This window comes from Cupressus sempervirens, chromosome 11 (genome assembly GCF_028749045.1).
Source record: "Cupressus sempervirens isolate cs-2001-9-10 chromosome 11, ASM2874904v1, whole genome shotgun sequence".
Taxonomy (NCBI): domain Eukaryota; kingdom Viridiplantae; phylum Streptophyta; class Pinopsida; order Cupressales; family Cupressaceae; genus Cupressus; species Cupressus sempervirens.
Genome location: NC_143128.1, coordinates 89,171,357 through 89,243,445, shown reverse-complemented (window position 1 = coordinate 89,243,445; position 72,089 = coordinate 89,171,357). Strand labels below are relative to the sequence as shown.

At 36.0% G+C, this 72,089-nt stretch overlaps 2 protein-coding genes across 4 annotated transcripts; both read left to right on the top strand.

Annotated features, from left to right (window-relative positions):
- Positions 1-15,718: 15,718 nt before the first annotated feature.
- Positions 15,719-61,573, top strand: LOC149528359 (phosphoribosylformylglycinamidine cyclo-ligase, chloroplastic-like). Of its 2 annotated transcripts, XM_089811800.1 has the most exons (8): positions 15,719-16,529; positions 16,978-17,072; positions 17,177-17,278; positions 20,931-20,990; positions 21,206-21,378; positions 60,689-60,800; positions 60,901-61,059; positions 61,166-61,573. In XM_089811800.1, the coding sequence occupies exons 1-8, from the start codon at positions 16,274-16,276 to the stop codon at positions 61,328-61,330; spliced, it is 1,122 nt and encodes a 373-aa protein (XP_089667926.1). In that variant the 5' UTR covers positions 15,719-16,273; the 3' UTR covers positions 61,331-61,573. The 2 variants fall into 2 exon arrangements, with proteins under 2 accessions (XP_089667926.1, XP_089667927.1); XM_089811801.1 differs by lacking the exon at positions 17,177-17,278 and having other exon boundaries at positions 16,073-16,529.
- A 753-nt stretch (positions 61,574-62,326) lies between these two features.
- On the top strand, positions 62,327-65,370 carry LOC149528358 (uncharacterized). Of its 2 annotated transcripts, XM_089811802.1 has the most exons (3): positions 62,327-62,503; positions 63,923-64,701; positions 64,868-65,370. In XM_089811802.1, exons 2-3 carry the CDS (start codon positions 64,421-64,423, stop codon positions 64,896-64,898), a joined length of 312 nt encoding a protein of 103 aa, XP_089667928.1. In that variant the 5' UTR covers positions 62,327-62,503; positions 63,923-64,420; the 3' UTR covers positions 64,899-65,370. The 2 variants fall into 2 exon arrangements, 1 of the variants encoding a protein (XP_089667928.1); XR_016359234.1 differs by lacking the exon at positions 62,327-62,503 and having other exon boundaries at positions 62,601-64,701.
- Positions 65,371-72,089: the final 6,719 nt, after the last annotated feature.

Below are 72,089 nucleotides of genomic sequence, written 5' to 3'. Positions count from 1 at the left end.
AGATACGTGGAACAAAAATATGAAAGTAGAGGAAGAGGATTCAAATAAACAATTTATATGGCTAAAGATTAAGGATGATGAGGAGACCACATGGCTGGAAACGTGCTATTTCACACTAAAAAACTCTAAACTCTACAAAAAGAGAAATCTAGACAATGAAGATCCATTTGTAGCTCTAAAGAAAGATGTGCTTTCTTTTAGTTATATGGAAACATAATCCTTATAGGAGATTTTAATGCTAGGACTATGAGTAACCAATCTATTTAGTTGGGTAATGACTTAATAGAGGACAAAAACCCCTTAGGGGTAAAGAGGATGATGACAATATCAATAAAAGGACCTCACATGATGAAAAAGATGGTGTGTCTCACTTTGGGGTTGAACTTTTAGGGATATGTAGCCTTCACAGGTTGGTTGTTTGCAATGGCATGAAGATGTGGCCAAAATCAAACATAATCATTTGTAAAACATATAACAAACAAAGTGTAGTGGACTATATGATGTGTTATCACTCAACTATCACCAAGGTAGCTGATTTCAAAATTGAGTGATGTCCTATGGAGCTAAATTTAGACCAATAGCCCCTCTTTGTCAAATACAATATGAAATTTAGAAGGCTGAAAAGCGATCAAGTCCAAGATGACAACACAAAGGACATAAAGAGGGCAAGATTCTTATAAACAATGAAAATAAAGAGTTATTTTCCACTGATCTTGAACAACAGATCCAGCTATGTCATAACAACATGAATCTCAATGTAATCAATGATAAGAAATAACACATCATCAATAGCTCAATGATCCCACTAATTCAAAGAGTGTTAAAGGATTGTAAGAGAAAAAGAATAAAGAAGAGCATCTCAAGCACTTTTCTGGCTAACCCATGGTATGACGAAGAATGCAAGGCCGCAAAAAGAGATCTTAAAGGGAGAAAGGAAAACAAAGCAATCATAAGAGAATACCAATGATTGATCAAATCCAAAAAAGAAGAATATGTGATTAACTAAAGGAAGGAGTTAATCATGTTAGGAAAGCATAATCCTAAAGATTTTTGGAGGAAGTTACAACAAGCTATAAAATATGTTGAAAATAAAATTACAGATTCCCAATGGCTAGAATACAGAAAAATTCTATATGAGAGACCGGAGGGCGAAGTTTCACTTCCCACAATCAGTAGCTTAGTTGAATTATTTTCCAATGAAGACATTAATCTAGGGATAAGAAGATTAGTGAGCAACAAAGCTCAAGATATTGATGGACTGCAGGCTAAATTTCTAAAGTGACGGCAAATTTGTTGGCTCTACACATCTAGAACATTTTTAATAAGGTCATATAAGGATGCTTTCCCACTGAATGGACCACTAGTGTAGTTATCCCTCTTCATAAAGGCAGGGACGTCAACAACCCTTTCAACTACTGCACCATCATGGTGAACCCCCTATTACGTAATCTTTACAAGAGTATGTTAGAGCATATAATTAGTAGCTGGGCAAAACAAGAAGAAAAAAGAGCTACAAGATAGGTAGGTTTCAAACAAAAATACTCCACCGTTGGTCACTACATTAATCTAAGACATCTCATTAAAAAAGTGTGGGAGAAACAAGGAGAAGAAGCTTTTTACTGCTTTGTTGACTTTAAGAAAACTTTCGATACAGTCTCGAGGGATAAACTATGGAATATAATGAAAGAATAGGAGGTCCCAATAGAGTACAAGGTTGTTATTTATAAGCTTTATGAACAAATTAAAACAAAAATTAGAACCAAAGAGTGCATGTCAAAATGCTTTGGCAACAACATAGGGATCAAAAAGAGTTGTCCACTATCTCTTACCTTGTTTGGCCTCTATATTAACAAGCTAGAGGAATGGCTAAACAAAGCCAATGGATAGGGAATTCAACTACCTAATTATGTAATTAGGTTGCTTCTCTATGTCAATGATATTATCCTCATTGCTAAAACAATACATGGGCTGAGGGAACATTTAAATAACTTAGAAACTTTTTGCACATAGATAGGGATGGATGTCAACACATCTAAGACCAAGATCATGGTCTTTTCCTTGAGGAAAAGAAAATAACGACTTACTTTCATATTTAAGGATAAAGCTTTAGAGATTGTGGAAGAATACAAGTATTTGGGGATCAATTTCCATTATTGGCTTAGTTGAAAGACATGTAGATAAAAAATAATATAGAGGGGTGGAAGGCCGCTTACCTGTTAGAATTTAGCTACAGATAGAAATAATAGCTACATGCAAATATAACCAATATCAAAAAATAATAGATCACACAGAAAGGAACACAAAATACCAAGATTTAACGTGGTTCACCCAATCCCTGGGCTACATCCACCAACAATAAGTCTAATATTATTATTATCTAGTGATTACAACCTAATTACAATCTGTAATCCCTTACAGCTCAATACCACCGCAAGAACCAATTTTCACGTCACACCTTATGAAAATATTTAACCCTAAGCCTTTTTATAAAAGTTTTTTGCCACATACAAAATTAGGGCTAGAATAATAGAAAAAATAGTAGTCAATGCCTTTTACAATATAAGGTCATTTTTGACTTCAAAAATGCCCAGGGAGGCTTTGCCCCTCGACTCCACCCTATAATGCAACAAGGAGCGCACCTTGGGCACTACCCCTTGACCTTGTCTTAGGGGCATTGCCCCCAAACCCCCATAGAAATAATGTGGGGAGAAAACCACACCGAATAAACCTCGAAGTCTGATTAGGCTCCATGTCACAATAATCTCCTGCTTGGAGAGTCATTAGACTCCACAACAGTAACCTTCCCACTTGGAGACTAATCATAGCACTGTTAAACCTGTAGCTCCCACTAAAATATCAAACCAACCTAGACCCTACTGTCATTTTATTTTGTTCAATCTAGAAAACCAACCAAAGGTGAAGAGGAATTCAACTTCTCCCTTGTCACTATCTTGGTAAACATGTATGTTGGATTATCATCTATGTATCTTCTCCAGCTTTAACTATCCATCATCCAAAATTGACTAAATGAACCAACTATAAGTGTTTTTCTTTGAATGTAGAGTTGAATTCTTTGCAAGATGAATGACACTTTGACTATCTGTAAACAAATAATTATCCTTTTGTAGATGTCCCAACTCTTCCATGAAGAACTGAAGCCATATCATCTCCTTGGTCGCCTTTGTAGTAGCAACATACTATGCCTTTGTAGTGGATAAAGCATTAACCTTTTGCAACCTAGAAACCCAGCTCACTACTGCCCCACCAATAGTAAATACATAGCTTGTAGTACTCTGTGTGATATCAATATCCCCTGCCAAATTTGAGTCACCATAACCCTGTAAAGCAGTAGTAGGGCCCCCAAAGTGTAAACACTTACTAGATGGTCCTCTCAAATATCTAAGAATCTATTTAACTACATTCCTGCTCAATTCCTATATGACTCATATACTTGCTAACAACTCATGCTACATGTGCAATATCTAGCCTATTACATACCATAGCATATGTCAAGCTTCCTATAGTTGAAGCATAAGGTACCTTAGACATCTTGTCCTCCTCTTCTTGTGTCTTAGGACACATCTCCTTAGTCAACTTCAAAGGACTAGGTAAAGGTGTGCTGACAGCTTTAGCATTCTCCATAGAGAAACATTGCAACACCTTCTCAATATAATCAACCTGAGATAAAATCAATTTCATATTCTTCCTATCTCTACAAATCTACATACCAAAAATTTGTTTTGCTACCCCCAAATCCTTCATAGCAAATGCATGTGCTAATTGACATTAAATTCCAAAATATGATCCATATTAGACTCAACTACAAGCATATCATCAACATATAAACATAAAATAATGTAGCTATCATCATCCAACCTCTTAATGTTAACATAATGATCTGAATGACATCTATTATATCCATGCTCATGCATAATCCTATTAAATTTCAGATATAATTGTTGAGGTGCTTGCTTCAAATCATATAAACTTTTCTTCAATCTACACACTAAGTTCTCCTTACCTTTGACCTTAGATCCCTATAGCTGAGCCATATATATCTTTTCATCTAAATCACCATGAAGAAAGGTTGTTTTAACATCAAGCTACTCCAAATGTAATTCTTCAATAGCCATAATACTTAAAACAATGCGAATAGAAGTCATTTTAACAACTAGAAAAAATATCTCATTAAAATCAATCCTCTTTTTCTGTGCAAATCCTTTTACCACTAACATGATTTTAAATCTTTTCTTACCTCCGTCCTCTTCTTTCAACCTGTAATCCATTTATTTTGTAAAGACTTTTTACTTGCAGACAACTTGCATAAATCTCGTGTCTTATTGTTCAGTAAAGAGTCCATTTCTTCTTTCATTGCAGACTTCCACTGAATCTTTGTATCCACCTGGAAAACTTCATCATAATATTCAAGTTCACGAACATCAGTAGGTAAAATAGAATACAATGAATGATAAAATCTCTCTAGAGGTTTATGTAGCCTCGTTGACCATCTAACATTCACTGGGGTGTGTGGTATTCGTTGTTTCAATTTTTGTAGATCATGAGGAATTGTTGGAACATTAGCTTTTGAAATATCATCCAACACTACATAATCATTTTCTTTCTTCTCATGTTGCTGCAACAGATCTTTGTACAACACCTTCTCATTGAATATGACATCTTTGCTTCTTACAATTTTATGATTTTAAAAATCCTAAAGCCTATAACCAAATTCATTAATGCCATATCCAACAAATACACATTTCTTTGACTTTGCTTCCAGCTTGATTCTACTTTTAGAATCTATATGAGCAAATGCTTCACAACTGAAAGTTGTGAGAAAAGAATAACTCACCTTCTTGCCAGTCCATGCTTCCTCTAGAATACCACATCCAAAAGGAGTAGAGGGACCTCTATTAATCAAATATACAATAGTATTGATAGTCTCTGTCCACATGTTTAAGGGCAACCCTACATGCAATCTCATGTTTCTTGCATGCTCCATTATAGTTCTATTCATGCGTTCAACCACTCCATTTTCTCGTGGAGTCCTTGGAATAATTTTTTATCTACGAATACCATTAGCGAAGCAAAAATCTTCAAATTCATGAGTGCAATGCTCACCATCATTATTAGATCTAAGACATTTTAATTTCTTTCTAGTCCCATTTTCAACCAAGCATTTCCATTTCTTAAAAGTTTGAAATACACCAGATTTCTATCTAAGGAAATAAACCCATACTTTTCTAGTTGTGTCATCAATAAATGTAACATAATAATGAGAGCCACCAAGGAAAGATACTTGAGCTGGTCCCCATACATCTATATGCACAAGCTCTAATTTCTCACTTTTATTTTCCTTTCTAGTCTTCACAAAACTCACTCTCTTATGTTTTCCATACACACAACTTTCACAGAAATCCATATTAACACATTTTAGACCTGGTAAAACTTGCTTTGAATGAAGTACTTTCATACCTTTCTCATTTATGTGCCCAAGTCTGTTGTGCCACAACATTGTATCAGAATCTATAACAGCTATTTGTTGTCCCTACTCAACTATAGCAACCATTCCTGAACATTCATTTTTCTCTGAAATAATCAAAGTAGAAGGAACAACATGACTTGTACAAAGATATAAGGTGCCTACTTTCACACATTTTGCTACTACAAGGGAACCTTTTGAAACCTTCTAATTCTTATCATTAAAAGTAACTACACAACCTTCATCACCGAGTTGCCCTACTAAAATTAAATTCATACTTAGCCTTGGAACATGTCTTATCTCATGTAGTAGCCAATGATTCCCTTGCTGCAACTTAATCTTAACTTTTCCATTTTCAACAATCTAATAGGGTTCAATATATCCCAAATAAACAAGCCCAAAATCCCGTTGGACATAATTAATAAAATAACCTCAATGAGGTGTAGCAAGAAATGAAACACCATAATCTAAAACCCATGAATCATCAACACTTTCTAAAGACAGAAGCAAAACATCCTCTTCAAATTTGTTATGTACCACATTTTCCTCCTTATTGCCTTCATTGTTCTTTCGAGTCCAACAATCTTTCTTCTTATGCCCTATTTTACCATAGTACCAACAATCTCTCGGTCCTTTGCATTGAGACCTCTTCCCCTTTGACTTTCCTCTTGATTTCCCATGGTTTCAGGAGCTATTTCCTCTCTCAATCATTCTACCTCTATTTTGTGCGTTCGAAGCACTTCTTGATGTAGATCCACCTGAGGTTTTTCTATGAGTTTCCTCATTCAAAATAACACTGATTATGTCATCATATTTTAGGGTATTAGATCTAGAAATATAATTACTCACAATCATTCCATCTTTCAGGCAAAGAACACAAAATCAAGAGAGCCCTAATTTCTTCATCAAAATTAATACCCACTGAAGATAACTAACTAGTAACAGTATTAAACTCATTTAAGTGATCTGCAACAGATCCACCTTCTGCCATTTTCATATTAAATAAACACTTCATGAAAAATACTTTATTTGAAGTGGAGGGCTTTTCATACAATTTCGCTAGGGTTTCCATCAACTCTTTCGTCGTCTTTGCTTTTGTAACATTAAATGTCACTGATGCTGCTAAGCATAACCGAATGCTTCCAAGTGCCTTTCTATCTAAAATCTCTTGTTCCTCATTTGTCATAGTTTCCTGGTTTTTATTTTTTCCTTCAAGCAGCCTCCATAAATCCTTCTGATAAAGATAGTTCTTCATTTGTATCTTCCATTATTGGAAGTTCTGCCCATTAAACTTGTCAACTCTCATCTTACCCTCGTCTATCATCGCTCCCACTCAACCATGAGACGTTCCTGCAGAGGATCGCTAAAAAAAAATGACGACAGTCTAGCTAAAAAAAGATGATGACCATCTGGCTCTGATACCACTTGTTAGTATTTAGCCACGAATAGAAATAACAGTTACATGCAAATATAACCAATATCAGAAAATAATAGATCACACATAAAAGAACACAAGACACCAAGATTTAATGTGGTTCACCCAATCCTTGGTCTACATTCACCAACAACAAGTCCAATATTATTATTATCTAGTGATTACAACTTGATTACAATCTGTAATCCCTTATAGCTTAATACCGTTGCAAGATCCAATTTTCACATCACACCTTATGATAATCCCTAACCATAAGCCTTTTTATGCAAGCCTTTTGCTGCTTATAAAATTAGGGCTAGAATAATAGAAAAATAAGTAGCCAACGCCTTTTACAATATAAAGTCATTTTTGGCTTCAGTGGGGGCCTTTCCCCTCGACCCCACCCTGTATTGCGACACAGAGTGCACTTGGAGTGTTGCCCCAAGACCCCGCAGGGGCGCTGCCCCTTGACTCTATCTTGGGGGTGCTGCCCCCAAACTCTCCTAGAAACAATGCAAGGAGAAAACTGTGCTAAATAAATCTCCAAGTCTAATTAGGCTCCACATCACAATATTACCTTCTTCAGAATAGGTGCAGGACATTGAAGTTATGGGATTAGAAGACTAGGAAAATCCTCTTTGGGCTGTTGGTGTTTCCAATTATTCTTTATGGCAGCGAGGTATAGAGGAGTAACATATCAAACCGCAAATGGCAACAAATTGAAAGAATGTAAAACCATTTCATTACAACTAACCTCAAAGTCAAGTCAATAGTTTCCTACGAGATTCTTTTGGTAGAGGTAGGCATGTTCCCGATGGAGGCCTCAACAATTGTTCAATTGTTGAGCTATCTAAAAAAAGGGGGTAAAATGGATGCACATCGCTAGCCTAGAATGATGGTTGATGAGGAGCTTGACCGTCGGTAGAGGACATGGAAGAAAAAAAATAACAAATGGTTCAACAAATGAAACATTGACTACCAAGAGTTCTCGGAAACCAACTTAGAAATAAAAAAATGGGTGGTAGAAAAAATCAGATCTACCATGTGGACAAATTAGTTAGGTAGAAAAAAAAAACTTACTATGTTAAAGAATTTAACCCACATGCGAACATGGTGACAAAGAGTACTTAGGAGCCGAGATCAAAGGAAAGGCAAAAATCTTAATCACCTAATTAAGGTGTGGATCACACCATTTGAGATGTGAAATTGGAAGATGGAAGGTCCCCAAGGGTCCATTTGGTTGCAAGAATTGCTGAATGTGACATTCATCTATGCTAGAATAAGCTCTATTCTGGTATTCGCACATTCTTAAAATAGGTTTTGGAATATCATTTGGACTTGTTTGGTTGACCTAGAAGAGGAGTCGAAAGATACATATTTTGTGTTTGGTTACAACAATTGAAATATGATTTGGAATAATTTTTTATAACTTTAATATTTTTTTTTCCAGTTTTGTAATATTTTAAATAAACAAGATTTTTTATTTATAGAAAAATGACTTTTTAATAAATATTTTAAAAGGTAAATTATTTTAAGTAGCTTGTAATTTATTTTTAAAATTGACTTTATCAGTGAAAGATATACCACAACCTTTGAAATTCAAATGACATATTGTATTGTAAATTATAAATTTAAAATCATATTCAATATTGTTTATAGCTACTTAAATTCTAAGTGAGATTTTTAAATATTTATGTTTATTATTTAAAAAATGAAAAATTAATATTTTAAATTATAAATATTTGATAGTATTTTCTAAAAATTTCAACGTCAAATATAAGTATATGTGTGTGTGTGTGTGTGTATTGATGGAGGTCAACTTTTTTTCGCCTAGCCTCTTTAGTTAAGAACCAAGGACTGAGGGGTATCCATTCCGCCAAATTTGCTTGGGGCACGATCTTGGCCTCATCCCTTTTAGGCGTCGAGGGGCCTTGCATTCAGCAAGACTTGATCCCTAATGGGTTCTTTGTGAGCCTTTCAACTTCACCAGTAGATCAAGGGCCTATTGACATAAGTATAAATTTGAGTATACGATCAAAACTAAAATCATTATTAAATTAAATATATTAAAGAAAAAAATACAAATAAGTCGAGGTCATTAATATGACATTTAAATGATTTTTCAACATAGTTTTAATTATAATGACATTAAAATGATTTTTTTGACATAGTTTTAATTATAAGACTAAACAAAAGATTTATTCATAAAGATAATTTTATGAGAGTTTATAAAAGATATCAAATATGATATTAGTTTTTGTCATAATTTAAATAAAAAATCACATATTAAACTTTAATCAATGTTGACCTAGTTTATATCTTATGATGAAATGAACAAAGGAAATACTTGATGAACGAAGGAAATAGTCCAAAAATGCAATCAAGTGACAATGTCATGGACTCGACAACCCATCAAATTAGGTTTATTAAATATTGGAATAAGAATAAGCTATTCTTATTCCACTTTTTTAAAGGAATACCATGTGCTCATTTTGGGGTCAAATTAGGATAAACGAATTCTAATTCTAATTTTGTATTCTGCAAACAAATGTTAGATTGGTGAATGTGGGTATTTAGATTTTCTTATTTCCGCACAATTCTTGCAACCAAACAAGGCCTAAAGAGGAGTGGGAGGACAAAATTTTTAGGTTTTGCACCAAGGGACTGGTGGAAATGGAGTGGCACTATGTGAAAGATTGCATAGTTGAAGGGCTAAGACTTCACAAGTGAGCCATCTTACTTACACATATCCACAACAAAAGGGATAGCTTGAATAAATCTCAACAGATTGATTAAGGATTCTTATATTAGTCTCTTAGACCGTTGGTCTTATGAATGTCATTAAAAATCTTTCATTTCATTTCAACAACATAAAAGACTTCTTTTGAATAGCCAAAGACTTCATAAGGTGGCCATGTGGACATCCTTAAAATTCTTTCATTTCATTTCAAGTTCACCCAAGTTAAATGCACACATTTCATCCGTTCATAGGGTTTAATGGCTTCCTTGGCTAAGCATATTAGAAGAGAGGACCCAATACTTGAACGCGTTCTAATAGTTGGGATAAGAGTTGTTCATTTGATACCTACACTTCTTGACTTAATGCCCAATTTTTTTGACAACATTGTACCAATACTTGTGACTTTAAAGTTGTTCGTACAATGACTACTCAAAATTGAAAAGAAGTACCCTTAATTATTAAAAAAAACCAATGATGTGATGCCACATCAGCGGTTCAACTATGGGTACTCTTTATGCACGACCATTGGTCTCACTTTTTTTTTAGCCTATTTTGGACAACTTGGCAAAAAACATGCTAATGTAGCATCAGAACGGGTGACATGGACTTGAAACTTTAGTAGTTATATGTGGGCGACTCGCCAAATAAGTTGCTGTAAAAAATTGGAAGTGATTTGAAATTTTTTCAGAAGATTTTGATAAACGTGAAGTTAGAGTGTTCATTTACAGGATTTTGAGTCTTGGTGGAGGGAGTTTCTTTGATGCGTATTCTAGATTTTGATGCGTATGAAGTTTCTAGGCGCTGAATGCAGTGTGACTGGGACGAGATAAACTATCATTCTAGGAATAAGAAATCTCAGGACCCACGTGTTCTCACAGCAATTTTTTTAGTTAAAAACTACGTGGGATCCACAGAGAGAATTTCAGTGTCTTGTTATAACTCGTTCTTCAGTATTATTGAAATAGGGGCAGAAGAACGCTTTGAGTTTGGTTGCAGGTTTATTGAAATTTTACGCAAGAAACAGAGCATTCCAGCATTTTGATTGAGGGGTACACAAGACACGGGATCAGTGCAGGGGCAGATTTAAGGGTTTGGTCGGTAGTCTTAGCAACCGGTGGGGCCATCCAGTACTAAAGGCTTTGATATTGGCGGGCTTCCAGATGTTGATTTTGCTTGATATGGTGTCCCTCTCTTTCAGTGGGCTCCAGCTCGGTTCCATTTGAAGACAACATTATGTGCCTCCAATAGGCGGACAGGCAGATCCCAGGTACGCCTTTTCCCTTTTTCTTGCATCTGATTTTGCACCTGTTCAGGCTTCCTTTGTCTCTTCTCCTGGCATTGGTAAATTTACAACAGTAAAACACCATTAAAAACATATAAACAAGGCACCAGTGGGAATGATATGGTCCTCATGGACAGAACAAACGGGAAAATCACAGATACATCTGCAGAGAGGATACTTGTAAAAGTATCATTGACTGATCAACCTAAGATAAGAGAGGAACAGTCAGAACTTGATGGTTCCACCTTACATAACACAAGATCTGATAGTAACAGGGTGGCAGAGAATCAGATAGTCAGGGCACCCATAACAGCAGAACAACAAACTAGTCTGGAAGAAGCTACGAAACACAACGACATCTCTGGCAATAGTGGCTTGGTCCTGACATACAGGGATAGTTTAATGCACAGCAGCATCATCAAGTGGAATCAAGGGAGCTTCCTCATTATTCCAGATCCCTCAGCTGGACACACGAGTTCATTCAATCTTGGAGGGACAAATGGTAATTTACCCACAAACACTTTGAGCTTACCACAAGCCAGCGGACCACTCACAGGAGGCAACTACATCTATGTGAATGCCAAACAATATAAAAGAATAATTAGGCGGAGAAAGATACGAAAGTTTAAAAATGCAAAAAGAGGGAAGTTAGTAGCTTTACTTCCGAAACCGATTCCACAAACCCTAGACAGCACAAGGGAGGGAGAACAAAGTCTGAGGCCGATTGAAATCTCTAAAACAATTAAGCAGTTTGATAATATCAGAGATATTAACGGTAAAAAGAAGCCAGATAATTCTCAGGTGATAGACACAATGGAGGATGGGCTACCAAATAATTACAGCCCCACAAGGACACTTATGACGTGGTATCCAAACATTTTTGTGAACGATTTAGTAGTTATGAAGGAAAGGGTGTGGGCACTTGAAGAGAGGAGCCAAATAGAAAGTATCACAATGAAAAGAGTTACTGAAGATAACTGGAAGCTGGCAGCGGAGGTCAAGTCACTTAGAGAACAAATTCAAAAATTGCAATTTAATATGGAAAAAGGAGAGTATGAATTAATATTGTTAAAGAAAGAAGTAGGGGAAAAGAGGATAACAACAAGTACTACGGGAGAAGGAGAGGCTACAGAAGCAGACAAAAACCCGCAAATGAAAAATATACAAGATGCCATGGCCAATATGGAAATAAAAGAGAATCAACTTAGAGAACAGATCGAAGAAGTTAGATCATGGGCCAACATAGTAAAGGGGCCAGCAAACACTCCTATTGACAACATAGAAAAACAAGTTCGGAGACAGATTAGAGAGGAAAAAGAAAGAAATGAGAAAGCAACAAATATCGTTGTCAAAGGGCTACGAGACTATGGAGAACAGGAGAAAACAACGGATTTAGTTAAAGACTTCTTTAAAGACCAATTAGACTGGCATGGAACAACCATACAAGCTCAAAGAATCGGAAAATGGATTAGAGGAGGCAAAGATAGACATGTTAGAGTGACAATGAGGAATATAGGAGATAAAAATAACATTTTCAGCAAGAGGAAGTTTCTTAGAGGCACACACATATATCTTGATGATAACCTCACCGTAACTCAGCAAGAAGAAAGGAGGAAGGAATGAGAAAAAGTGAAAACAGCAAGAGGAAAAGGCAAGTGGGCGTGGCTACAAGATGGTAAAGCCCAAATCAGCGACAAAATCACACGCAATAAATAGGAACTCGGGCCCACCTAGGAACATTTAACTATAGTTAGCTAGAACTGTAGAGGTTATCCTTAGAGAAGAGGACCTGGGTTAGGGCCGATAGCTAAGATAATGACATCATTATGCTTACTGAGACTCATGAACATGATGGATGTAGAGTTCCAGATTTTGAAGGGTATAAGAAGGTATCACTGTGGAATGAAAAGATAGATAATGGTAAGGGGCATGGAGGCATCACCGTTCTAATAAAAGAAACTTGGAGCAGATTTGTAAACTTAGAGAAAGAAGATGTAAACAAGCAGTATATTTGGGTAAAAATAATAGAGAATCAGATTTCTACAAGGGTGGCTATATGTTACTTCGCTCCAAAAGGCTCAAAAATATATAAAAAACATAGATTGGATCGAAAAGATCCGTTCGTTGCGCTAAAGAAAGACATAGCATCCTTTAGCTCTTTAGGGGAAATAATGCTAATAGGGGATTTCAATGCTAGAACAACAAACAACCAAACTCTCAATCTTAAGGAGAGTTACAATGAAAGCAGAGATCCAGTTTGGCTTGAAGAAGAAGGGACACAAAAATGGGAAAGATCTTCACAGGATAGCATGGGAAAGATTAATCATTTTGGTGTTGAATTACTAGGCTTATGCTGCCTATACAACATGGTTATATGCAATGGTATGGAAAAGTGGCCTAAATCAGGAGGCATCACATGCAAAAGACACAATGGACAAAGTGTTGTTGATTATGTTATATGCTCACAAGACTATGTCGCAAAGATAATTAACTTTGAGATAGAAGATTGCCCCATAGAGTTAAAATCTAATCATAACCCCATCTTGATAAGGGCGACTACTCACTTTAAAGATCAATATATTGTCTCAAAACTTTTACAGAAGAGGAAGATGATTCCGACTGGCAAAGTTTTAATGACACAAGAAAACCATGATACTTTTCAAGACTCTCTTTTGTGGCTGTCTAGGGTTCCGGGAAACCATCTAGAGTCTGAAAAACAGCATTTCATGGACAAGGATAATCTTGTTCTTACTATCATTAAAGCATTGGAGGAGTGTAAAAAATCTAAGGCCACAAAAGAAGCCAAGAACACTTTTCTGGCCAATCCTTGGTTTTATGAGGAGTGCAAAATGGCAAAAAGGAATTGGAAAAAGAACATGAACAAAGAAAGTAGAAAAGAGTATGATCAACTGATTAAAAAGAAGAAAGAAGAGTATGTGAACAAGAGAAGAATAGAGTTGATTAATCTTGGTAAAAACAACCCCAGAAAATTTTGGAAAGAGCTTCAGCAGAGAAAAACTCAGATAGTGAATAACATAACAAGAACCAAATGGCTGGAATATGCCAAGACTCTCTATGAATGTGATCTAAGAGAGCATAGTACCATGGAAACAGAGACTACAGGGGAGTTATTCAGTGAAAATGATATTATTCAAGGCATTAGGAGGTTCGCTGCTGGTAAAGCGCAAGATATAGACGGGCTTCAAGTGGAATACTTAAAATGGGGTGCTGAAATCCTCACACTACACATCACTAAGATTTTCAACAGTGTCAATAGAGAAGGTTTCCCTGTAAAATGGACTACAAGTGTGGTGATCCCACTCCACAAAAGTGGAGATATAAACAATCCTTCTAATTACCGAACCATCATGATCAATCCAATATTTGGCAAGTTATTTGGTAGTTTGGTAGAACAAAAAATCAGCAACAGGGCTGAAACAGAAGGCAAATGTGCAAAAGGGCAGGCAGGCTTTAGACCGAAACACTCTACTATAGATCACGACATCACTCTCAGGCATTTGATAGAGAAAGTTTGGGACACTCCAGGGAACGAGGCTTTTTGTTGTTTTGTGGACTTTAAAAAAGCTTTCGACACAGTGCCACGTAATAAACTATGGGATAGAATGGTAGAGCTGGATGTCCCTAAAGAACTTAGGTCAGCGGTTTACAGATTATATGAGCAGGTCAAAGCTAAAATCAGAACGACAAAAGGGATATCAGAAGATTTTGACAGCAACATCGGGGTTAAGCAAGGGTGTCCGCTTTCTCCAACACTATTCGGGCTCTATATTGACAAGTTAGAAGAGTGGATAAACAAGACCAATGGTGAGGGGGTGCAGCTGGCCCATTTCGTGATAAGATTGCTCTTATATGCAGATGATCTCATAATTCTTGCTAGAACAGCTAAAGGTTTGAAAGAGCACTTGAAAGCACTAGAAATTTTTTGTCATGATGTAGGAATGCAAGTTAACACTAGCAAAACCAAAATTATGATTTTCTCACTAAAGAAGAATAGGGGCATACAAGACAAGTTTCTGTTTGAAAATAGCCCCCTTGAGATTGTGAAAGAGTACAAATACTTGGGCATCGATTTTCATAACAAAGTCAACTGGGATACTTGTAGATCAAAAAGGATCCAAGGGGGCTGGAAGGCGTTATACTCTTTACAAAACAAGTGCAGGAACGCAGAATTATGGGATTGGATGACCATGAAAATTCTGTTTGGTTTGCTGGTCACTCCGGTTATTCTATACGGATGTGAAGTGTGGGACGGTAGTATGTCCAAACAGAAATGGCGGCAAGTAGAAAGAATTCAAAAACACTTTATTACATGCAATCTTAAAGTTAAGACCACAGTTCCGTATGAAATCCTTTTGGCAGAGGTGGGTTCCTTTCCATTAGAAGCTGTCGCATTGATCCGAATGCTAAGCTATTTAAAGAAAACCCAAGGTCTGGAAACACATCGTTGACCCAAGTTGGTAATAGAGGAAAAACTTGTGAGGAGGAAAAGCACATGGATGAAACAAAATGACAAATGGATGCAAAAATGGGATATCAACATCCAAACTTGTCCGGATAACATTAAATAAATAAAAAAATTTGTCAATGAAAAATTTCGCAATATTCTGTGGACAAGACACATAGGGCGGAAAAAATCTTATTACATTAAAGAATTTAATCCCACTTCTAGTCATGATGAAAAGGCCTATATAAGGGCACCTATTAACTGGAAAGCAAAAATGTTGATGACACAAATTAGAACTAGTTCACATCAGCTGCAATGTGAAACTGGTAGATGACAAGTTCCAAAGGAAGAGTGGGCAGACAGAACATGTTTATTCTGCAATATGGGAACAGTGGAGACAGAGCAACACTTTGTCATGGAATGCTCGGCTTACAACGACATCAGATCTGATTATACAAAAATTCTGTAGAACAAGGACTTCAACTATTTATTTGAGGAAGATCAAGTGAAGAGAACAACGGATTTGATTATCAAAATTCAGAGAAGAAGAGACAAGTTAACCAAAACTTTGCAACTGACTAGTTTGGCTCCTGACTCGAGAGGGCGATTACATGGGTCCCATAGACTACTTTAGTCTCGTGGACGTCATTAAAATCCATCATATCATATCATATCACTCATGCTGATTATGAATGGGGGACAACCTGTTCATATTTCTGTTGAAGTTATTTGCAGATACAAATGAAACAACTATAGTTACGAGGCGTGTTAAGGAATCTTCCGCATAAAAAGCTGTGGGGTTTTTGAACAAGTATAGTTGGGCTTTAGATCGCCGTGAATCAAATATTCGTCCACTCTAAATTGGGACATTCATCCTTTCAAAAGGGATAATGACTTCCTCGGCTATGAATATTGTTTCCGGTAAATTCAGAACTCATATAGTTTGCTGCAATGACAAGCGCAGCGGCATATTTACCCCTAGTCCAAAGCAGAGGCGGAGAAGTCTACCGGTCAAGGCAGGAAGAGGGGCCGCAGGGCTCACATACAAAGATGCCGGGGTCGATATAGATGCCGGCACAGAATTAGTCAAAAGAATCGCCAAAATGGCCCCTGGAATTGGCGGATTTGGAGGGCTCTTTCCATTCGGTACTTTTTTCACTTTTGGCACCCTTCGCAGTTCGATTGATGTTTTTTTCTGTTTTTTGTTTCGGGAAACGGATAGCTTATTACCAAGCCCACTCGGGCTTCAATATATATAATAAGTTCCATTACAAATAAAAAGTTCTCTCTTTTTTGTAATTGCCTTCGCATCAATATATATCAATGTTTAGTTCACCTGTACGTATGGGTGTGCCAAAAATGAGGGCAACGGTTATGCAACCATAAATTTAGTCAGTCCTACCAAGGGGACACTTAGTTTTTTCTGAAGATTTGTGAAAAGTTGTTTATACAACAATAAAATTAATGGCTGGATAGCCAGAGTGTTTTTTTGATACATTTTCTTTAAATACTTATTCTGTTAAACTACAGATTGCTATAAGGTATATCATTGGATTTGTATGGATTGATTTTGATCTCTTTCCGGCTGAAACAGGAGATTCATATCTTGTAGCTGGCACAGATGGAGTTGGGACTAAATTGAAGCTTGCTTTTGAAACTGGGATACACGATACAATTGGGATTGATCTGGTTCGATATTTCTTCATTGCTTTTAATAGGGCTGCTGGTGTAACATTAATTGAAACAAAATATTGATTTCTTTATTTTGTTGGTTTACTGGTTTTTCTCCCTAGGTAGCGATGAGTGTAAATGATATTGTCACATCTGGAGCGAAGCCATTGTTTTTTCTAGATTATTTTGCAACCAGTCATCTTGATGTTGACCTGGCTGAAAAGGTGACACACTTATTTGAAAATAAATTATTTTTTCAACAGGTGTCTATTTGTGCTTTTGAATTAGAAACGTATTATATTATAGTCTTCATAGTGTTGATGTGAGTTTTTGTACCACTACATAACATATTAGTAATTGGATATCCGATACGGAGTATCAAACATACAATTCCTCTCTTGAAAAGTTATTGCTCATGGGATATGAGAATAACTCTAATGTTCCTTACACTTGTGGATACTTGCTCAGTTTTATCGTTGTGATTTGCTGGTAATCACGTAGTCGGCCTTACGCATTCATTCAAGGATGACTTGGGCTTTTGGTAAGATGGTGATGATTTTGTATGAGTGCTAGGTGATGTTGATGGTGACGGTGATTGTGGAGGATGTAGCGCCAGACAATGCTGATTGCACGAGGAGGAGGTGATAATGGTTCTAATGACTTATACCTTCCTAACTTTCTTAGAGTGCAATTCGACTACCCAACTACTCGCTATTCTACTCCTACTCCTTCAACTACTCACTATTCTACTCATACTCCTATGAATGGAAAGGTTAGCAAATGGACGGGGATCGAATCTAATGAAAGCTAACCAGCGGCCCCACCTTCACAGATGCAATGATTCAAAGGAAAAATAAACTAGTTTTCCACACAAGGCTTCCCAACGAGCCGCTAGAATGCTAGTGGTTTAGTATTGATCCCTATCAAACATTCACTAACATCACCATACAATTAGCTATCTACTTCTACTCTAACAACATGAAATAAAATCCTACTTTATTTTGAGAGATGAGAAGAACCCTGCAATACACCAAAATGATCATGTATATCCACCATGCAAGTCACAACAATGAATAGAGAACAATTTTGATAGTATCTTGGCAACAATCCTCCAACATAACTCCCTCACAAATGTTAGTCTAACTATTTGGAAGTACAAACCATGCAATAATACCAAAGGCTCTTAATCACCATGCAAGTCACAACAATGAGAAAGAAAGCGATTTTGGCATTATCTTATGCAACAATTTTCTTCGACCCTTACAAATGAGAGCAAATGACCTTTTATAGATGACAAAATTACAACCGACGGTAGAGATCAAAGGCAAAACTGACGATCCAAATTGCATCCTAGAAACCCTAATTAGGGTTGCCACCCCATCGGCCAATGAGAAGACGCCACCTCGTCAATGGACCAATGAAAAAAGTGTAAAAGTGGCAACCAATGAGAAGGCACCAAAATGGCGGCCAATCAGAAATAGACACTTGTCCTATTTTAGAAGAAAGAGAAATTGCCACTTGGGCTTACATTAAATGATCTTCTAATATGACTCCCCCCTTTTCTTTTGTTCTTTTAGCTAAGGCAATGAACCTAGCTAGCCTTTCGTTGACTTCCTCTATTGGAGGACAAAGTGTATACTTCATCTTGAGCTCCACTGATTTCATCATGCTGTTTGCTGCTTGTAGTGTCTTCTTATGATCCTTCTCATACTCATTTGCGAATCCAACAAAAGCATGTAGGGAGGAAAGGGTGTTCAAATGTTTCTTCTTGACAACAACCTTTCCTAGCTCATCCAATCTCGATCCAAGTTTTGCTTTATTGATGTCCTCTTCTCTGATATCTTCAAAATCAAGTGCTCCTCCGATGTTGCTCATCATGGTTGTAAAGGAAGTATTGATGCCTACGCTGTGATGTACAATCGCCTTCTGTATATTTTCTTTGCCAAAGGGGATTGTCCTTCCTTTAGTTTGGCTTTTACATGTATCATGTTTGCTGTACCGATATTGGTGTCGGTTATTTGCTTTATTTTCGAGAAGAAAGGTGTTTTGGGCATCATATCCTCTTTGTCTTTCTTAGTGTTTGTCCCCTTAGGATTCTTGCTTGTACTAACATCCTCCATCTCATCGTCCTATTACGGGGTGGTAAAGTGGTGGACAATTAGACTAGCAGAACCAAGGGAGGCAATCCTTAGACTAGAACAAAAGAAGGAAGTCAGCTGAAGGACCCCTTTCAACTCTAAATGATTAAAAGTCACCTCTACTAATAGCCGGATCTATTATTTGCCTCATTTTCGAGAAGAAAGTTGTTTTGGGCATCATATCCTCTTTGTCTTTCTTAGTGTTTGTTCCCTTAGGATACTTGCTTGCACTACCATCCTCCATCTCGTCGCCCTATTACAGGATGGTAAAGTGGTGGACAATGAATGCAAAAAGAACCAAGGGAGACAATATCTAGAGAAGAACAAAAGAAGGAAGTCAGCTTAAGGACTCCTTTCAACTCTAAATGATTTGAAATTACTTTTACCAATAGCCGGATCTTCTTTTTGAAATTTAGGATCAGATTTCTAGAATTTCAAACCCCTTGCAAATCTTGAGGCCCTAGCTCTAGGAGAAAATCGCAGCCCCTCTTGAAAGTCAAAATTTTATCTTCCACAAATTTCGGCTCCTACAAAATTCGGTTCCCTCAAAATTTGGCTCTCACAAAATTTAGCTCTCACAAAATTCGCCAAGCAAGAAGAGTGCAGATCTGCTCTTGCGAAAAAAATCATCCAAGGAAAATACCAATCTACCCTTGCAAAAATTGTCTAAGGAAGAAGAAATCTGCCCTTGCAAAAATTGTCCAAGGAAGAAGAAATCTGCCCTTAGCCAAAAATTGCCTAAGCACCAAAGAGGAGGAGGAATGAGGAAACGAGGGGAAAGAGTTTCCTCTTATACCCAACTCCACATGCCTTCCCCAACTGGCCGACTTGGACTTGGAGGGGAAAAAAAACAAAAAATTAAATCATAAATTTGGCCCAACAATAAATGCTTAACCAAAATTAACTTTTCCATGATGAAAATTAAATTTTTAAAATTGCCAGTTGGACCAAAATTGCAAAAAGAAAATAAATAATGCTTTGGAGGTGCTAAATATTTCCATGTAATGAAGATTTTGTAATTAATAGGTCATTAAAATTGGATTTTGGCTAACCAAAAGCCATTTTTCGATATTAAATTACCAATTTCATTAAAGGCTAAAAAGTTTTCAAGGCAATTTTAACCCATTAAAGCCAATTTTTGCAATTTTTATCCAAATCAATTTTGCTATGCCATTAATTTTTTTTGACAAAAATAAAATTACCTCTAGAGTTTAAAATCGATTTTGCAATTTGGCTTCATCTCCAAAAAATTAATTTTTTCACCAAAGAAAAATTTAAGATTTTCCAAAAAAGTTCAAATCTAACAAAATTTCAGTTTTTGAAAATTATCGAAATTTACACAATTATATCCAAATTTTCAAAAGAAATCATCTAAGTACAAATTTTACAATTTTATCCTCCCAAATGTTGTTTTTGAAAATTTTGCCCGGCTTAAGGATGAAATTGGTCGTTTTGGAAAATCAAGTTGAAACTGGGTGAAAATAGCTTGAAGGTGTACAAAAAAATTTCAAAAAAAATCAAATCAAAATTGTTGGACAATCCAAAAATTTGCCAAGACCATTAAAAAAGAGGCCAAAGTTTTGGGGCGATGGTGTGAGAACCTCACAACACATAGGCAATGTGGACAACTTATGTAATAGTTTGTGGGAAAATTGGATTGGTACTTATTAACATATCTATCCGCTTCTTTGGGATGATATGATTCTTTCGGAACTAATGTATTGTATCTGTTTTAAAGGTTATTAAAGGGATTGTGAAAGGCTGTCAGCAATCAGATTGTGTTCTTCTAGGTGGTGAGGTACAGATTTGCATGCATTTGCCTTTCTGGAACTGTTTGTTTATAGCAAGTTATGATAAAAATCCATTTGGTGCTATTGAAACGTAAAGTCTAGTCAATCAAACTCAATTAAGATATAAATATATTACTATTTGAATAAATGCAGTAATTCTAGTGTTGATCTACTGTGGCTTCTCACTTGCCCGTATAACTGTATTGTAATATTTGTCTAACAGACAGCAGAGATGCCAGGATTTTATGCTGAAAACGAATATGATCTTAGTGGTTTTGCTGTTGGCGCTGTTAAGAAGGATGCTGTCATAGACGGCAAGAAAATTATAGTTGGTGATGTACTTATTGGGCTTCCATCAAGTGGAATACATTCAAATGGATTTTCTCTTGTACGAAGGTTTGTCACTCCTTTCGTACAGAATCTTGTGTTTTTGCAAAATTACAGACTTGCATATAGGTAATCTGAGAGGTGTACCTTTCAATGAAAACAAGAGGTTTGTAATGGAGTATGCAGATAACAAAAACCCCTTAATATAAATTTCATGATTGTTTACATTTCAAAATCTTATCATACCTAGTTGTGGGTGGTGATAGTGTGAGTGTTGTTTTTAAGATTTATTTAGCAAGAGTTGGTTATGGGACCCTTGCCCCTTAATCAGCAGGGATACCACTTTTCTGTTAATAAAGATATCACCCACATTATAATTCTATCACTGTTCTTAAATATTGAACTATCCTTGCAAAACTCCTAGTCTCAATTGCAATGACAATCTTTAATCGCTTCAAACTAGTTTCCACTTTTAGTAAATTCCTAACAGTGGCTAGATTGCTGTCTGCTAAATTTTGATCTCAGTTATTTCATGGACTTAGGTGATTTTTGATGAGGAGGGTTTGGGACTTTCCAGACTCAAAGGTCAAAGTGTGGTAAAATACTGAAATGTTTTCAAGTTTCCTTGGTTGAAACTGTGGCACCTTATGGTTATAATAGGACAAACTCCAAACTTAACTTGAACAATGGTTTCCAATTATTCCAAACTCCTACTCCAACCTAAAATAACATGATCCAACTGATTATAAAGTTCTATCCTTCCATCTTGCATGCAAACCCAATTTTGCTCCTTCTAGGCCTAGTAAAGCCATTTGGGCCTCCAGTTACAGTTTTTGGCCGTTCCTTTAAATTTCTCCAAAACACCCTGCAAACAAATCACCTTTTCAAGTACCCTCTTCAGAGTATTACAACATATCAAAAGATTAGGTATCGTTGTTTTGGTCCAAATATGCTATGTTGAAACTGTGGTCAGTTTTACTTTTAAGGCAAAAATACCCCACTTTGCAAAGGAAGTACTCGAAATATTTATCTCCAACCCTTGTAACTCAGGACAGAGCTGTAATATGATCCAAATCCAAGATTTGTCAAGTCAATTTGAGACTGTCTTCATTTACTATCAAAGCCCCAAAACGGTCACCAAAATGCACCAAAATCTAGGGCTTTCTAATTGATTGCCTTCTCAACACTTACAGATCTCAAACAAAGACCCAACACCATCTTCTCAACCTTATTAAGGCAGAATTCCTACTGTTATAGGTTAGTCACCAAATCAATGCACCTTTAATCAACAAAGTCACGGGATACCCCAGTAAATGTCACTTCTCCTGCATGTTTAAAGCTAGTAACATAATTTACAAGTTATTAGGAGCCTATTCCATGAGAAACAGTAGGGACATTCATGGAGTGACTCCACTAAGCATCAATCTGTCAAACAGTGACAGTTTATATAAAAAACCTTACTTCCTACCAGCACACAGCATATAAAATTGTTTGGAATAGAGTTACACTATCATCCACAGAGCAAACTGGATCTCGAATTTTGCCTTACTTCATCCACAAATTGCAAGCATACAAAAATATCAATGAACCATCGAATTTGCAAGAATAGAATGCTTTATTGCTTGTTTCACAACCAATCCGTACAACCCAGAATGCTCATTCACCTCTCTGCTCTTTCAATGCCTTGGACAGGCTTTAACAATGTAGTTATTAAAACGCTAAAGCAAATATAAAACTTAATTTCCCTCCAAAATAGACTACTAGTTTATCCAACTACTAATGACTTCTAACTTATCAAACCATGGAATTTGATCCTTCTAGGTGTTAAATGTAATAGCTTCGTTTGAATCTGATAAGCATTGATATCAGTATATGGAACAAGTATACAATTTCATATATGTATATATATACATATATGTACATATATGCATATGTTTTTATTCCTCCACATACTGATATCACAACCATTCTTATACTTGTGATCTTGCCCAGATCGGGCTACATATCTATATGATCAAATTTATGTACTGATATATTTATCTGCCGAAGGCAGATTAGTTCTCATCCTGCGATCGGGCTTGTGAATTACAAAGCAATAACTTTAATATGCGTTGTATTATATGCTCGGGCACAATATATATATTATGTCTATTATGTCAACGGCAGTTTATAAACTTGTACATGCTTGTCGTCGATGGCATATTATATGTAAAGTCACAACAATTAGTCAAACCATGTAGGGTCATGACCCTACATGGCAATAGCCTCGTAGGGGTCATGCTTCTACATGTGTATGACCTTTCGTAGTATATATATATGTGATGTTTGCTGTGGGGAAAATATCATTCAAGCGGTATACAATTACCCCAGCAAATATACATTATCATCTGCAATTTCTTGTAGCAGTCAGACTTCTGTGTTCATCAATATCTGCAGTAAGAACAGACTATTATTATTTATTAACAATAATAACAGTACACAACAAGGAAGTATATATCAAATCTGTGAAGTACTCATCTGATTGAATCTGAAAATAAAATCTATAATTCTCTATCTGTGATCTTAGATTCCTTAACACTAGGATCCTTTTACAATGTTTATGACCTTGTAAACCAACTTTGACTCTTTGGGGCACTATTGGCCCATGTTACATCAATTTTGGTCCTAGGGTCCTTGTCAGGACCCTTAGGACATTTGATCCTTATATCGTTATTGTCATTACAAAATGCCATGATTGGCTTTATAGTCCAATTGACTGGTTTGGCCTCACAGCTTCTTCCATGCTCCTCTGGTGTCCTCATGCTTCCATTTGTCTTCTTGGATGCTCCTGCACCAATTTTTGATCTCAGACTTTGCCAACTATTTGGTGACCGTCCTCTTAAAAAGTCTGATAAGTTTTGATCTCAGTAACTTCATGGACTAAGCTAATAACTAATTTCAGACTTTAAAAAGTTAACTAAACATTTACCAATGTAATCAACAATATTAATTATAAATGATAAAATCATATTTTCTACAACTCATTTTAATCTCAGTTACTTCATAGTCTTGTCACTTGGCTTACATTTCAGACTAGGCAATTATTTGGCAACTGCCCTCTTGAAAAGTTAACAGAATATCCGCCTATGCAATCAGCAATACAAATATAATGACAAAATCCACTTTCTACAATTCATGAATTAAACTCTATTTTTATTTGCTCTTTATATATCTATGCTATGGAAATACCCTTAAGTTTAAACAAAATTAGTTTTTGTCTCTTTTTCTACAATTTTTTATGGATTTTAATCTGTTTTTCCCCCGTTATATTTTCCATTTCTGTCAAAAAATATTTTATTTTAGTTTTGCCAATTAATTTCTCAAACAATTTTTGCGACTATGGGGGAGATACAAACAAATTCCAGTAGAGATATTACCAATGGACATAAAATTACAATCAGATCAAATTCCATTCACATTCAGATTTATATGCTTGGTTTCAACGTTTGCCCAAGGTCTCCAAAGCACTCAACTGTAGTTTACTGTGTAGAGAGGACTGGAAATTATTTGCAGACTTGTAGCTTCAGATCAGCAGTTGTAGCAGTTTTAAGAGCTACCAATTCAAGTTTCAGATTAAATTCCTATTGGCCAACCAACATATCCATAAAATGGATTTGTTCTATTATAAAGGGAGTAAACTTTATGACCATAGGAACGTTCAGTTTATAATAAACATTACAAAAAAATCTGCAAAGACTGCAAGATTCAGCTACAAAAATGAGAAGACAGAAAATTTGCAGCTGCCTCAAATCAGCATCTAGTAACGCTCCAATTTTGACTTAATAGAGCTGGGATAAACCATAAAACTTCTGCATGAAAATGTGATGATTTCCTTGCTCTAGTTTCGTAAATGCACGTGACACCGGTTGCATAAAATCACAATGTCGCAGCATGAAAACTGCTATCTAGTGGATAGTTCTCTCTTAAGTAAACACTTTGTCAGGAAAAAATCATCAGATAGTTGCAACTGTCTTGACACCAAATTTAATCGAAGGATTTGCCTCTCCAAGCTATATCGTACAGACCTGCAATAGCAGGTTTACAGACTGAGGACATGAGCATACTGAAGTTATCTTTTGATGTGTATTTTTCCTTTTTAATTGGCCCTGACATTGTTAATGTGAAAATGATAGCAGGCATACAAACTCAAGTAATGAACATTTCAAGTTATCTTTTCATGTATTTTTTTAATTTGTTCCTCTTAAAATGGCCCCACAATCTGTTAATATTAAATAAAGAGTTATGCATTACAGCTAATGTCAGACTCGAAATTTTTCATCTGTTTCGTACATTTTCGATAAATTTATTGCAGATATTTTGTTTCTGTAGAACAAATAGTATAGTTGGGTTGAACCTACAATCAACACGTTAAGACAAGAAGCGAAGTTTTTCATTAGCTAGATGTACTGTAAAGTAATGTAATAGCATCTGTACCGACCGAGATGTCAATAACAAGAAAAGTATCTTCGAGGGTGTAACACTTTCTGACACTAATGCGAAAGGCCTTCATGCATCCAGATTCTAAATTAGTCCCACTACTAAATCTGATTAAAGGGAAACAAGTTGAATGAAACACTTAGTATTCCAAGATGAAACACCAAATATCTAATCCTCTCCTGAACAAAGACACAATGATTGCTAAGATGACAAAAAGGTCATAGAGGCGACTTCAAGGTTCCTATTGCAAACTCTACTTCTTGTTGGACAAAACTCAGTTCTACAATGTGGTTTTCTGGCAACTATTGTGGGGTTTTCACACCATTTCCCATTGCAAATGTGATCCCCTCTTTTCACTTGTATTTGTTAGGTTTTGGCAGTTGGGATAGCAGTTCAACGTTCGATAAGATAAGGAGTGGTTTTAGCAATCAAGTTGTCAAGTTGCTATTTAAAATGGGAGTATAAAAATTGAAGTCCTTTGGCGTTGAGTTGTAGTGAGTTGAGCCAAAAAGCCAAAATGTATTAATATTTTGGCTGATCAAGGCATATTTGGTGCATGAGGGCCTTAAAATCCTCATAGAAACTGATTCTTCATACTTAAAATGGTCAAAATCCTAGTGATATTCAATTTTCTTTATAAAAATTAATAAAATCTGGACAAGGGATGAATTTTTTCACTTGAAATAGTTAAAATCTGGACAAGAAATGAATTTCCCCAGTTGAAATGGTTAAAATCCTGTTAAGGCATTAATTTGCACACTTAAAATTATGAAAATCCAAACAAGGCATGGATTTCCCCACTTGGTTAAAATCTGGAGAAGGCATGAATTTCCTCACTTGAATGTTGAGAATAGTAGATGTGATAGAGATTTGGTTACCTGATTTTTGCTGTGTCCCAATTCAGTCAATTTTTTCTCTGGCGATTATTTTTTTCTGCAGTCCTTGTTCTGTTCGAGCTTCTCATATTAGAGATGGCTTCTCATATGTCTGTCCGTGCTTTGGACCTGTTTGTATTCATTTTCCAGTTTGTGTCTCACATATTTTTCATGGATTGTTTTCCTTGTTTTCGGAGGTGTCAATGTCGATGTTTAATGATGAAGTGACACTTTAATCACCCACCTCAGCATCTATGGCAGTATCTTTGATTCCTTTTGTAACAGCAAGCACCAAGATTATTTTCCACCGCTGAAGCTTTATTCTTGACGACGTGTCATTTCTATTAATGGAGGTTACAATCAAGAGCATTGTTTTATTATCTCAAGATAGTATGCAAAGAGTTTTGGTCTTTTCAGGGAGTTGGCATTTCGTGGGTGATTAGACTTTATTGTCAGATCATTTTTATGGGCTGGTTCGTGCATTAAAAGATGTATTCAAGTTCTGTAGTGTAATATGGTGTCACTGTGGAATCATATATATTCTATTCTATATAGAATGCAGCGTGGAATGATATCTTGCTGTTTAATTCGAGGTCATTGTGGAGAAGACTTAATCTATGATTATTTCCTTAGGTACCGATTCTCTAGAAACCCCCTGATGTTGGTGCTGATGCGTCCTGGTTCTCGGATCCTTTGGATTCTCCCCGGATGTGCCTAGGCTTGTGGATGCTTGTGAAGGCACTTGTTGGGGCATCTTGTTGGTCTTCTGAACTATAAGGCTTTGATTATGAGGGCTTTGCCTTATAAGTTGAGGTTACCCATGTAAAGAGTTTTATTTCTGGCCAAGACACATGGCATGCCACAAATCCTTCTCTTAGGTTTGAGATCCTTTTCGAAGGATGTAAATGTGATGGCTGCAGAGATTTCAACTGTCTGTAATGGCTGTATGTGATTTTGTACATCTTATTTTATCTTTTCTATTTCTTGGCGACAATCTTTGACCATGTTGTAGAGTTCTGGAGTTGTTGATTTAAATATTTCGACTGTCTAGTCAAAAGCAAGTCCTGAGGCCAGATCAAGAAAGTCACAAGTTGACTGTATACCTGGGTAGTCAAGTTTATCCAAATGAACTGTATTATCATTGTTTGGAGATGCAGGAAGGCATTCCAACTGTCTAATGAAAATTGAATTTTCTATCTGATTTATGTATGTCAGGTATAGTTTTCAAATGTTATTTCTGATTCTTTTGGGCTGTCCCACCATTTCAAATTGTGGAACCTTCCATTCTAATAAGGTGAGGAATCGTCTTTGCTGCTAACCCATTATTTGTGAAAAGATGTGGCTGAAGTCATTATCCTTCAAAGCTTTAGGCTTTTTGGGCTTTTAAGGCCTAGCTTAGGTAGCTGAGGTACTCAAACTTTTTGATTCGAAACCCACAATCGAATGATTAGTTTTGTATATTTTTTGGATTTCTAAGTTTATATATATATATATATTTATATGTACGCATCCCAAATCCAAAAAAAAGTTTCTAACACCCAATTCTATATATATATATGTGTATATGTATGTATGTATGTATGTATGCATGCATCCACAATCAAAAAAAAAGTTTCAGACACCTGATTCTTGTATTTACATAAACATCAGCAACTTAGATTATTTCAGTATACATATTTTGTCACTTTTGGAAAACATTTTTTGGTTACGTTATTATTGATGTTGCTTATATGTATTGAGCATAAAGTTCTGATCATTATATGAACATTTGAGTCTTGAACAAATTCTTATCAAGAGCAGTATATTGTAAACTGAAGTGAGGACTGCAATAAAGGATAAGTTTCTGGTGGGCTGGGTTGTTTCCATCATTGAGGATGGCTTTTCCTGGGATAATCATTTTCTTTTTGCATGACTCTTTTTCATCTTGCTTTATCTCTTTATCTCTGGTTCAAATTTAACATGGTATCAGAGCAAGGTTTTGAATTAATTTGATCTTGAACTAGAAGTTTTATTAGTGTTCTATTCTATTCTTAATTCTTCATTATCAGTGTGTGAAGATGGTGAATGATCTGAAAGTTGAGGATAGATTAGAGTGGTCGTTGGATTTTGCTTTTTTGGAAACCAAGAGTTCTGAGTTCTCTTGAAGAAAATGATCTTTTAGATTATGTAAATTGTGATGTTGCAGAACCATCTGATGATGCTAGAACAACTCTGTGGAAGAAGAATAAAGTTAAAGCCAAAACAATTATGATTGATTATGTCAAGATCATTTAATTCCAGTTATTTCAAAATTGGATTCAGCTAAGGAGATGTTCAACACTCTAAAGTATTTATATGAATTTAATAATACTAGTAGAGCTCTTGCTCTGTGGCGTCAATTGCTGCACATAAGGATGTCAAGAGGTGAATCTGTGGTATCTTATTTCATCGAAATTACAGAATCAAAAGATGTCGCTATTGGTGAATCCTTTGCTGATAACAATTTTGTTATGCTTGCTATGAATGGTCTTCCTCATTCTTGAGAGTATGAACTTATAAAGTTTGATTGTTTAAGGGAAGATTGCATTCAAGAAGAATGCAAATTGGACACAAGAGGAAGTGGCTTAGAAGTCATTATGAAGATGGTCATGTTCTTGCAACTCATACCTTTAAAGATAAAGGGGAGGAAGGAAATTTTAAAAGATTCAAAGAGACAAAAGCTTTGATTCAGCTCTTGATTTCACAAAAAAAGAAAAGAGATCTCTCTTGAGTTCAATGCTTCAGGTCTGATAAATTTGGCCATTTAGGAAGAGATTGCAATATGAGACCTAAGCCACATCATTCTGGTGCTGCTACAAATGTGAAGAATTCTTCTCCTCAAGAGGAGTCTAGCAATAATTCTGAAGGTTTTCTTTTTATTTCTGCACTACATGGTTGATTGATAGTGTAACGCACCACCAAAGTATCCAAAAGAATTAACCTAAAGTTTTACTAAGTTTGCCAAACATTTTTTTTTTTGAATAACATGTATAACAATCATAAAGTAGCGGAAGCAATACATACAATCATACATAAGCAAACATGACAGATTACATTCTTTAAGGATCCCAAGATGTTGAATCACATTTAAATTTAATTAGTTCTAAGTCAAATGAATAACACATCCACATGAAAGTATAACAACAAGTCCATTCCATTTAAATAATATATATTTGTTCTGAATGCCACTTGGCCATAAAATTTGGAATGCACAATCATCCACTATACATGTCACAAGGTATGAAAGGCTAAAAGAATATACATTTATAAAAATAGATTACATCATCACTTTTAGATCCATGAAACAAAGTACAATACAATAAGTGAAATTATCCATCATAAAGGTATAACCATCCATCATAATACATAAAGATAGAATGAAAGGAAAAGCAGACAAGGAACTCCAACCACGACATTAACGAACGGATCTCAATGGTAAGAGTAAAAAGCACTACCATCCGACCTCGTGGTAACCCAAAAAGGTCCACTCCCACTGTGTTGAGGAGATAGTCTCAAGTCCCAAACAGGATATCAATCCCAAAATCAGAAGTAATATCTATGTCTAGGAAACCCTAAAAGTAATCTAACTCAAAGGTTCCAAGATAAATCGACATCTAGACCCAGAGACACACAAAAACACGTAGGGAATCTACTATATAAGCGAGCAAGTGTCATCGCATGAATCAACTCTAGAGTTACCCTGGTAGTCTAACTTGACCCTGACCCCCTAGTGACTCTATGCGACACTAGTATCTTTTCGTACTGACAAGGCATACTAACGATGCATGGTTGCAATCAAGCATCCTCTCTACTCCCATCCTAGTCTGTACTAGCGCTCGAGGCATGGGTGAGAACATACAAAGACTCTTATTAGGTTCATTTTATTCTCATTTAGTGTAGTGTTTTCACTTATTAAACAACTTACAATGGGTTACCCTGGTAGCCACTTTGGGCCCCAACCTCCATTGCAAGCCACTTCTCGACATAACGTATAGATAACCTACCCTAAGCTCATAAAATCACAAATCAAAGAATCATAATATTTCCCCTCAGTCCTATACAAGTGACTGAAAAGCACCAAAAGATAATTCACAATAACCCATTAGTTCTTTACAAGCAATTGGAAAGCATCCCAAAAATACTGATCGAAGACTCAAAGGTCAAAACAAATATGTCATACCATTTATCTTGTAATCATATAAGGACACTAAAAGCAATAACGAACAATATAACCAAACTCATCATAGAGCATATCAAACACATTACCATGGTTGAGTTTAAAAGATCAAGATTAGATCATAATATCACAAACACAGAACTCCCAAGCCTCTGGTAGACGTCCTAAAACTGGTTAACACTCTAGTGAACCCAAACCCAAAACATAGACAACATACAAGTAACAGTGTAGTTTCATAGTTTGGTTTGATTTTGAAAACATAGTTGAGTTAACAGTAAGGTTTGAATTTTCGTTCAACATAAGTTTTCAAACATATGAATTTTACATTTTATCCTTACAACTTAACTCATTCTCGAATTGAAGAAAATTACCCAATCACCCTTATCTTATGAAATTCCCAAATTCATAATTTAATATCACAAGATGACTTGAAATAATTATCTCCAATAAATTATTATAATAATTTTCATAAATAACTAAAATGTTATTTAAATAATATTTATTATTAATTAAAAACTCAATTAAACTAAATTAATTAATTCCAATTAATAATTATTTAAAACAACTATATAAATAAACTTTTTTTCATTAATTAATTAATTAATAATAAACTTATTAATAATATATATTAATAAAATTAATTAACAAAACTATTAATAATTTATAATTAAATTTTTTTAAAAGAATAATATTAATAAATAAATTTAAAGAAACACAATTCATATAATAAAAGTTTGAATGTGATTTCAAATCACATGTCCCTTAAAGGGACGACTGACTAGCGGCCTGCTGCCTAAGGCAGTTGCTACCTTGGCAGCTGCTGCTACGACAGCCGTTGCCTCAACAGCTGCTACCTTGGCAGTTGAGGTGGGAGGAAGAAAGGAGGGTGGGGGGGAGTTGGTGGCCCCCGCCCACCAATGTAACATCCGGTTCATCTATCATACTTAAAGAATACAATTATTACTTCATTTCATAGGAAGACAGTTATATCATTCATGTTCATGAGAATAAGATTTACCATTAAAATCAGTTAGACAAAATTTCTTAACTAAAAACTTGAAATACCATCAAATGAAATTACTATAGAAATTGAAAACCACATACCTCGGAAAACTAAGATCGAAATCAAACTAGGGATGCTTCTGTAACCACCCGGGTTAGTCCACAAATACACTATAACAATTTCACATGATGACTAACATCTAAAAACTGCTATCTCAAAATCAAATGATAATTACAATTAAATACAACTATATTTTAAATTAGGGCATCACATACCACTGTATCAATTAGGGCATCATTTACCTTCTATTCATTTAGGGCGTCCGCTACCACGGATTCAATTAGGGCTTTCGATACTAGGGATTCAATTAGAGCTTCTGATATAGCTGTGTCATTTAGGGTTCCAGCTATCACTCAATCAATTAGGGCTTCGGATACCAGGGATTCAATTAGGGCTTTCGATACCGTTGTATCATTTAGGGTTCCAGCTATCACTCAATCAATTAGGGCTTCCGATTCCTTTCTTTCCGATTACTTAACTGTGACAGTAACTCAAGATTAGAAATATACTTATATTCGATATTCATATAATTGAAAAACAATCCACGAATCTATCTCTTGTACCTAGGTGTAAAATAATGGTAACAATGAAATAACTCAATTTAATCTTGGCTCCTCATAAATAAGAATGATAATACCTGTTTTTGGTAAACAATTGACTGCATAGCTTATCTCTGTTTGATGCACGACTGACATCTTGGGAAGAGGTGAAACATTGCCAGGGGCTTAACGATCCAACTTCGGATTCAACTTATCCCCTCACGATCTCTAACGAGAAAGGCCCTCCCTACCCGGAATTGGCAGGGATCATCTTGCCATCCACTGGGCATTTTGGTATGTAACACACCATACGACTTGGCAGTAGGAGAACATAATAATAGGAATATGCATGAGCTATTAATTTATTCATATTAAAAGTGATAAGTTATGTCATATCTCATACTGATTCATATTATTACAAATTCCTCTCTTTCACCTCGTCACCCCTTTTTCTTGGCTACACAGTCGGGTGGATCCCAGGTGTTAGGAATTCTCAGAACAACTGGTTCTGTCAATTATACATGCATCCAACATTTCACAAATTGTGATTACATAATTATGTTCTTTAAAGATTGAATGTTTAGTTTTAATCATAATTGATTTCTCTTCCATATTGTTGCAGATTTACTCCACCTCTTCACCATTTCATTGGTATCATTGCTTGGTGAATTCCTTGGTGTTTGGATTTCCTAGCATTGAGCAAGCAAGGCTTATAGGTTTTCCAACAAACAATTTGACGAACCAACATACATGAAGTGCAATCATCATTCCTAGACTGCAATAATTTACTAAACAAAACAAGAAATACATATGATGAAAGAGATGAAGTATAACCAGTGTAAAGATATTAATTCTAGCATGTAAAGAAATTAACATCAATAAATATGTTAAAATAATGGACAGTAGCGTCTAAACAAGAAGATAAATAATGGTCTTCAATGTTTTAATATTGTCAATAGTACTAAAAGAGAAGTCTAATATTGAAGCGGGATACCAATTGGCAATGGAAGATGATTGAGTGGCATGCTGAAGCAATATATCGTTACACAAGCTATCATAGAGACAATCCACATCCAATACTTCGAGTTGGAAATTTAAGAAGATTATGTCACATGGACTATCTAATAGAAATTGTAGAGGATTTACCCGATAAAGAAGGTGCCATTGGAAAACGGAATTTGTGTTGAATTCAAAGCAAGTCAAACAATATCAGGATGTCACGAGGATACGCTGGTTTGAAACCTGCCATTGCCAATTTATTGTAGAAACATTGACTAGATACATAGTGGTGTCATAGATAACATAGTGGTAAGCCAACAAAAACATTTAGTGAAATATAGAGCAGAGGTATGGACAAATATGCAGACAGATATAAACTACTGTTACACATTAGTATTTAAATGATAAATGAATAAAGACATTGGTTTCAAGAGTTGAAGACAGTCCGCAAGCACATTAGGCATGCCAATTATGAAGCTATTGAAAGTTCTTTGAATAAACGTCAATGGAGAAACACAACAGAAAATTACAATTTGACTATATCGAAGACACATATGACAAGCAGCGAGCAGCAAGAAAATTCATACATCCAGTATTATCTCATGGGCAAAAACGGATATCACCACATAATTAAAAGCTTTTATAATAGTCATCGCTTGTACACCAATACTCATGCAATTATCACGAATAACTCAAGATGCAATGATTCTCGGCGGCAAACATCAAACTTGTAGATGGAAAATATACAAACAACTTATTAGGGCTTGGAGAGCTTGTTTGACTAGTCTCGGTTTATCTCCAAAATTTAGGAGGAATCCCTCATATTTTGGGATGACTTAAGAGTTAGCAGGGACACACCGGAATGCCTTTATGATCAGCTTGCACACGTCTGGCACAATTCCTACTTTAACGATGAGGGCCGAGAGTTACCAAATCAGAGAAGGAAAAAGAAGATAAACCGATACAATCATAAAACTCTAATATAAAAGAATAACTTGGCTCATTGGCTTCCAACAGTTATAAAGAAAGCCATTTGAATTCCCAAGATGACCATTCAAATACATCAAAAATTCAAATTAAAAGATAAAATAAAAAGGTTGGAGAAAGATTGTAAAACAATTCGAATTGCCAAAATATAAATTGATTAGCTATGCCAAGTGTTATCATTTAAGAGCAAAGAATATTAAATTGAAAAGAATAAAGTTGGAAGGTGTAATTCTAAAATTATAATAATTCTAAAGTTATTATAATTCGAATATTATTAAAATCTTATATGTACTTATAAACATCACTTTATTAAATTATTTAATTTTAATGGTGCCAAATTATTTTATATTATATGCACGTTTATAAATATTTATTAAAATAATATGATGAAAGATAAATTAAAATCCTTTGAGATATGTTTTATATTTTAACTCAATTATTTTAATTAAATTAATTATTAATAACTCATGTGGTTCCAGAGATGTATCCTGTTTCAAGTTGCTAGATCTTCTACCCATTTGCCCAATGATGGTGATGCTCCTGCCTAATTCTTTTCTGACAATGCTTCCACCCCTTCGACATGCTTCTTGCAAGGAATTTCTCTGTAATTAAATTATAAATTATTTAATCATAACAATTAACCTTCATCTCAATTCCATGAATTCATGATTAACGATCAACTAACATGTCATCTTCACTTGAAATCATAACGACTAACTATCTTACCATTTCGTCAGATTATAACAAATTAAACTGCCAATTGATTTCATGCGAACCTCAACGGCTATATTTTAAGCTAGGTCAAAAATTGGGATGTAACATACCATTCCCCTTGTGGTTCATCGTCCTCGATGAACTTGAAATTGCAACGAACATTATAAAGGAGTATTTTAAAATTGGAATGTAATGTACCATTCCCCTTGTGGTTCATCGTGCTCGATGGTCTCTACAAAATTAGACACAAAGAATATTCCAAATACAAGATATATATATATATATATATATATATAACATTGTGATATCATCTCTTTTCTCAATTGAGTCAAAATCAAAATCATAATCGAAACTCAAGATCCATTCTTAGTTTAAAGTTTCCAGAACGATACTTGCATGGTAACATAAAATTAAACACGTACTCGCTTGAGTTCTCTTTACCGTACTTGTGGTTTTCTTAGCATCATTTGAGTTGATTCTATTTCATGTTCCTGTCATACTCATGTAGGCACTCACCATATCATTAGCTCAATTTCATATTGATATCTTCATTTAAGAGAATTTTCAGGGTTCAATGACTGAAGGTAAAATAAGTATTCAAAATTGAAATTCTTCAACTAGAAAGTTCTTGATCTTACTTTAAGTCACTTATACGTACCATTTGACATAAGGCACTTATTAATCGTAGATCATCCTGGTAAACTTACAGATCACTTGAAAAAGATTAATAGATCCACGTTTTTCCATTTATGTAACCTCGGCCTCTTTGCCCATCTTAATAGCATTTCATTATAATAATCATTTCATGATAGAATATACACTTCATCTCCAAAGCAATATACAACATCTCAATATGTAAAGTCAACATTGCATGTGTATTATACATGTATAACAGTGTCTCAAAGGGTAAAACATGATTTACTATGCAAGATCATCATGCATCAAATCAAGATCATAAGCATCTGAACAATTCATAAGATTCTTATCGAGTGGCTAATCATTCATCTGTATTATCTAGAAGTTTATCTTTTCCATTTCTGTGATTTAGGCTTCCATGCCCATCTTGTCAAAGTTTACATCTGTATACAAGCATTATTTATTCCGTACAGGAGCACAAAATGATCTTGTCTTTTAAGCAACATCAGAAAAGATCATGATTCACAGTTTTGTTTTCATTTAGTTCAAGTTCAAATAGGTAACAATTTATTTCTGTCATTGATTGCATAAAGAATTATTTAGCCATCATGATGGATTTTGATAAACTTTTTATCAAGATTATATAAACTGTGTTTAGATTGTGCAAGCCTCGGCATTGGGACCCATTTTAATCTTTTCATCCTCTATTGAAAATGGCCTTCCCTCCTGGGATAAGGCATATGTATCATTTTGGTCCTGCCATTTGACTAATCGGGTGGGTTGAAGTCCCAACAGTTATTCTCCAAAATAACTGAAGTGTCTGGACAATCAACAAAGATCACATGTTTGACACATCTGCCCATATCTACCTTGGCCAAGGATTTCAAATTGGGTCTACAAACCCGATCTCCACCAACTCGACTTGCCAATCCTTTTTATCTTCTTTAAATAGGTTTCGTCTTTATGATATTATAGTTTATACATTTGTCCATTTTATAAGATCACATGATATTATAGTTTATTCTGAAAGATTTTTTAGTGTGTTTTTCCAATTTTGATTGCAATATTCATTATGCAAAATAAATCTTTTTCAACATTTACATTTTCAGTTTCTCAAAAATCAATGTTGAACCCAAGGTTTCAGTGTTGAACCTAGCGCTTTGATACCATATGTAACATCCGATTTCCCGGGTCTAAATTAACATCTATTATACTCAAAGAATACAGTTAGTACTTCGTTTCATAGGAAGACAGTTATATCATTCATGTTCATGTGAATAAGATTTACCGTTAAAATCAGTTAGACAAAATTTCTTAACTAAAAACTTGAAATACTATCAAATGAAATTACTACAGAAATTGAAAACCACATACCTCGGAAAATTGAGATCGAAATCAAACTAGGGATGCTTCTGCAACCCCTTGTGTTAGTCCACAAATACACTATAACAATTTCACATGATGGCTAACATCTAAAAACCGCTATCTCAAAATCAAATGATAATTACAATTAAATACCACTATATTTTAAATTAGGGCATCACATACCACTGTATCAATTAGGGCATCATTTACCTTCGGTTCATTTAGGGCTTCTGCTACCACGGATTCAATTAGGGCTTCCAATACCGTTGTATCATTTAGGGTTCTAGCTATCACTCAATCAATTAGGGCTTCCGATTCCTTTCTTTCCGATTACTTAACTATGACAGTTACTCAAGATTAGAAATATACTTATATTCAATATTCATATAATTGAAAACCAATCCACGAATGTATCTCCTGTACCTAGGTGTAAAATAACGGTAACAATGAAATAACTCAATTTAATCTTACCTCATAAATAAGAATGATAATACTTGTTTTCGGTAAACAATTGATTGCATAGCTTATCTCTGTCTGACGCATGACTGACATCTTGGGAAGAGGCGAAACATTGCCAGGGGCTTAACCACCCAACCTCGGACCCAACTTATCCCCTCACGATCTCTAACAAGAAAGGCCCTCCCTACTCGGAATTGGCAGGGATCATCTTGCCATCCACTGGGGATTCTGGTATGTAACACACCATACGACTTGGTAGCAGAAGAACATAATAACAGGAATATGCATGAGCTATTAATTTACTCATATTAAAAGTGATAAACGTTGTTATGTCATATCTAATACTGATTCATATTATTACAGATTCCTCTCTTTTACCTCATCACCCCTTTTTCTTGGCTACACAGCCGGGTGGATCCTAGGTGTTAGGAATTTTCAGAACAACCAGCTCTGTTATACATGCATCCAGCATTTCACAAACTGTGATTACATAATTATGTTCTTTAAAGATTGAATGTTTAATTTAATCATAATTGATTTCTCTTCCATATTCTTACAGATTTACTCCACCTCTTCACCATTTCATTGACATCATTGCTTGGTGAATTCCTTGGTGTTTGGATTTCCCAGCATTGAGCAAGCAAGGTTCATAGGTTTTCCAACAAACAATTTGAGGAACCAACATACATGAAGTGCAATCATCATTCCTAGACTGCAATAATTTACTAAACAAAACAAAAAATACATATGATGAAAGAGATGAAGCATAACCAGTGTAAAGATATTATTTCTAGCATGTAAAGAAATTAACATCAATAAATATGTTAAAATAATGGACAGTAGCATCTAAACAACAAGATAAGTAATGGTCTTCAATGTTTTAATATTGTCAACAGTACTAAAAGAGAAGTCTAATACTGAAGTGGGATACCAATTGGCAATGGAAGATGATTGGGTGGCATGCTGAAGCAATACATCCTTACACAAGCTATCATAGAGAGAATCCACATCCAATACTCAGAGTTGGAAATTTAAGAAGATTATGTCACATGGACTATCTAATAGAAATTGTAGAGGATTTACCCGATAAAGAAGGTGCCATTGGAAAACGGAATTTGTGTTGAATTCAAAGCAAGTCAAACAATATCAGGATATCATGAAGGTATGCTGGTTTGAAACCTGCCATTGCCAATTTATTGTAGAAACATTGACTAGATACATAGTGGTGTCATAGATAACATAGTGGTAAGCCAACAAAAACATTTAGTGAAATATAGAGCAGAGGAATGGATAAATATGCAGACAGATATAAACTACTGTTACACATAAGTATTTAAATGATAAATGAATAAAGACATTGGTTTCAAGAGTTGAAGACAGTCTGCAAGCACATTAGGCATGCCAATTATGAAGCTATTGAAAGTTCTTTGAATAAACGTTGATGGAGAAACACAACAAAAAATTACAATTTGACTATATCGAAGACACATATGACAAGCATCGAGCAGCAAGAAAATTCATACATCCAGTATTATCTCACGGGCAGAAACGGATATCACCACATAATTAAAAGTTTTTATAATAGTCATCGCTGGTACACCAATACTCACGCGATTATCAGGAATAACTTAAGATGCAATGATTCTCAGCGGCAAACATCAAACCTGTAGATGGAAAATATACAAACAAATTATCAGGGATTGGAGAGCTTGTTTGACCAGTCTTGGTTTATCTCCAAGATTTAGGAGGAATCTCTCATATTTTGGGATGACTTAAGAGTTAGCAGGGACACACCGGAACGCCTTTATGATCAGCTTGCACACGTCTGGCACAATTCCTACTTTAACGATGAGGGACGAGAGTTACCAAATCCGAGAGGGAAAAAGAAGATAAACTGATACAATCACAAGACTCTACTATAAAAGAATAACTTGGCTCATCAGCTTCCAACAGTTATAAAGAAAGACACTCGAATTCCCAAGATGACCATTCAAATACATCAAAAATTCAAATTAAAAGATAAAATAAAAAGGTTGGAGAAAGATTGTAAAACAATTCGAATTGCCAAAATATTAATCGATTAGCTATGCCAAGTGTTATATTTAAGAGCAAAGAATATTAAATTGAAAAGAATAAAGTTGGGAGGTTGTAATTCGAAAATTATAATAATTCTAAAGTTATTATAATTCGAATATTATTAAAATCTTATATGTACTTATAAACATCATTGTATTAAATTATTTAATTTTAATGGTGCCAAATCATTTTATATTATATGCACGTTTATAAATATTTATTAAAATAATATGATGAGAGATAAATTAAAATCCTTTGAGATATGTTTTATATTTTAACTCAATTATTTTAATTAAATTAATTATTAATAACTCATGCGTTCCAGAGATGTATCCTGTTCCAAGTCGGTAGATTTTTTACCCATCTGCCCAATGATGGTGATGTTCTTGGCTAATTCTTTTCTGACAATGCTTCCACCCCTTTGACATGCTTCTGCAAGGAATTTCTCCGTAATTAAATTATAAATTATTTAATCATAAATAATCATAACAGTTAACCTTCATTTCAATTCCATGAATTCGTGATTAACAATCAACTAACATGTCATCTTCACTTGAAATCATAACGACTAACTATCTTACCATTTCACTAGATTATAACAAATTAAACTACCAACTGACTTCATGCGAACGTCAACGGCTATATTTCAAGCTAGGTCAAAAATTGGGATGTAACATACCATTCCCCTTGTGGTTCATCGTCCTCGATGAACTTTAAATTGCAACGAACATTATAAAGGATTATTTTAAAATTGGAATGTAACTTACCATTCCCCTTGTGGTTCATCGTCCTCAATGGTCTCTGCAAATTAGACACTAAAAGAATATTCCAAATACAAGATATATATATATATATATATATATATATATATATATATATATATAACATTGTGATATCATCTCTTTTCTCAATTGAGTCAGAATCAAAATCATAATCGAAACTCAAGATCCATTCTTACTTTAAAGTTTCCAAAAGGATACTTGCACGGTAACATAAAATTAAACACGTACTCAATTGAGCTCTCTTTACTGTACTTGTGGTTTTCTTAGCATCGTTTGAGTTGATTCTATTTCATGTTCCTGTCATACTCATGTAGGCACTCACCATATCATTAGCTCAATTTCATATTAATATCTTCATTTAAGAGAATTTTTAGGGTTCAATGACTGAAGGTAAAATAAGTATTCAAAATTGAAATTCTTCAACTAGCAAGTTCTTGATCTTAATTTAAGTCACTTGTACATACCATTTGGCATAAGGCACTTATTAATGGGTAGATCGGCTTGGTAAACTTATAGATCACCTGAAAAAGATTAATAGATCTACGTTTTTCCATTTATGTAACCTCGGCCTCTTTGCCCATCTTAATAGCATTTCATTATAATAATCATTTCATGATAGAATATACACTTCATCTCTAAAGCAATATACAACAGCTCAATATGTAAAGTTAACATTGCATGTGTATTATACATGTATAGTGAAAATACGACAAAGCTGTCACATTTACATTCTAAATTTTCGATTTCATTTCAAACCCTTTTGATTAAAATACTAATTTCTTTAATCTACAGAACAAGGGTTTTTAATTGGTTTTTTTCAATCTTGATATACAGATGGAAATTCGATGCGAATATCAATAAATTCAGATTGAAAGATTGAAAGATTCATACAAGCGAAATTTGGAAAACAGATTTCAACAATCACGAAGAAGACAGGAACAATAAATTACATAATTATCTAGGTGATCAAAACACAAGGATCTACCTGGTTCTGATGCTAAATTCGTAAACACCCAAAGATTACGAGAGAAATCTCTTCTCTAAAAACCTTCTCTTTGAAAATTCCTTCTCCAAAATTCCCGGTTCCTAGAAAATGGACCCTCAAATGTTGATAAGGAGTTCTCTCCTAAATTTGGGGCACTGATTGTGCGATCACTTGAGGGAACTCTTTGATCACAACTTTTTAACTCTCTATTATCTTTTTCGAAACTTCATGCATACTTTATGCAATTTTAAAACTCTTTAATAAATTAATAACTTTTTCACTCTCTAATTTAATTTCGAAGCATTAATTGATAATTTTTTTATTAACTTAAGTAATAATAATATTTAACATTTATTTAAAAATGATCTCCTAAATACATTATTATTAAATTTTATTATGCTCTCAAACAAGACTATAATTTTCTCTGTAAATTTAATTCTTTTTATTTAATTAATTTTCCAATTAATTAAATATTAAAAAATATCATAATAATTTTTCATTAAATTAAATCATTAATTTAATTTTTTAATTTGACTTAATTAATAGAAAAATCACCAAAGACCTATAAGACGAAATACGAAAACCCATCATAAAATACCACATACAAGATCAAACCTAAGGGTTATGATCACGAATTTATGTCATACGATGCATTCAAAAGAGTAATCATCTCAGATACTTGTATTAATTTTTTAGGACAATTGGTTTAAAGGTTTAGGATTTGGACTTAAGAATTTATCTCCCCTCTCTTATTATTAAGATATTGCGATAGGGTACACTCATCCTGGCAATTCAGGGAAGTCAATATCTGGTACCTACAATTTGCATAAAATCCACCTATGTACAAACACATATATACTAAACTAAACAAGCAATGGTAGGAAGTGGTGCATTGTGTAGATCCCGACTAGCAGGTGACTACAACTCTCTTCTTTAACCACATCATAAATGTCATACACGCGCACCATACGCATGCCGTACGGGGTAAGTATCCATAAGAAAACATGTATAATAAACCATCTAACTAATCATCATCAAATAACTGAAGTCACTGTAATAACCTTATCATGGTACAATCATGCATGCATGAAGTAAATAGTACCAAGTAGTCTCATCATAAAATCAACCAAGTGTGAAACAATATCTGATAATCTGAAAGATAATGCTACTAATCATCAAGCATAAACTGGCCTAAAAGAGTTGGGCAATAATAATAAAATGTAAACTAGGGGCAGGCACTACAGATAGTGACACATCTCGCCACATTACTGGATGCAAAGAACACTTATTTGGTTTGAAGGAAAATGACTCTCATTTAAAAGTAATGGTTGGTGATGATGGTGATGATGCTAGTTATTTCGTAAAAGGTGCTGCCTCCACAATTTTCAAATTGGATTCTTGTATTCCTCACTTAAGTGATGTGTTGTTTGTTTCAGGTATAAAAAGAAATCTGATTTCTATATTAGCCTTAGGAGATGAAGGATATCATGTGGCTTTTGCTGATGGTAAAGTTTTGGCATGTAAAATGAATTCTGATTTTAAAACAGCACGTGAAATTTGAGTTTGTCATGACAGCCTCTACAAACTTTAAACTCATCCACTTCATGCACTTGCTCTCAATTCATCAGATTCAAGTGATTTATGACATAAGAGATTTGGGCATTTAAATTTCAAAACTTTAGCCTCTATAAAAAAAGCTGTTGTTGGTCTTCCTAAATTAAATCAGAAGCATGGAGTATGCAATGGATGCACTCTAGGTAAGATATTTAGAGCACTTTTCATAGTAGCAAATTTAGAACTAAAGAAATTTTAGAATTAACTCATTCAGATTTATGTGGTCCTATGTCTGTTGCATCTATAAGTAGGTAATTGGTCTTACATTTCCTTCATTGATGATTTATCTCATAAGTATTGGATCTATTCTCTTAAGTCTAAGGAATCTGATGAAGCGCTGTCTTGTTTTTTAAAGAATTCAAAGTATTGATTGAAAATCTATCTAACAAAAGAATTAAAATCCTAAGATTTGATGATGGTGGAGAGTATGTGTCTGGTATTTTTCATAACTTTCTCGTTGAAGTTGGAATTAACAGAGAGTTCTATGTTCCTTCAACAAAATGGTGTGGCTGAAAGAAAGAATATAACTGTTGTTGAGACAGAAAAAATAATAATTCATGATCAAAGTCTTCTTTACTATGGGCTGAAGCTTGCAGGACAACGGTACACATTCAGAAACATTGTCTTCATGAAATTCTTGAGAACATAACTCCAAAAGAAGCTTTCTCAGGTATCAAACCAGATATCAGTTATTTCAAAATTTTTGGTTGCCCTATATATATTCACATTCCTAAAGAGAAAAGAACGAAGTTGGAACCTTCAAGAAGAAAGGGGTATTTGTTGGCTATAGTGATTCTTCTAAAGCATCTAGAATTTATGTCAAAGGACAAAAATAAATTGAAATCAACAAGGATGTCACATTTGATGAATTTATTGGTTGCAAATTATCCGAAGAATCTAACTCTAAAAATGATGAGGAAACTTAGAAAATTCTCAAGATTTTGTTTTGGCTGATGCAAACCAACCTTCATAGATTTAGAGGGAGATTGCAGATTCAGATGTTAATGCTGGTCCATCTTATCCTCCTGACCTTATTGATATTTTAGCAGGTCCTAGTTCTACTCCAGCCAATAGAAAAAGACCTTTATGGGCTAGAAACATTATGGAAAAAGCTGAGAACTATGCAGCCCCTTGTGGTACCTTTAGAGAAAGTAAGAGGCCTAAAAAGTTTATGGGTTATGTTGCATTAATGAGTCATATAATGGTTTTAGAAACTCTTAGTGTTAAAGAAGCTTCAAATCAGCATGTATGAAAGGACACAGTTATGGAAGAGTATTAGTCTATTATTAAAAACAATGTTTGGGATGCAGTTCCAAGGTCAAAAGGTACATACACGGTTTCTTCTAAATGGTTATTTAAAATTAGACATGCTGTTGATGGATGATGGGAGTATAGAAAAATATATATCTAGATTTATTGCTAGAGGTTTTCCACAAAAAGAAGGCATATATTATGAGGAAACCTTTGCACCTGTAGCTCGCTATGCTTCTATTAGAACAATCATAACTATTGTAGCAGTACAAGGCTGGAAACTTCACCAATTGTATTATAAAACAACATTTTAAAATGGAGTCGTTAAAGAGGAAGTGTACATTGAACAACCTGAAGGGTTTGTAATCCTTGATAGAGAATCACTTGTGCAAGCTAAAAAGGCCTTGTATGGCCTCAAGCAAGCTCCTTGAGCTTGGTATGCTAGATTCAATAATTATCTCCTAAGTTTGGGTTTTCAAAAGAATGACGCAGATCCAAATTTGTATTTTCAAATAAATGGTAACAAAGTGCTGATCATTGTGCTCTATATTGATGATTTATTCCTAACTAGTGAGGATGATCTTATCATTAAATGTAAGAGTGCGCTTCACAATTTGAAATGAAAGATCTTGGATTATTGCATTATTTTCTCAAGCTTGAGGTATGGCAAAGTTCAAATGGAATTATTTAAAGTCAAGGTAAATATGCAATAGATTTCTTGAAATATTCGGTATGCTGGATTATAAATCTATGGTTACTCCTATGGAAGCAAATCTGAAAAAATAATTATCTCCTACTTATTAATTGGTTGATCTTACTAGCATAGGCAGCCAATTGGTTCCTTAATATATTTAGTTAATGCAAGGCTTGATATTTGTTATGTAGTAAATATTGAGTCAATTAATGTGTGAACCAAGGCTGATTCATCTTATAGCAGCCAAACATATTATGAGATATGTTCGTGGTACAGTAGAATATGGTTTAAAATTCTCATTAGATGTCGAGCTGATCCTACAAGGCCTCACTGATTCAAATTGGGCACATTATGTTTGAAATTTGTTCAGCGCTTCCCTCAGGATTCATGACAAGGGCTTAACCGCCTCATGTGTACTAGAAGTTAAGTGATTGTATCGGGCATTGACAGATCAGTCTTTTGGAGCAACAACAACCCCACTCTAACAAGTGGTATCAAAGCTTGGTCACAGGTTTGAATCCTCATACCCTCGGGTAACACTGAGGGGGAGATTGTTGGAAATTTGTTCAGCGCTCCCCTCGGGATTTGTGACAAGGGCTTAATTGTCTCCTGTGTACTATAAGTTGAGTGCTTGCATCAGGCATTGACAGATCAGTCTTTTGGTGCAATGACAACCCCACTCTAACACATTGTTTGCCTGATAATTAGGTTATTGTTTCAGTTTGGGTGTAGCAATGGTTTCCTGGTGCAATAGGAAACCAATTTGTGTGGCTAAGAAAAGTGTCTAGATAAGGCAATTGCTTTGTTTGGATAGGTGTGGGATTTCACCTTTGTCCTAACGAAGAAGATTATTTCCCATTTTCAATATTGAATTTTCAACCAGAAATAGTGAAATAACAATAATTACAGATTTAATGAAAAACAATCAGACAACACAATGCATTTATGTGGGAAAAGCCCTTCTTAATGAGGGAAACATCCCAGCCGATTCAAAAGTAATTTATTTATTCAGATTTTTAAGCTTATTACAAATATGCAGCTATTGACAAAATCTCCAGAATGCAATAATCACACTAGGATTAGAGTTCTTAATAAAGTATCTCCTCAAGCAAGACACAATGCCAGGAGCCATTATATATCACAGACTATAGTATTTAATAGTAAGCTGCTCATACAGAGAGAGAGAGAGAGAGAGAGAGGGCGATGAATCAATTTCTGTACAATAAGTATCCTTTAGACATGTGCGTAGGACCTTAAAAGGAAAACTTTTTATTTTCAGAATTGAGAGCTATATGAATCCATGAAGGTACATGCTGATAGATACTATCTGCAAAGAAGTATGACATTCACAATTGAATCAATACAATGGTCTCTTCATTCACCCGGTGCTTGAAATGCCGTTACAAATATCACCGCCACGAATAATAAATAGAAAATGTCACTAGAAAATGTGGCGATATATAATAAGAAGAGAAATGGTTGCCGCATAATCACAGACAAGAGAATGCTGTATACATGAAGTGTTTCGAATGAGGATGATGCCTTGCCATCAATTATTAAATAATATTTGTGCCAAGCAATAAAGTTTAGGTAATATGTTGTGACATATAAAACTGAAATATAGAGCCTGCAAACCATAATGCTGAATATGCATACAGAGGCATTACGTGGAGTTACACGCACACAAGGAGAGCACTATTAAAATAACCTTCATGTTTCCTTTTAATGCTCACTATTGTATCTTATTATATCTCTGTAAATATTAGAATGTTTCTAATATTTAGTATAGTCTAGAATAGAATGTTTCTATTCTATTCGAGTCTCCTCTTTGTATATATAGATCAGTTTGATCTCTGATTAATTCATTCAAATTTTCCGCCATTTACATTTGTAACATGGTATCAGAGCTATTGCTTCAAATGGTTTTGAATAGTTTATAATTTCTTTCGAAATTATCTGCTCTAAATTTCGAAATTATTTCTGCCATTTTCTCTACAACCCGTCTAGGGTTTCTGTTCTGAGAAATCTGAAATTCATTCTGCAAATCCCGAGTTCACGTTTTTTAAATCGCAGGTTTCTTTGGCTCACGTCTGATCTTCTACAAATCGCGGGTTTCTACCATCGTTTTTCTGCAACTCGCCGTTTTTTTGCAACTCGGCATTTTGTGTGAGTGAAAACGTGTTCAATCCGCCCTTATCTGGCTGGATCTGTCTATCTCAAATCCGCTTGTTCCAAAATCTGCCTATATCTGCCATTTTTCCTGCAAATCTGACCTTCGAAGCTGCCGACTAGGTTTTTGCTTGAAACCCTAGTTTTTTGACCTCCAAAATTTTTTTGATCACATATTCTTGGTGGGTTTTTTGAAATCTCAAATGGGTCTTCATCAGATTTTGTGGGTGCCTCGTTTTTTGTGCCTCGATTTTCGATCCAGTGGATCCGAATTTCGACAACACTTTATTTCTGGGTTTTTCGAGCTCTTTTCTAGGTACTTCTCCAATTTTTCTGGGTCTTTCATTTTCTCACCTCGAAGTTTGTGCCATTTGAAATATTCACATATTATAAGCATCTGTATCAGCAGCATCAGAAGTTGGACTCAATTAAACAGTACGCCAATGCTACCCAACACTCAGAGCAGAAAGAATCTATCTACCATGCCTTTATGGCCAGCATACCTGCAAATCATGTGAAATCTTCTGCCTGGTACATCGATTCTGGTGCCTCCCGACATTTCACTCATAGGCGTGATTGGTTTGTTGAATTCACTCCCTATTCTGACTCAGTAATCTTTGGAGGCGGTGAAGAATACAATATTGTCGGCAAGGGCAATGTTCAGATTCAGACTGGAGGAAGAAAACTCATGTTTCTCAATGTATGTTATGTTCCTGGCATGAAACATAATCTTCTGTCTGTTAGTCAGATTATAAAGCACTCCCCTCAATTGGATGTCGTTTTCAGTGGAAATAAGTGTTCGATTATTGATCGTGCTTCTCGCACTACCCTTGCTTCCAGTCTTGAGGATCATGGTATTTATAGGCTTGTAGATTCAGGCGATTCCCTTAAGCATGCCTTCATCGCCGAATCATCCGCTCTCAGCAGTCTCTGGCATTAGCGATACGGTCATCTGAACATTCAATATCTAGCACAACTTGCTCGAGATAATTTAGTCCATGGCCTACCTAATATTCAGACCTAGAATCATCGCGTTTGCGGAGCTTGCCAAGCAGGGAAGCAACATAGGACACCATTTAAGAATGGTGAAACATGGCGGGCATACAGAGTACTCCAGCTAGTCCATGCTGATGTATGTGGTCCTATGAATACTCCTTCTATTACTGGGAACAGGTATTTTTTACTCTTTGTGGATGATTTCAATCGCAAAATGTGGGTATATTTTCTTAAGCAAAAATCAGATGCCTTTCTTGTATTTCAGCAGTTTAAAGCTCTAGTAGAAAAAGAGTCTGGTTCCTCCATCCGTACTCTTAGGACTGATAATGGGGGGGAATTCTCTTCTTCTGCTTTCTCTGCCTTCTGTACTACTCATGGCATTAGACGTCAGTTCACCACACCGCACACCCCTCAGCAAAATGGTGTTGTAGAGCGTCGAAACCGTACCATCACAGAAATGGCTAGGGCTATGCTAGAACATAGAAATGTTCCCAGAAAATATTGGGCAGAAGCAGTATCCACAGCTGTTTACCTTCTTAACCGGTCACCCACCCTTGTAGTTAATCATAAGACTCCTGAGGAAGCCTGGTCTGGTCGCAAACCTAGGATCAACCATTTGAAAGTTTTTGGCTCTCTGGCATATGTATGGATTCCTGATGCCAAACGCACTAAGTTGGATTCCAAAAGCCAGAAACTTATGTTTACAGGATACAGTCACACACATAAGGCCTACAGACTGATTGATGTAAATACTGATCGTTTAATCTTCAGTCGTGATGTTGTGTTTGATGAGGAATTTGGACCATTTCCGCTCTCTGACTCCCCACCACATTCCGAGATTCAGTCTTCAGCAATCTCTGACTTAGGTTCTTCTATTTTATATGAGTCATCTGATGCTATTGATACACCACCTCAGTCACTTCCAGATAATACAACTCCTGCTCCTGCTTCTCCTCCAGCTATTCCGACAGCATCTGATATTAGCTCCTCGACTCTTCGGCCAAAATGGTGGGCTCAAACGCTTAGTGATCTTCGTCCTGATGAACTCATTGAGGGTAGAACCTCCAGAAATAAGAGCCTTCAGCACAACACAGTTAATATAGCTCTTATGGCCAACATCCACAGTATCCCTGAGCCCCAGATATATGCAGAGGCCAAAGGAATTCCAGAATGGGAACAAGCAATGGATTCTGAGCTTCAGAGTCTTCAAAAGAACCACACTTGGGTTCTTTCAGATCTTCCTCCTGGGAAGAAACCCATTAGCTGTAAATGGGTCTATAAGGTCAAGTACCATGCAGATGGTACCTTGGACAAATACAAAGCTAGACTTGTTGCTCAAGGATTCACCCAACGCGAAGGCATTGATTATGAGGAGACATTTGCACCGACAGCCAAAATGAGCACTATTCGCATTCTTCTTGCAATTGCAGCTCAGTATGGTTGGAAAGTTCATCCAATGGATGTGAAGAGCGCCTTTCTCAATGGTGAATTACAGGAAGAAGTCTACATGACGCAGCCCCCAGGTTTTAAGGTTGCTGGTTCAAAACACAAAGTATGTAGACTCCAGAAGGCCCTCTATGGTCTTAAACAGGCCCCTAGGGCTTGGTACATAAAGATTGATCATTACTTGGTTACTCAAGGATTTCAGCGTAGTCCGTCAGACAGTAATCTGTATATTAAACACTCTGGTAATGATATTCTTTTTCTTGTTGTCTATGTGGATGATTTGATCATTACTGGAAATTCAGAACATTTGACTTCAGAAATCAAACAGGATCTATGCAGAACTTTTGATATGACAGATCTCGGATTGCTTCATTATTGTTTAGGTATTGAGGTTTGGCAGACTGACAACAGCATTTTTTTGTCTCAGTCCAAGTATGCCAGAAGTTTGCTTGATAGGTTTTGAATGCAGGATTGCAAATCTGCCTCCACTCCTATGGAGACTGGTCTGAAATTGTCCGCACAATCTGTTTCTCCTCCTGTAGATGAAACACTCTTCAGGCAGCTAGTAGGTAGTCTCATCTACCTTACTACTACTAGACCTGATCTCAGTTTTGCAGTCAGCTACATCTCACGGTTCATGACAAACCCCAAGACTGATCATTGGATTGCAGCGAAACGTGTGTTACGCTATGTACATGGTACGTCAGATTATGGTCTTCTTTACACAAGGAGTACTACTCCTCAGCTCAGTGGATTCACTGATTCCGATTGGGCCGGCTCAGTTGATGATAGGAAATCTACTTCTGGCTATGTGTTTAGTATCGGATCTGCAGCAGTTACTTGGACCAGTAAGAAGCAACAGGCACATGCACTCTCCTCTACAGAAGCAGAATATAGAGGAGCTGTCAAGGCAGCTTGTGAAGCAGTTTGGCTCCGACAGATGCTTGCAGATATGCATATTCCTCAAGTAGGTCCGACTTCTTTGTTTTCAGACAATCAGGGCGTACTCAAACTTGCCAAGAACCCAGTGTTTCATGAACGAACCAAGCACATCGAGCTTCATTGCCATTACATCCGATAATTAGTAGAAGATGGATCTATTCAGTTACGCTATGTTCCTACCTCAGAGCAATCAGCAGATATTTTCACTAAACCCCTTGGTCCTGACAAGTTTGTTAAATTCAGGGGATCTATTGGTGTAGTAAATAGATTGAGCATTAAGGGGGGGTATTAAAATAACCTTCATGTTTCCTTTTAATGCTCACTATTGTATCTTATTATATCTCTGTAAATATTAGAATGTTTCTAATATTTAGTATAGTCTAGAATAGAATGTTTCTATTCTATTCGACTCTCCTCTTTTTATATATAGATCAGTTTGATCTCTGATTAATTCATTCAATTTTTTCGCTATTTACATTTGTAACAAGCACTGCACAACAACGTGAGGACGTAGTAGAGAAAACTAGTGAAGAAAGACATCGTGAATGATGATAGAAAATAACTGTGTGTTCTTGTAGAGATAATCATTAATCTGAACCATGAATTTTTTAATCAATGCAAATAGAAAATTTCTGAAATCTCCAGAAGTGGTGAGATCTCTATTGCAGCTACCCTTTTTCAACACTCCTTAGAAAGAGAGAGATCTTCAATGTGCCTTCTCATGACAAGTGCATGTAGCTGCAATCAAAGATAATGCCAGCACAAAATCTCATAATAGATTTTAGATTTTTCAATAAAATTGTTATCTCAGAATAACGGTATTCACCAAAGCTACTCCTAGAGGGTGAATAATAACAGCATAACAGTAAAGTGATCAAATCACACACATGACTTCCACCATGCCTACTTGTCAAGGGTGGATACACCATGCTTACACATAGGGTGGAATGAGGGCTTTCACTTCAAACTTCTCTTAGAGAAGAGTGCATTTCCACCATGCCTACTCACAAAGGGTGGATCCACCATACCTTCTTACAAAGAGTGGAACGAGGGATCTCACTTCATACTTGTCTTGCAGAGAAGTTCATTAACAAGAAATGAATGATTGGAACTGAGACTCTCTCACAGCAAGAGCATCATTCTCCACAATATAAAGCTTATCCAAGCAATAGAGGTGGTCCCCATTTGCAATGGGGCAATGTTGTGAAAAGGTCACAACACTATGGAACATGCCTCGTGAAGGAAGTTGATGTTTGTAGCTGTGAACCTAAAAGATATGATTTTTAACGCCCAGTATTCCTAACACAAACTCTGTTGAAAACAGTAGCTGTGATAGAGATCAACTTACCTATAATTATTGTTGATCCAAATTCAGTCAAGTTTCTCCTAAATTGTTGTATGCATCTGTAAGAGGCTTCTGCTAAACATTCTCCTGATTATCTCATCCAGCTATGGCGTCTATCCTTATTGATTGTCTTCATTGTTCCTGCCTGTGCTTCCAAAAATTAAAGTTGGTTCACACATAATTCTATTCATGCATTGTTCAGTTCACATTCAACTTGGCTTGAGTTCTTTTCAGCTTGTTTCATGGTATTCCATGTGTGTATTGTATTATGTGGAAGGCTGTGACAATGGGACATATTTAGTAATGATTTGGCTTTCATGGCTGTCCACCTCAGCATCTATGAATGCCTTTCATCATTTCTTATGTATCGACAATCTTCATGTTCTTTGCCATCTTCATTTCTTGTGTAATGTCAAGCAGTCAAAGTCTATTATCACTGTCTTAGAAATGCTCAAGGGAGTTGAGTCTTTTCAGTATTCAAACTGACAGAGGTTACAAGAAAAGTATTATTTATTAGTAGTGTAATGCCCCCCCCCAAAGATCTTTGGAACAAGGATTCAATACAAGCCAAGATATTTTTCATTTACAAGTATGAATGCACATGACAATATCATACAGGGATCACAAAGATCGCAATGGAGGACTTCACGAACAATCCCAACAACCAATGGATCTCCAAATGCCATTGCCAAACTGACACGACCAAACTGAAGAACAAAACCAAAGACGACAACAGAACAAGAATCTTAGATCTATCGAAGCATGGAAAATTAAGCAAACCCAAAGGGTACTTAAAACACCAAATTGCGTTCCCTGAAAACCAGTGGCAATGCCCCCTATTTTTAGCTCGAGGAAACACAATTGACAATTTTTCGTGCGAGGATGTACTCCTCCACGCGAGGATGTACAACAAGCCATGCGAGGATCTGCCCAATTGGACGAGGACTTGCTTGGCCTAGCAACCAACACACCCCAAATTGGTGTTGGGTTTCGCGTGAGGATGCACTATAAGCCGCACAAGGAAACCTAACACACCACGCAAGCTTTTGCATTCTCGCGCAAGAAAGTACAATTTCATGCGAGGTTACAAAATAGCAAGCCAAAAAACATAAAGATAAAAAGGTAGGAAATAAATTTCCTCTGCACTGGGGAGTACCAGATCCACAATCGAGGCGAAGACACTAACAAAATAATCAAAAGACAGAAATTGCATCTAACCATCTAACATAGCTTGAAGGGAAATAATTGAAAGCAACATCACAATGTACAGAAGCAACATCGCAATGTACTAAAATAATAAACTAAGTGTGTGGTTCCTCCCAACTATAATAGCGTCATGAGACCTCGAAGGCCCTAGCCATCCCCCGCACGTAACATCCCAAACTGCCAACTAGATAGTTGAAACTGTCTTATGAGGACGTCACTACTAAAGCGCAATAACATCATAAGAACAGGAAATCTAACATGCTAATCCAATAAGCAAAAGATAATCCAACTAAGCAAATCACATCATCTAATCATAGGCTAAACATCATAATAAGGGAATGGGTCAAATAAACTAACATCATCTAAACATGATATCCAAGCATTCCAATGAAAGCATAAATCACAAGAAAACATATTTCGAAATCCGAAGTATCAAGTGAAAACATCCAGCACTGGTCGCACTAGGACAAAAGACCGTCTCTGTACACCGGTCCCTTGCAGTGGTGAAGGTAGCTACGCCTCCCAACCACGTAGAACCCGTAGGTCCACTCCCTCCCTGCTGACGGAGGTAATGATCCAACTACAAACACACATAAAACAAACATCCATGGCTAACACTCATGCCAAACAGTATGATGACGATTGAAACTAAGATTATGAGACAATGCAAGTACTACAGGTCCTAGTTAGACACTCAATGGACTACTAAGTAGGGGCTGACATCATGGAGAGTCGCTTGGCATCGACAAGCCCAAGCTCAAATCATGCAACTCAACTCCTTAACGGAAGGCTCTCACACATACATTTTATTATCTTAAGTTTTATTACCACCCAATATTTTTTTTAGTTAACACTTGATTAAAACTTCTGTGCGCCAATCCTCAGGAAATAGGCACAACGTTGTGAAAAAAAAGCCCCCACCATATGCTATCCTACCCTACCCATGCTCATCCAACGATGAGTGCCCGTAGGCATGCATATTCCCAACCCAACCCCAATGATCATAACTCTCGGAAATACCACGGAAGATCGTGCCTCGCAAGTCACCCGACAAATGTATCCGCACATACTCGTGTGTGGCGGACCACCAACATGAAGATCATAACACAAAGACTGGATGAGAACACAAGCAAAAGATCACTCAACCGAAAACAAGCTTGGGAGGACGGATTCTACATGAATCCCAAAGAACAATAAAACCATACATCATGAACTCACTCAACCTTGGCCTCAATCCGGGGGTATGTATTCTACACAAATCCCAATGATGCAACAAGACCAAACATCATGAACTCACTCAACAAGCCTCAATCCAGGAGTACGAATTCTACATGAATCCTAGTGTCCACGAAACAATAACAAGGGTCCAAAAGAAACAGTAACACTAGGTATAAAATCACTAAACCAAACACAAAGTCGGGAGTACAGATGCGACACACATCCCAAAGCAACATAAAAAGTGCAACAATGGTTTGACTGACATCTTACGGATAATCCAAGTCCACGACCAACATCATGCCAAGAAAACTCAAGAAAACTGGGCGACATGCAAACGGAAGCAAAAAACCTCAACTCAAAAACTTCGAAATTAAAACCCATTTGGTCTTAGAGCACAAAAGCCACAAATATCAAATAAAATTTGGGTTTGGAGTTCGTATGCAAAAACGACCAGCATAACGGTGCAAAACTCCAAACCCTCGTCCCGAAAAACAGAGAAATGCTCATACCCGCCCAACCGGGTAGACTTAGCATACAAAAACTAAGGGGAACACTAGTTCTCAGCCTCCTAACAAATGACTACCAAAAACAAAATTAGAAATGTACCTGAAACAATAAAATGGGAGAGCCCTACCTTACAGCCAAAAGGGCAAAACGAGAATTTGAACCATAAAATAAAAATCTCGCAGAAGTAGCCGAAAATCACGGCAATCTAAAGTCTCTATGAGCTAGATCCAATGAGACCGATCTTGCGACGATCCCATGCTTGTAGCTCCCACAACAAACAAAACAGTAATTCCTCATGAAGAGGATTTTGGGTTTTACTCAACTTTCTAATTCAAAAGTGAGAAGTGAGGAATTAAATTCCTTTTTCAATACTAATTCACTTTTCGAGTGAATAATCGATTAAGGCAAATAACCAACCAACCTAGTTAAACTCCGAATCGACACAAACGAAAATAGGCTATTCCTAATAATAGGAATTCATCTATGGCAAAGCTGCTAGAAATTAAATTCAATAAAATTTAAAGCCCGAAAACCCAAAATCATAGAAATTTTCTTAACAACTTTCACGACAATGCGAAACTCTAAATGAACAGAAACGCGTATTGGTCTAATCACATAATGCAAATGAGTCCAGATTTATCAAATCACTGAAAGGCTTAATTAAACAATTAAATAAGGTATGTTGACCATATAGGAACAACATTGGTAAAATATGAACAGCTGAATCACTAACTCCATGTGCCACTGCCAGGGATATAAATCCTGCACACTAAAATACATGATCAAGTGCAATTGCATATAATAACTTAGCCGAAGCAATAAAAGCATTAAATCACCTAATTGAACTATTTATTTAATTATACTAAAATAATCCTAAGTTGCCGGTACAGGTATGGGCACGGGTACGGATACGTGGGTACAGTACATGGGTACGACAATTTTTTGGGAGGGGATTGGGTACGTCCGGACAAAAAAATATAAAAATCTAAATATATATGTATAAATGCATACAACCTTAAAAGTAGAATATTAGCCATTATGTTATCTACACCAGCCAACAAGTTAAAAAAACATATTAATATTAAATAATACAATATTAAACAATAAATAAAAATTTATTAATAATATTATATTATATTATGATTTATCTATGCATAAAAAACTTAGAATTTAATTTTTAAATGTTTTAGAAACTTTTAAAACTAAAAAATATTATATAAATCTTCTATTATAAATATATATATAGTATTTTAAAGTTTAATACTATTACCATTCTAAATAAATTTAATACTATTTTAAAGTTTAATACTATTATCATAATTATACGGAATATTTAAGGTTAAATACTATTTTTAATAAAATTACCATTCTAAATAAATTTAATACTATTTTAAAGTTTAATACTATTATCATAAATATCCGTAATATTTTAAAGTTTAATACTACTACCATTCTAAATAAATTTAATACTATTTTAAAGTTTAATACTATATTCGTAAATATACGTAATATTTTAAAGTTTAATACTATTTTAAATTTTAACTATTATCCTAAATCATTCTAAATATTCCCGTAACATCTTCTTTTCCTAATTATCCTAAGTATTTTTGAGTTATGCATTTTAAATAGATTTTAAAAAATCTTAAATTTCCTAATTATCCTTAGTATTTTTGAGTTATACATTTAAAATAGATATAAAAAAATCTTAAATTATCTTAAAAATCCCCATTACCTAAATCAATTTAAAACTTTATAAAATTTCTTTCAAAGCTACCGCACACAGGTTGCTCCGTAGTCGCAGCTACCATTTCCAGAATGCAAACAAGGCGAATGTTTGCACGGCCGTGCAATGGATTTGAACAGATACCGTCTGCAGTCATTACTGTGTGCAATAGATAGAAAGGAAAGAGGAGGGCTTTAGCTGCGAGATTTTAGAGTTATCGAATGTGAACAAGAGGTTTTATATAACACGTCACCCTCATTCGTCAGAAAACAAATTCAAAACACCACATCAACAATCAAATTCAAAGTCAAATCGAGACATCAGGAAAAAAAGTCCAGATACAGGTTGCAAAAGTTGCATATGATTCAGGCTTTGAAAAATCGAACCCTATCGGATTCCATGGCGATTTTCCAAGGTATCTGATTTTGATATGTACCGTACTAGGATTTGAAGGAAATTTCTGAAGTACCAGTAACTTAGAAATAATCTATCTACATCACTCACGTTCACAATAGCATAATGAAGCAAGAATGAAGTAAATAACCATAGCATTAAATCCATCACATAACATAATCAAAGATATGTCCAAATACAGGATAACCAGATATCATCACAAAACATACTGTCATCTCAAAATGGCATCATTATGTAAATATGATCAACTAAACAACATAGTATTCTAACATCTATGATATTGAAATTGAAGTATAACATCTGACCCTCAGGTCATCTCAAATGTAAAACATAACATGAGAAACAAGTATCTCTTGGATCGAAATATAGCAAGGTAATTATATGCAACCCATAACCAATAAATCCAACATGGACAATCCATTTCTAATCATTTAAGCATTTTATAATGGTTGTCTACTTAACATAAAAAGGCACTTAAAACACATAAGTGAACACAATCATAAACATGACTAACCACTGCTACAAGAACCTAGTCCAGTGTAGCAGGATAAAAGTACACAGTGCAATCTCTGCACACATCTCAGGGTAATCACAGAACAACATTATGATACCACATTGATCCTGCTGATCATTGGCACAAACCTCTGTGAGCCATATAGCACATCATAATCTCATAAATCAGCCACAAGCATAATCAAAGCAACTGGTACAGTAACCTAAATCTAATCACCTCAAGGGTGTAGACCACTCATGGTCCTAATCACGATCCCTTCTCAAGGAGAGATTGACCAAGTTGCATCCATTGGGATGACTTACATAAGTCAAATGGGAGAGGCACTACAAGCAGAGACTATTTGGGTTGGTCGATATGTTTTTGCCATATTCATGTGTTGGAAAAGATATAAATAAATATATCGTGCGAGTATTTTTTCTGGAGAATTTGAGAGAAGATTCTCAAATTTGGCCGTGATCATATAGGCAGAAGTTTACAGTGTGAAGAATAAATAGAAGCTGTTCAATCTGGTATTGATTGTATACTTTCTGGTTATATTTTAGTACTGTTGTAATTGATGTGCTTCATCCAGCAGAGAGCAATATTTGTGTTCTGATTTATATTTGTTCATTCTGGGATTATGAGTGTGCTATATCAGAGGTTTTTGTATTCTTTTTTGATATTTTGATTGATCAAGTTTGATTCTATGATAAACTTTGATTTGTAATTTCTTCTGAGATTTTAAATAAAGAGATTGCGTTTTGGTGGGCTGAATTATAAACTTTGATTTGTAATTTCTTCTGAGATTCTAAATAAAGAGATTGCGTTTTGGTGGGCTGAATTGTTTCCCTCAGCAAGGAGGGGTTTTCCCAGGATAATTGTTATTGTCTTGTTCTTGGATTCTTTTATTTGTTCATCTACTTTCTGGTTCAGAATTCAACAAACCCTCTATGTTTATCTGTACACATAGGGCAAGGTCACTTCTAAATGTTTTGAACAGGTTTCTTTCAGAATCAGTAGAACAGTGATGTTTAGATCTAGAACTTCTGTAAATATATGTTGTTTTGGTGTTTTTCTGATAATAAAATAATAGAACAGCACTGGAAAATAGGAACAAGTAATTGCGAACCCTCAACAACTTCTCCGTCAACATTTGTGATTGGATCTGAATTCTATTATATTAAAACAAGAATTGATTTACAAACCTTAGGTATTGAAAATATGTAATTCTGCACATACAATGAAACAGAAAAATATGATGGTCCCAAGGACAAACTGGATGCTGCTATGGCAGTGTTCATCAGCACTGTGAGAATGGGCAGCAAATAACAGGTCTGTTATCAGCATCTAATGTCTACAAAATTTCTGAACATGCATAAACTATGTGATCAGATCTGGAAAGTGCAACAAAACTCTAAACTGCATGGCCTTGGCCTGTGATGAAGACTGATAGATGGAGGCTGCCGGGGAAGCAAACAGGTGGCTGGAAAACAGTTTGAAAACAGCAGTTCATAATGTATCAAAGCATCCTTATGCTGGTGCCACAGTATAAACTTCGAAAGTGCTGTTCTCTCATCCTAAAAGGGCAGACAATATTGTATGCCCTTTGGAAAATCCACTTTAAGTTGGTATGTACTATACTACAATCCAAGTGCTCCACAAATAAGGAGAAATTCGGCAACTAAATATGCATCAGTGTCAAAGCAACAAATTATATGATAATTCAACTCTGAAATCAGTTGTGATGCCTCCTAGTATCTGCATTCAAATCAAGTTGCCCAATTTGGAAGCTTGAAGAAAATTACCAGATCTGCAACTTGAATGAAATCACTTGATTCAACTCGAATGCAATCTCTGTAGGGAGATGCCCTAGATGGAAATTAAGATTTTTGCCCCCAATACCAAAAATGAAGTCCAAGAGGGTTTTTATTCCTCCAAGATCTCTGAACCGCCAAGTGTTTTTATTCTTGGTTGTGAAGTCATAAACAAACACGTGAAAGTTTAAAAATGTTAAATGAAATGCCCCTTCTCAAACTCTCTAATTTGGGCCTATGATTTAAACTTCCCTCTAAAAGTTCTTGAAAAAACTAGTTTTGGTTAATTATGAGAATATTATTAAGTTGCCTCTTAAAACTAAGATTACTGGGCTTAGCTTAAAATACTATTACTAATCATTTCTCTTGCTTTAGTCTAAAAGTTCTTGAAAAAACTAGTTTTGGTTAATTATGAGAATATTATTAAGTTGCCTCTTAAAACTAAGATTACTGGGCTTAGCTTAAAATACTATTACTAATCATTTCTCTTGCTTTAGTCTCTAGTCTATGAAAGTGAGAATAGGGGACACGGCAAAAAGAAAATATGTTGGCTGGGATAATAGTGCAACATTGGCTTCATAATAAATCTATTTCAGCGAGTCTCACCAAAACTGCCAGATAGTTGGTAATTTGCTGATTAATTTATATTCTTGGTGTCAACTGACTTCTTTGAAAATCAACGGCCAAGATGATTTTTTTAAAAGTTAGTTAGGATGGACAAGGATTTCTTCTAGCATGTGGAGGAGGTCATGATCTATTGTTGGGAATTTTGGATAATATATAATTATTTGATTGGAAGGCTTAGCATGAGCAGTCTGCATGACACAACGCTTTTCTAATGGATTTCGTTGCAGATAGTCTTATTAATGCATTTCCTATTATGACGAGTCGGGGAATTTTAGATTGCATTGTATAACAAGTAGACAGTAGTATGATTTAGAGGACTTGTAATGCAGATATTGTAAATGAGAAAGCCAATTGAAGCTGGTATTATTGATTGAGGAGCAGATATCTGATAAACTTGTAGATGTATATTTCCACTTGCCTATCAATTGTTATTGAAGTCAAGTGGATGGTTATATTTCCAGCGGCATCACCATTTGTTGCATATGTTTGGTATTTGAGAAGAGTGTGTACAAGTCTAACTCTTATGACATCGTTGTATTTGTGAAGTTATTGATTTTCAAGCACATGTATATGCTTTTAAATAAATAAAACTCGTACATAGTAGAAGTCACAAGTTATATCCTCAGCATATAGAATATTTTCTAGAATGTCGAATCTGCATTCAATATTTGTAATATTTTTTTCTTGCTGGCAATATTATGTTAATTGGACAATAACACCCTTGTGCTTTTTGTTTTGTGAACTGCTCTTATAATTTTATGACCTTCAGGGTTCTTGCACACAGTGGTCTGTCTCTGAATGATCCACTTCCTGGAAGTGAAAATCTACAAGTTACATTGGGAGAAGCATTGATGGCTCCAACTGTAATATATGTAATGGAGGTACAATAAGATTCTTGAGTTCATTATTTTCTGATAATTGATCACCTTTGCTTCATGTATTGCATAATAAGTATATTCTAAAAGCTTAGATACCTTTTAGGTTCTGGATGTGGTGGCTAGAGGAGTTGTCAAAGGTATTGCTCATATAACTGGAGGGGGCTTCACTGATAACATTCCTCGTATACTTCCAAAAGGACTTGGAGCTGTTGTGACAACAAACACGTGGGAAGTGCCTGAAATTTTCAAATGGATACAAAAGGTATTTAGATAGGGCCGATAATCAGGCTGAATTGAGAACTGATTCTATGGTTTTTTTGACATATTAATTCTACTTAGCACATTGTGGGACCATGGAAATTGTGCAGACTGGAGGTATTGAGGACTCAGAGATGCGGCGAACTTTTAATATGGGTATTGGCATGGTCCTTGTGGTCAGCAAGGAAACAGCAATGACTATTCTATCAGAGGGAGACAAAAACACTTATATGATTGGCCATGTTGTGGAAGGTGAAGGTGTAATTTACAAGTGATTCTAGTGATCATATGTAATCTTCTACCACTGTTTTGCAATTGTTTGTAGTATAATACATGAGTAGTCCCAGTTACTAACATTTTCAGGAGTATAATTTGGACTCGAGCATTTAATGTTGTATAGGCGGCATATTGTTTGAATGTTGTTGGAGATGAAAGAACTTTCAGATGTCTTCGTGTAATATATTGTTTTAACATTTTAAGGTTAGATCTTACCAGGTCATCATCTTTCACTGTTCTAATTAGTAACTTTGGTATCCTTATGTGTAATTGGTTATTTGTTTTCTAATGTTGTGTGGCATTCTCCTAGGCTTTAATTTTTTGTTACTGCAAGACTGTCAAAAGGGATAGTCATGTTTACATATGATTTTCTCTTGTTTTAGCATTTCTTATTGTGAAATAATAAATATAGATAGTTTGGGATGGAGAAATGAGAACAGATGATTTTTAAGTGTTTACTCTTGAATATATGGGAAAACTTATGCAGCCCAATAAATTACATCTTTATTTATTTTTTACAATTTTGTGCAAAAAGCTCCCAGTTTTCTTCATCCATAACAAAACAATGTAATTTTGTGGTGACGATCCTAGCTTTTTATTTATTTTATTTTGAAATATGGAAATCACAACATCAACATGCAAATAAAGGTACTTGCTGCCATAATGTTGTTCTGATATTGGTTTTCAATGCACAGATCACTTCAGTTACAAGTTTCCTTGGTTAATTAAAGTTTAAACATTCAAAATCTACGTTACCGGATTCGGACCTTGGAGCTCAAGTCCGGGTCCGGGTCCGGGTCCAGATTCAAGCTCGGGTCCGCAGCTGGTCTAGGCAGGGACCGTGTTTGGGCCTGTGGGTCTGCGCAGGCAGACCCACAGGCCCAAACACGGACCCTGCCTGGACCCACCGTGGACCCGGGCGAATCCGGGAGGACCCATGGCATGTGGGGCCATAAAGTGGCCATAAAAACATTAAAAAATGAGTTATTGGTTTTTTTTTGCAAACCCTAAAGTAAGGCATATTAGATACTTCTCATTCATCTAATCTCTCATTTGCTTTCTCATTTTGCTCTCTCATTTTGGTGTGGCCATTTTGCAAGTTTGAAGAGAAGGTTGTAGAGATTATTTGTGGAGTCTCAAATCTTTTAAATAATCAGTGCTGAGTGTTCCAGGTATGCATTTGATCCTTTTGCTTCTTTCATAGTTTGTTTTTCGTTTTTTTAATATTTATTGTTCTAAATTTTCATAAGTTCTGAAATATTTTAAATTTTTTTCTTTTTAATAGATTTCAAGAATCATAGAATGAGTAATCAGGGTTTAGTGGGTGGGGTGGGGTCCCAAAGATTTAAAATTGATAAAAGCTCTCCTTTGTGGAAGTATACAAGAAGAATTGAGCAATGTGTTGGAGAGGGAGGGTATATATGGAAATGCAATTTTTGCCAAAACTAATATAGAAGCTCATATTACCGGGTTAAACATCATTTGATAGGCCCACTAGGTCAAGGGATTAGCATGTGTGAGAGGCCCCCAGAGGGAGGTAAAAAAGGGTTGCCGGCTTCTCAAATAGTAGGCATGTTAAAAGAACAACAAGAGGCTGATAGGTTAGTGTCAAAGGCAAAAAAAGATAAATTAAAGCAAAAACCACCAGCACCACCCTCTCAAACAACCACCGGACCACATCCCTTCCTACCTACCCCATCTATGGATGAAGATGAAATAGAAACACCCCCATTCCACAAGAGAGGCCCATTAGATAAGCATTTGCAAAATAAAAAGAGAGAAAATGCTGACATAAAGATTGGGCATTGCCTCATTACGAATGGTGTTTCATTCAATCTAGTGAGATCACCTTATTGGAGAGAGATGGTGCAAGCAATAAATGAAGCACCTTGTGGTTACCGAGCCCCTGGATATGAAAAGTTGAGAACCACCATATTGCATAATGAGAGAAAAAATGTAAAAAACTGCCTCAAACCAATAAGAGATTCTTGGATCCAAATGGGGTTGAGCATTGTCTTTGATGGATGGAAAGATTGCAAAAACCATCCATTAATAAATGTGATTGCTGTTTGCCCCAAGGGGGCAATGTTTTTGAGGGTGGCTGATTGTGAAGGGCAGGTAAAGGATGCAAATTTTATTGCCGAACTTCTCATTGAATCCATAGAGTCCGTGGGAGTTGACAATGTTGTCCAAGTAATAATGGACAATGCTAACGTTTGTAAGGCTGCAGGTGCTTTGGTAGAAGCACGATATAAGCATATCTTTTGGACACCATGCACTGTCCACTCCTTGCACTTGGTGATGAAAGCAATTGACACCCAAATTGAATGGGTGAAAAAAGTGTATGAGGGTGAGCAGATCCAAATGTTTGTGACAAACCACCATATGTCACAAGCAATTTTCAAAACTTTCTCTTGCTTGGAATTATTGAAGGAAATTTTAAACTTTATTTAGCTTCATTTATCATTTTAATTTTTGTGTCATACTTTACATAATTTAATACATATTTTTAAATTTTTGTGTTGTTTACATATTTGATATTTGAAATGTGTTATTATATTAACTTACAATTTGAATTATCATGGTAATAGGTTGCTGAAACAAGGTTTGCTTCACACACAATCGTCCATAGGTGACTTGTGAGGGTGAAAGAAGCATTGTGTCAAATGGTTATTAACAACAAACGGAGTGGATGGAAGCAAGCCGATACAAAAAGGGCTAAAATTGAAAAGGATTTGATCTTGAGTGATGATTTTTGGAATAGGGTGGAATATGCATTAGAACTTACCAAGCCCATCATGTCTATGCTTCAGTGTGCTAACATTGATGAGCCTTGTTTGGGGGACATATGATGCCATGGACTCCATGCTAGAAAGAATGAAATCAATAAGTTTAAATTTTTATACAATACTTTATCCTTGTTTATTGAGAGATTTTGATTTTTGATTTTAATTAAGTTATTAACACTACATCAAGATAACTTACATGTACATCATTTGACATCCCAGGTCATTCAGAGGAGAGAGTAGGATCCTGAGGATACCTTGTACAATAAGGTGAAGAAAATTGTTCTACATCGCTAGAACAAGATGACACTTTTACACCTCTTGGCATATGCACTTTCTTCTAGATATTATAGCGGTGAAATATTTTATATTCCTGGTAGAGTGGCACCACACAAAGATCCTGAAGTTTCTATTGGGTATAAGAGGGCATTTAGCAGGCTCTTTAGTGATCCTGATGTGGCATCGAATGTTAGGAGAGAGTTTGTAGATTCTGTCTCAGGCAAAAATGCAGACCCTGATGCAATCAATGACCAAAGTAGAATGGATGCCATTGGATGGTGGTACTTACATGGGCAAAGTTACATGTACCTCCAACCTCTTGCCATTAAGATCTTGTCACAATTATGTATTTAAATTTTTTTTCCTTTTTTTATGGCCACTTAGCTTGTTGAATTAGCACTCTTAAATTCCTATTGTATTGTAAAATTACAATTTCTTTTTTTTTAAAAATCGTGTTGGTTGTCTCTCTAGGTTGCGAGCTCTTCTGCTACTGAGTGTATAAAGGAGTACACTCAGTGAAGCATAACTGGTTGGGTTCGAAGAAAGTAGAGGACTTTGTATTTATTCACAACAACTGACGCCTCCTATCATGCAAGGATCCAGGATATAAGAAGGGACCAGAGAAGTTGTCGGATGTGCTACCTGAGACTTTTCACTTGGATATGACTTTCAAGGATATATCTAGAATTGCCTTGCTAGATGTTGAGGAGGACGAGGAGGAGGATGTGGTTGCATCTGGAGCTAGTGGAACCGATTTGGGTTCCAATGATGAGGAAAATGATATAGATGAGGATGAAGCCATTGATCCTTCATATTTTGATGACCCATTTGACCCTTAAAGGGCATTTGCATCTTTGATAAACTATGTTTAAACATTTGTCATTGACTCATTTATGATTTTTCACCATGTTTCAAACTTTATTAAATTATAATTTATTATCTATCAATCTGATGAAGTAGTCTATGTTTTGAAATTCCATTTTGCATTTTAATAATTCAATGTATGATTTTAATTTTTATTTACAACATTAACATAGATTAAGGAGTGAATATTTAATGTTTATCTTTGACATTTGGCATTGATCAATAATCAAGTAACATTGATATATTCATACTATGAAATGACTTAGTATGTTAGTTTTACAACTATGCAATTTTGTTTTTGCATATATATATATATATACTCACGAACCCACCCATGAACCCAAATGGGGAATTTTGTTTTTGCCCGAACCCATGAACCCAAACCCCGAACCCGAATCTGTCCCCAAACCCGAATCGGCAACTTAGTTCAAAACTGATACTTACAGTACATAGAATAGATATACATTTGAAACCCAACCTGAATTTCCTGATAACAGGGACAAGTGCAGCTGTTGCAGGTTCGATGATGAACCAAAACTGCTGCTAACACTCAGTTGAAGAAGGATATTTTGCTCATCACCTTTCCCTACTCAACCTGCACTTACCATGGTCTGAGTTGAAGTTGCATGTCTGAATAACATATGGAACACCTTATAAAGTGGCTGGTGTGATTGTGAACAAGTCTGCTATATAAATCTGAGCATCTAGTAGGTCAAATAAATCCAAATAGCAGAAAATAATGGCTGAACGGAGTGTGCTGCCATACCTTGAATAAAGAGATAAAAAAGGTGTTGGTAATAATCAGAACTGAATTTCACTGATATCAATTCATGGTCGGGTCTGTAGCTATTTCTAGTGCTGGAAAGAACACCAACTAGACTGGTTGCTCCTAAACCACTCCAAAATGATAATAGGCAGAGTCCACACCTCTAGACACCTCATGCACACACTCTAAACTCATCATTTGCTTCAGAAATTAATACTACAGGTCTTTTAATAGGTAACAAAAGAAGAAACCTTCAAGGTCATATCTAAAACTTTTTAATGCATGTAAATCCGCTCCTCAAATACCGAGCTTCTCCTAGCAACCTTCAAATAGCACAAACCTCACAACCCAACAGTCTGAGCTATATATATATATATTTTCTCAGTCATGTAACTTGGAGTATAGCTCTAGAATAGCAGTGTTGGCTAGTTTATAATGTTCGTACACATAATCTTCAGCAATTCAAGAGAGAAAGGTCTGAAATCAATAACCAATGCCAAGGCACCTCCAGCAATGAATGGAAATGCCCCTTAACCTTCAGATGCCCCTAACGCTTTGACCCAATTCCCAATGAAATATTAATTTGTACAGTCAATGAAGGTATCAACAAACCCCTCCAAATTGTATCGTTAGTCACTGAAGTTTCAATTCAAGTGGAAATCCTATACATTCTTTGCAAAATGAAAGTACAAACCAACTCAATTGCCACCGACTTAGAACATTGCAAAATCTTCATTTCCAAAACCTTGGATGAACAAACACCGTGAATACAACGATGATTCTTGAGCAGAGTCACTTCAAACCAGTTTGGGGTTGTCTTTCAGTTAGGAAACCAGTAACCAAAAGAGATTTTGTCCTCAACTGGTCCTTGGAAGAACTCGCAGGTTCAATCCAGTAGTATTTGGGTATGTGTAAACTTTAGCCTATCCAATGAGAGGCCAAGACTTCCTTTTATAGCTTTGGAAGAAAAATAATTCCATCTGAAATTAATATAATACATTTTACACACAAAACACTTTTTGCAAATATTAAAATGTCTCATGTCAGGTCCCTTCCTCTTGGTGTCCACTTTAGGGGGACATAATGTGTTTTATAAAAATATAGTAGTAAAATAACATAGCATTTCTATTAGAACTTGATATTTTAAACACTCGAGTCATTGCCAAGGCATAGGAAATCAAATATGGACATGGAGGAAATAAAATAGGGGTGCTCTATAAGTTTGGAGAAGACCTTGGGAGTTAAAAATAAAATGCTTGTCAATAATTTTTGCAATCTTAAAAACACTATCTGAGCTCCCAAGTCACCAACGAAGACTATAAATACTGAACCTGCATCCTCCAAGAAGTATGGAGTTCTGCTTGGTACCTCCAAAAGCCTTTGGGGAAGCTCATAAGCTAACCACAAGCTCAAAGACAAAATTATATATGTTAGGACATTACAAATTTTGGAGCTCTCACATATTGCATACAACTTAGGTAAAATGTAATGTCTCCTCTTGAGACCTTACATAATTAAGCCGATAGGTTTAATTGTATGCCGGTTTTTACATTTTTTGGTCGGAAAATTGTCAGTCCCTATGGTTAAAATTTATTTTTGACTATCTAAAAACGTTTTCGAACTGTTTAAATTATTTCCTATATTTAGACTTATTTATTTCCATTCTTATACAAGATAAACTATAGAAATAAATGAAATCTGTCTTTTTCCCTTTCTATTTCCATTCGATTTGTTGCATCACATTTCTCATTAATTAGTTTTTTTCTATGGTTTCATGTGTAGCCTTCATTGCAAAATTGTTTTTTAATATGTAAACCCTTCACTCGCCCTCTAATGGCCTTGTTAGATGTGAAATGTGAGAATTTCAGGCATGCGGATATCCCATTGAATGCCAGAAAGGCCCTCAATATATGGTTGTTGATTCACACTCACCAGCGAAGATGTACGTGCCTCAGACGAACACATGCCAAAATAGGAACTCACGAGTTGGTATGAAATCTCCTTCATGAAATATGCTGCAACTCGCTCCATGCAATTTATGTATGGTGTTGTGAGTTCCATGAGTTGAGGAAGGATTGTGTTGGCTAACTCATGTTGTTTGTTGAAACGGCCTCTGCAGTTTGTAAGAGCAGGGATGACAAGTGGAGAGAGGCCTTGATCTTCATCTCTGTCCCACAAGTTCACATTTCAGCCTTCAAATTCTTCTCTTCTTGATCCCTTTCCTTGGTGGTCATCCCACCCTTTTGAGTACTCAATTGGGTGATGCCCTTGTTTCATCAATCTCAGTTCACCCCACCTTGGAATGTCCCTCAAATCTCCGAGCTCATGTAGCAAGAAGTAAGACACCCAAATCCCATGGTGGACAGAATTTGTCATTCCATGGCGTTTCTTTATGTGAAGCCTTTGTTTTTGCTCACCAGCAAATCCATTAGCCTCTCAGAATCATAACAAACAGAGTCCCCTGCCTGCAAGATTGAATTCGTGGCTTTTGGGGACCGAGAATCTAGGCAGGCAAGAGAAAACTGGGCTTTCTCAATTAGATGCCTACATGAGAGGTTTCACAAAAGACAATCATATGACAACAATTTGTCTGCGTTTAATGTAGTAGCAGGAGCATAGTCCTAGCAAAAGCTTGCTTGTACAGTCAAACAGGAGCTCGAGCTTGGGGCATTAATGGCTGCTACACTCGAGCGAGTCGATTTTTCATATAAACAAAGAAGAAATATTTCTCAGCAAGCTGCAAAATTTTTTTTTGATGAATAGTCCTTTTCTATTAATAAAAATATACTAAGAATACAATTCACAAAAAAGGGGCCAGGGGATACAAGATCACCCTGCGAAAGAGTTCACATGGCTGAAGCCGAACTTAAACACACGGCCTTGGTCGGAAACAACAACTATTCATCAAAAAAAAAAACATAAGCATCCTCAGGCTACCAAAGCAGTGTCAGCTGAGGGAGGAGGATCATCTTTATTAGGAAAACCCCATGCATCAGTGGGATTGTGGGGCGGGCTGGGAACAGACTAGCTGTCATCAGCAGTAGCAGGATTAGTGGCAGTCTCCGCATCTGTAACCTTGGGCAACGGAGGAGAAATCGCCAAGGCCAGGTGAGGATACTTTTCAAAATGCACTTGCCGAGGACTAGGAGGAGGAGTCGGGGACCAGCCAAAACCCCCACGGGGGGGGGGGGGGAAGCAGAGCGGTGCCTCCATCTGCCATCACCACCACTGGGAGAGCGGTGGTGAGAAGCCTGGGAGCACGGTGTGTGTGAGTGGCGGCCTGAGGACTGGCGCCGAGAGCGGCGACATGAGGCGTTGAGACATCAGCCGAAGCATCAGGAGGCACTCTGCCAATAGTGCAGGGAGCATTGCCCCATTGATTTAACAACTCCTGCAGGTGAGCAACTTCTAGGGCAACCTTGTTAGCTTGCACTTGGATCTGCATAATAACATTGTTACAAATGCATGCCTTAGTGTACATAGCAATGTTAACATCCAAAAAACTATGAGTGAACAAAACAATATTCCTATCTTTCCACAGAGAAAACAAAATTTCCATCCCGAAGGTATGCCAAATCTAGGTGAACTTCCGAGAAATTTTGGGGGAATCATGTGCCATGAAAATGGTTCGGGCCTAAAAGGCTTGAAAAAATCATGAATCCAGTGACAATAATTTTGAGCACGCTTACAAAACCAGAATATATGCAAAAAGGACTCTAGTTGACCATAGAAAGGGCATCTGGGATTAGGAACCCCAATGTGCTTGAGCCGAGGCCCCAAGGGAAGACCTTGGAAGGCAAGGCACCAAGCAAAGTGGGCAATCTTGGGTGCTGTAATAGCACTCCAAATGGTGTCAAAATGTTTTCTCCATTGAGAAAGCGAAGATTGCAAATGCCAGCGCTGGTTAAGCGTGTCCACCATCGGAAGATGGGGTGAAAGCCATCTGTACCCCATATTGGGCTTGTAATTGGAAAATGGAGTGGCAGGATACCACTTCCAATCATGCCACCAAGGACGGACAATCTGAATCCCCACTTTATGAACTAAGTGCATAGGGATGGAAGACAACAGGAGGTCAAAAGTTGGCCGATTTGTACGAACGAGGCAGTACTGGACTTGCAAATCTTTCCATGACCTGAAACTCATGGTGACTCTTGAGAAGAGATCCTTAGGAGTTCGGATGCCACGTTTGAAAAAATGCAGAGCACTGGCACCTTGAGTCTTGGTGAGAGGAGTACCTTGAATGACAAATAAGGGAGACCACCAAATATTCTGTTGATTCAAGGAAAGCCCATTGCGAAACTCATCTCCAGCCCAATGAAGCCAAGGCTTAATAGCTTCCCAGGCTTTCCAAATGCTCTTAATAACAAATGAGCCCTGTATGGCCACGAGTTCACGCATGATGAGAAGGGTTTGAAAACCAATCCCCTTCTACGCAAGCCTGTTAACAGGAAAGCCAGAAGAAATGCAGTACCGAACCAGAATCTTCCAGGCTTCATCTCCAGAAATAGCTTGGATAATCCATTTAGCATAGAGAGCGAGGCTCTGTTTCCGAGTGGAGAGCAGGCCAAGACCACTAGACTCTCTTGGGAGACAACAAAAATTCCAAGCAACTCTATGAAAACCATGATGATCAGAACCAGAAGCCCAAAGAAAGTCTCAGAGCAAATGTTCCAGCTTAAGATAGGAAGCTTTGGAGGGAGCCCAACAGGAAGAATAGTACACATGAGTGGCTGTGTAACACCCTGCCAAGGGATCCAAAGAATTAACTTAAAGTCTCACTCAGTTTGGTAGCATTTTTTTTTTAAAATTTATTCATGAAAGTAAAAGCCATTTACAACTTATACATAGTGACGGAAGCAATAGCGACAATCTAAATGAAAGTAAACATACTTACATAACAGGTTACATTATTTATGGATCCTTTAACGTTGAATTACATCTAATTCATCTATTCATCTAACATCACATCCTCATGAAATAATAATGATACATCCAATGTACTTAGACAATATACAAGTGTCCTTTTAGAATTACATTCAGATTGCTCAATCATCCACTGTATATGTCACAGGGTATGAAAGGCTTAAAAGAATATACATATGTGAAATAAAGTATATCATCATCCCAAATCTAATCTATGATGCAATAACACAAATGAAACCATACATCAAACATGATACATCATCATAAAAGATAACCATCTATCACAAACATAATTAACTAAGTGCACGGTTCCTCCTAGCCGTAAATAGTATCATTAGACCATCGTGGATCCTAGCCATCCCTCCATGCGTAACATTCCAACTCACCGAAGAGATCATCGGTATCATCAAATAGGAATGTCACTCCTAAAAAACATGCTACATCATATGCAGAAAGTAATCTAACATGCAAAGTAAAGCATAAGATATCATCATCTAACATATGCAAATCATCAATATAAGGATACATGTCCACCATCATAAGTATGAATGCATCAGCCACGGTGTCTTTAACGGATCTCATATGATAAGAGTGATAAAGCACTACCACCCGACCTCGTGGAACCTAAATGGTCCACTCCCACTGTGCTGAGGAGATAATCTCAAGTCCCAAACAGGTTATCAAAATCACATAGCATAAACACTTTCTAAGTCAAGGAATCCTAAAAGTATACGAACTCAAAGGTTCCAATCACAAAGTCGACATCTAATCCCAGAGGCACACAAAGACATGTAGGAAACCTACTATGCAAGCGGAAAAGTGTCATCGCACGGATCATGCTAGAGTTACCCTGATAGTCTCCCAATAGACCTCGGCCCCCTAGTTATCCCTGTGTGGCCACTAGTATCCTCTCATACAGACGAGGCATACTACGGAATGCAAGGTCGTAACCAAGCGTTCTCTCTACTCCCATCCTAGTCTGTACAAGCACTCGAGGCATGGACGGGAACAAAACAGTTATCTTTTTAGGTTCATTTAGTTAGTATTAGGTGTGAATGTTTTCATTTATTAAGGAAACTTACAATGAGTTACCCTGGCAGCCTCTTAGGGCCCCGGCCCCCATTGCAAGCCACTTCC

Bases quoted from the DNA above. Each gene is read 5' to 3' on its own strand.
- LOC149528358 (XM_089811802.1), top strand. From the start codon at position 64,421: ATGACACTTTTACACCTCTTGGCATATGCACTTTCTTCTAGATATTAT. The intron at 64,702-64,867 runs GTACCTCCAACC...TTGTCTCTCTAG, and splicing joins TTACATGGGCAAAGTTACAT to GTTGCGAGCTCTTCTGCTAC.
- LOC149528359 (XM_089811800.1), top strand. From the start codon at position 16,274: ATGACTTCCTCGGCTATGAATATTGTTTCCGGTAAATTCAGAACTCAT. The intron at 17,073-17,176 runs GTTCGATATTTC...TTTTCTCCCTAG, and splicing joins ATACAATTGGGATTGATCTG to GTAGCGATGAGTGTAAATGA. The intron at 61,060-61,165 runs GTATTTAGATAG...GAAATTGTGCAG, and splicing joins TTTTCAAATGGATACAAAAG to ACTGGAGGTATTGAGGACTC.